This window comes from Cupressus sempervirens, chromosome 6, assembly GCF_028749045.1.
Source record: "Cupressus sempervirens isolate cs-2001-9-10 chromosome 6, ASM2874904v1, whole genome shotgun sequence".
Taxonomy (NCBI): Eukaryota; Viridiplantae; Streptophyta; class Pinopsida; order Cupressales; family Cupressaceae; genus Cupressus; species Cupressus sempervirens.
The window spans coordinates 268,463,328-268,535,416 of record NC_143123.1 but is presented as its reverse complement, the minus strand read 5'-3'; the positions used below and the strand labels follow the sequence as shown (position 1 = coordinate 268,535,416).

At 34.5% G+C, this 72,089-nt stretch overlaps 1 protein-coding gene and 1 long non-coding RNA gene across 2 annotated transcripts; both read right to left on the bottom strand.

The window, feature by feature from the left end:
- Positions 1 to 16,743: 16,743 nt before the first annotated feature.
- LOC149552268 (protein disulfide-isomerase-like) lies at positions 16,744 to 47,326 on the bottom strand. Its single transcript, XM_089787792.1, has 11 exons — positions 47,135 to 47,326; positions 43,543 to 43,573; positions 43,073 to 43,360; positions 42,785 to 42,973; positions 42,154 to 42,279; positions 41,336 to 41,473; positions 21,842 to 21,961; positions 21,530 to 21,647; positions 21,073 to 21,185; positions 17,168 to 17,368; positions 16,744 to 16,973 (listed from the first exon to the last, which is right to left on the bottom strand). Exons 1-10 carry the CDS (start codon positions 47,305 to 47,307, stop codon positions 17,174 to 17,176), a joined length of 1,491 nt encoding a protein of 496 aa, XP_089643918.1. The 5' UTR covers positions 47,308 to 47,326; the 3' UTR covers positions 16,744 to 16,973; positions 17,168 to 17,173.
- LOC149552269 (uncharacterized) lies at positions 46,625 to 47,059 on the bottom strand. The gene is made up of 2 exons (XR_016352889.1): positions 46,890 to 47,059; positions 46,625 to 46,780 (listed from the first exon to the last, which is right to left on the bottom strand). It is a non-coding gene; the product is annotated as an uncharacterized LOC149552269 (long non-coding RNA).
- Positions 47,327 to 72,089: the final 24,763 nt, after the last annotated feature.

The following is a 72,089-nucleotide window of genomic DNA, read 5'->3' as shown; positions in this document are numbered from 1 at the left end:
TGGATGGAGAGTCCACATTTTTTCAAACCTAAAGGAATAATTCTTCTTAAAGGTTAACATATTAGCCACAAGAAAAATAGGGTAGTGATCCGAGCTAACACAAACCTGGGCAGAAAGAGAGCATTTATATTTTAAAAACTAATCACTACTAATAAGAGCTATATCCAACCTAACTTGGATGAGGTCCTTCCCAGCTCTTCTATTGGTCCAAGTATATTCAACCCCATACAAATCCATATCATGCAAGAGATGATTTTCAATAAAATCCATTAAGTCCAATCTGTTATCCAAGTTAGTCTAACTTCCTCCCATCTTTTCATTTTCTTTCAATGGAGTATTAAAATCCCCCATAATGATCCAATCCTCATCCATAAAAAATTTCTCTAATTTGTAATATCTTCCTATAGTGCATTTCTACCCCCATTTAGAATTGGTAGCATAAACATTAGTAAACACCCATACAGAGCCATCCTTAGATTTGGTAAATCTAATGTTCATCATATTTCTATTTTGAGAGATAAGTTCCCCATTAATATATTTATCATTCTATTAAATTGCCATACCACCTAAGGACCCATTAGAATCATTCCCAATAATTATACCTCCTCGAAAAAATCACAAGACCTTCCACTTTATCCTTTAACATTTTTGTTTCTTGAATTAGAACAATATCTGGTTTGTTATCCCTAATCATGTTTTTTATTATATCTTTCTTGTGAGGATTATTTAATCCTCTGATATTCCATGATATAAACTCAATTTCTTATGAAAAGATTTTGAATCTAAGATAGTCCTCTAACTACCATCTACAATACTTCTATTAGTCTCACCAATTCTTCTCTGCACATTGGATGATCTTCCTATAGATGAAGGAGAAAGACCAACATCTCCAGCCTTGACACCTTTACCAAACGGTGTTGAAGGTAGACAGCAATCCCTAGCCTTATTGCTCTTAAAATCACCTTTTTTCATGCCTTTTCCCAATGGTGTGCAAGGAATATCTCCTTTCTTATTACTCCTAGTTTTTAACAAAGCGTTCTCTTTATTCTTTTTAGAAGATAAAACCTCATTTTCCTTTTTTAATTTAGTCATTTTTTATCCCACACTTGTGTCCATTCTGCATTAGAGTCATCCTCTACCCCTTGTAAAGCTTTAGATATTTCCTCAACAACACCATTTTTTATTACTCTCTATGGTTGTAACATCTGAAAGAGGTCTAACCAGACTTTGAGTTTCCTTTCTTGTCATGATACAATCACTTTCCTCATATGATTCAAGATTATCTTCATTAATATTTTCAATCTGAATCTCCTAATTTTCTTCTTCATCCCCTTTATTGGGACTAATCACACCTCTTTCTTGAGCCAATATATTATTTTTAGCAACACTACTATGATCCAAAGGAACCTGTACCTGACTCTACCCTTCAATATTTACCTTTGACTAAAATGCTCCATGTGTTCAAATTCATTAACCACCAAGGTTCCCTTCGCCAAACCACTTACCTCTTAGGTATTTCCTTCCTTACAACTACTTTTCTTAGCTTCATCCTGATCCTTCAAACCTTTTCGTACCCACATTTTTTTTACCTTTATGGGAGCTCCATTTAAAGATGGGCATTTTTTAGCCCAATGACTAGATTTTTTGCAATGAAAAGAAGCAAAGGGAATAGACTCATACTTTATTTTCTACTTCTAGATTCCTAGTTTAGATTTGAGAGAAATAACCTCTGGCATATCTAAACCTTTAAGAACTCCCACACAAAGTCTAGCATAAATGATTCTTCTTCTTGACACTATAACTAGGTATATAGAAAGGATTTCACCAAAGGTATTAGCAATACCTTGAAACACATCCTCCACCCAAAAATCCAAAGGTAACCCTGTCAGGCTAATCCATACTAGAGCTTGAATCCTAGATTCATCAAGACAGTACAAGTTTGGTGCCCATTTCTACAAAATCAAAGTAGGTTTACCCACAACCCAGGGATTGATGCAAAGAATCTCTCGTTTATCTTCTTCACAAGAAAAATAAAAGGATAGGCAAACTTTTTCCATAGCAACAATGTCAACCTGGCCTTTTAGAACCCATTTCCTTTAAACAAAGGCATGAATGACCTCAATGTTGGTCCTGGCATCTAAAACCCTCCCTACCAGAGTCAATTCCATCCTAGAAATATTTCTATAAATGATTTGATTTGAGATTTATAGTTTTGACATACCTTGTTCATTCGAAGAAATATTCTTTATTGGTTGAAAGGGGGACTTTCTTGTCAGTTTAATGCCAAACAGAATAAACCACTTTTTTGTTGAAATAGTTGCCGACCTAGGACCCCCCTTGGGTCCTCAGTTGTCCCACCATCATCGAGATCCTTCCCCTTTTTAGAGTTTTCGCTAGTTGTCCCTGCTTGAACTCTCGATCCAGATGATTTTGTCCCATTCCCTCCTAAATTTTTGTATCCCGCTCACCACACCTACTCTCGCTCCTACTTCCCATGGATGTTCATAATATGGTGGAAGATTTTTTTTTTGTTGCTCATGATATGGTGGAAGATATTTTTGTGAAGGAGATGAATTCTACAGAGTAAGGATTTGATGCAACAATACAAAACAAAGGTCAGAGATTGAAGTTAAAGATATAGCAGAGAAGAATTGCAAATCTATCACAGCAAGGTGATAATAATTGAATAGAAGAGGATCTAATCAACCAAAGTAAGTTTCTAATATAGGTCATTATTTCTATTGTTTAACCATTGTCGTATTTTATTAAATCCTTGAAAAAGGGTGGATTTGACAGTCTGATTTATAAATCTCTTAACCGAGTGCACACTTAATGAGTGTTGTTAAATGCTTGTAAAAAGTAGATCCTTGTAGATCTTATTATACTCCTAACCAAGAAATTTATCATAATTGACTAAACATTGTATCCCTATTAAGGAAACCTCTTATTTCAGTAGTGATGGATTTGTGGATGTTATCCCAACCACAGTTTTGCCTCTGACCAAGGGTTTCTATGATGCCAAATACTTGTGTTATGTATTTTGTTTCATGAGTTTATATGTTTTACATTGTGAATGCAAAGTAATATATGTTATTTTTTCTTACAAAGTAATGTGATGAAAGAATGGTTATTACTGATTTATAGTAGGTGTAGAAGGAAAGGTCAAAATTGTTAAAGTGTGATATTTTAAGAGGATACGGATTCACCCTTCCCCACCACCCCCCTCCCCACCCCCTTATCATCCTATCTATTCTTTATTCCAACAAGTTGTAGATACTTGCCTATAAAAAAAAAAATTGTGGACTATTCTAGCGTCGATATAATTGATGATTTTATCTTCCATTTCATTGTAACACTATTTTTATGAATGAAAGAAATACTATCTTTTCTAGAATACATGTTGTTTCACCCAGTGCATGTTGGTATTTATAAGTTGTGTTTTGAGTAGAAAAATTCTGGAGTTCTTGCTATGGGATTTATTTATCTCCGAAAGAAGTAAGATATTTTCTATTTTTTTCTATGATATTCCTTGGCTTGGATAAAACTAAATGATCGTGTTTACTTCGATATGATTTCATTTGCAGCACTTATTTATGTTAGATTGATTGAACAAGCATGCATTAAAGTAATCCTACCAATCAAGCATGCATTGTTGATAATAATAGAACAAAGTAGACTATAGGTAGATTAAGTCTCTAACACTATAGGCTCTTTCAATTATGTTATTCACTTTCCTTGTACCCCCCATGGTTTGTCCTAAGATATTTTCCTAACCTAGTTTGAGTGATTCATTGCCCAAACCAAGATGCATAGAGAAATGTTGAATTCTTTGTCTACCTTATTATAAATTCAATCACCTCCTCATCCAACTTTTCAAATCCCTACATGATCAAGACCTGGTCGACAAGGAGTTTGGGAATAAAGAGTTTTTTCATTTTTCTCTTTCAGGCAATATTGGTCAAATAGTATGATCTACCAAAAATTGTTACATCTGTTAGTAGTACATGAAACAAAGTCTCGTCAACAAAATCATCTAAAGAATTTTAAGTTACTGAGGAACAAGATCTTGTGAGACAAAAACCTAATCAACGAGAAGATCTAAACAAAGAATTTCCTAATCAACCTAAGCAGTGTGAAGAAGTAAAGAAACAATTCAATGGAAGATACTTTGAATGTAACCAACTTCAACACATGAAGAAGGAATGTACAAGTAAGTATTCTAAACCCTTTTCTATACATTATTATAGTTTATTTATTCATGGACATAGAGTTAATGAATATAGAAAACCTAGATTTAATAATAGAATGCATGGAAGTACTAACTGTACAACTAGTAAACCATTAAGAGCAACAAATATCATAAGAAATGGAGTAATGTGCTATAAGTGCAACAATTTTTTTTTTATTAATAGAGATTGCAGACTACAAACTAATAAATTCAGACTTAGATATGGAAACAAAGTTATAGCATGTCAAATTTGCAAAAATTTGGGACATACAACAAGATTTTGTAGAATGAACAATATGAGAACACCTAACATGAGATCATAGAACATGAGAACTCCCAATCCTAGAATAAATGTGAACAAAAATAAAAGGAATGAAAGTGTGAAATGAAAGCAAGTAGAAAGTATAAATAAAACATTTATTAGAGAAGGTACACCTACAAGTACTAAGGTATGGTTTGAAAAGACAAAAAATACATCAGAAAATGAGATGAAATTAGTAATAATGACTAAAACCCCTTTATCAAGTTGATAAGTCATGTTTGTAAATAAATTAAGGAATTATACATCATATATTTAGTAGACCCCTATATCAAAGAATAATGTTATCCAAAGTTAATAGAATCTTGGAATAGATGAGATGAAGTTATAGTTAATTTCACATAAAGAAAATTGTTTATATACAAAATCATAGAGGAAATAAAGTTTACTGGATTGATATAAGATTTCTAGAGTATGTGTACTTGCGCAATTAATGTAGATGTGATTTTGAAAAAATTTAAAGGTTGGAATCAAGTTTAGTGGCCACAATTTGATCAATTGAAGATTGCAAAGAGTTAACGGGGTGATTCAAAAGTTTTTTACAAAGTTTCTAAGGAGATTTCAGTGAATTTTTGTGGAAGCCCTAATTTATGATTTCTAGAGGTATTTATTGAATTTGTGTAATTTTTTGTTGAAGTATATTTGAAGTTAATTTGGTACAATGGTAGTTCTAATAGTATGTGATTTCTAAGAAAGTCATAGCTATAAATTCAAGAAGCATCCATTTGTGTCTTTGGGAGATGATCCGACGAGAGCATTTTCTCAAATTCTTAGTAGGGTTTTACATGTAGAGGATGTATGTGCTATTGGTGAAGGAACAAATTTGTATGTTGAATGTGTTTTAGCACATAAATACACTTTTGCCACTATAAATGCTATAAAGGATGAACAATAAGAAATTGAAAAGTTGATTGATGACTTGAAGAACAAAGATGTCAAGTCGATTGAATTTGATCATAAGGTTGAAAAAGCAAGTGATGAGTTAACAATTTTGCAGCATGAAAAAGATAGAATATTGAAGAAATTCAACTTACTTAGAGATCACTTGATTCCTAAAATAAATGTGATTCAAAAGCATCTTGATATGCTCTTGGTGGAAAAGGCATCTTATGAGAAGTTTGCCTATACATGTCTAAAAGCAATAGAGCTAGCAGCTTATGGTTATGCACAGTTATTAGTGTTGCATAAGCTGTAAAATCTCCATGGGATGAATCCTTCAAGAACCTAAAGACTAACTTATTTTATTGCATATGTCTATTGGGAGACAAATCAACATGAAGACCCAAGGTAGACCTACAATTTTGTCTTGTACATAAGTTTTTGGACTCATCTTTGTCATTGTTGTCAAAGGGGGAGATATGATGGTAAGAAAAATTGTAAGTATTGTATATTATAGTGATTAAATGTAGGCTATATAAGCAAGAGAATAATATCAATGGGATTATAGTATTCAAGAGATGGTATTTATAAATACAAATGACCGACATTTTTTTTTTTCAAATTTTTGGAAAACTACCAGAGGGGGAGATTGTTAGAAATTTGGATAAGTTAATGTATTAAGGTTTTCATTTATGGAAATATATAGTCTACTAGAAGATGGCATAATTTGATGAAGTCTGGAAGAACATACTTAGAAAATTGACTAAGTACATATCAGCAAAATAGGCTTCAAGAGAAAAAAAAAATTGGTGAGCTTCATTGGAGGCAGATGAGGTTTTTCACAATTGTAGGAAGATAGTACACATAGAACATGACATATATCTAAGACTTCTAAAGGAAATATTAAGTTTTAGATGACTTATGAAGGATTTACCAGTAAAAGGTTAACAAGGCAGAACAAAGCAACGGATAGTATAATGATTTTTACAGTTAAAGAATCATTTTGTTTTAACCAAATAATTACTTAAAATTGTTGGGATGACATCCTAGATGTTGACCAACATGTGGAAAAATATTTAGCAAAGATCAAGCAACAAGACTCACAAGATGAAAAGTTTTAGTATAAAGGCAAAAAATTTTGTTAAGAAAAGTGATCATTGTACTATATTAATAATGTTTTCATGGGCACTTTGTGTGATTAGTATAGATGTCAATTTGATAGAGAATAGCAGAGTAGTTTATAAGTATAATTTTGAAGAAGCAACTATAAGGACAGACCGGCTATTGAAGATACCAACAATGTATAAGATTTTTGTATCTATCTCTATTGATAGCATTATAAAGTTGTATATACATGATTGAGCAATGGGTTCATCTTGTACTCTTTTATATTGTAATGACAACTAATAGGGTTGAGACTTCTAATGAGGCTTATGCCTCTAACAAGGACATATACACTATATGGACGTAATAGACTCCTAACAAGGTCAATATCTTTCACAAGATACTTTTGATTAGTGGATCATTGTGTGGGTACCATCCCCACCAATGTTTTCCATTAGCCGGGGTTCCCCTAGTTAACAAATAGTGGTGTTATGAGTTGTATTGTATTATTATTATGTTTTATTTTTAGTTTGATCATCTATGCAAGTTTAAAGATTGCTAATAATATCCATAGTTGGGAAAAAAATTATGGACCAATGATTCACCCCCTTTTCTCAGTATTCCCTATTTCTAATAGTTTTCTTTTTACATTTCTTCACTATTCTTTTGTCCTCCACTGCCAAGTATCTTGTTGGTGGTTTTGCCTTTCTAAGTACTAGAGAAAGTGATTTCGCTTTCGTCTGATTGATTAATTCTAGTAGTTTATTCAGGCATCCTTTATAATCATCTTTGGTTCAAGCAAGGACTCTCAACCTAAATAAATGTTCACTTGAACATTTTCCTATAGTTTTGGACTTGTTGAAGCTTTACCGGTGAGTCCCAACTCTTATTCTATTTTTATCTTATTAGTCCTACTTGCTTGAGTTTTCCACCTACTGGAATGTCTTGTATTTTTCTTTGTTAACTTTTTGTCCTTTATTTTTATGAGGGTGCTCCTCTTCATCATGCTTGCGCCAAACCTTGGAAAATTAGGGTCTATCGGCATTTCTAGTAATAGATCAATGTGACGTCTTGCTTCCTCTATCATTTCATATTGAAACGATTTCAACTAGTGCATTCATAGTTCAAAAAATTGTACAATAATTTGTGCTTACCATAAAATCTAGTTCGTTCGAATGCTCTTCAACAAGAGTAAAGGGAATCCTCTCCCTTATGTGCGTATTTAGTTAAAGGTTTTAGAAATATGATCTTAACCTGTCATCTCTTTTATATCCTAGTTGCATATACATTTTGAAAACTCGCTATGTGATTGGCATATCCTTTGGCTAGTTGAATGATGGATATCTTAAGAACTCTCTTTTGAAATAGAAGAACATACTTACTAGTATGGATCTAACTTTTAGTGGATTATGCACTTTAAGCTACTCCAATTAGAACATTGTTTTCCTGGATAGCATAATAGATCTAATTGGAAATAACCATCATGAAAAATCTTATCTCTAGATCTAGAATGTCTTCTATAGCACACACTCATCCATCTCTATAGACAAAATCTTCCACAATTTTTTTTAACTAAGATTTTCTTGGTAGTTAGTTTTACTCTGATGCCACTGAGTCCTATTACCCTTTGGATAAATTCCTTGGTGATCTTGTATGGGTTGTCCCGACACATATATTGGTCATGTACTGCACTTAGCACAAATTTTATCCAATCATCCTAAAAGAAGTCAAAAATGTCTACAGCATGATGCAATGTATTTTTTTCTAGATGCCTCCATTTTGGCTTCAAAACCCCATCATCACATAATGACTCAAATAAACTATGAATTTTCTTGTCACAAATTTTCATAAATTTTACCTTTACGTACATACATTCTCAGTGAGCGGGACATTTGTTGGCAGTAATGATAGCGCTCTAGTTATGTCATTTGCATCTCCCATTAGTAGAATAATCATTTATTCTTAGTATTTAGCTTTCCTAAAGTTAATCAACTCTACCTTGTGAATTCCTTATACCATTGTAGATTTTGGCTAAAGAATGATAGGATAATTTTTAGCAACAATTTCTTGTTATATCTCTTCAAATCTCCTCTTCTTTCTATCTATGGATGTAATTCTCTTTGTAGAATAATATAACACAATGTGATAGACTAGGCTTTTATAAATACCCAAATCAAGAGTTCAAATTTGCAAAGTGGCAAATGGATCTTTGATAGCCTATTTATATCTTGCAATTAGTAACATTAGGTTAACATCAATATTCAATGCTTATGACATGTGAGACAATGGTTATATTCTATTTGTACTCCTTCGTTACTACAAATTTACTACACCTACCAGTTTGTTTTATCACTGCATCATACTTGACATCATAGCACATTAGTGTCATTTGATTTCCACAATCCATTAGCAATATCAGAGTTTTTCTAGAATTTGATTGTGTCTAAATTTTTAGCATCAACATTTCGGATCACACACAGTGATCCATCATCAAGATGAAGAACAAGAGAATAGGAAAAATAAGTGTTTGTACTAGAATAGCACATGATTTACCAGTTTGGACTAGGGGATTGGTTTGAGATGTTTTCCTTTTGCAAGAAACCCCTTAAGCTAGATTAGCTAAATTTGTTCCAGAAGTCTCACCATCAACTAGTGATCACACAACCTCAGTAGGCTTGGCCTCTTCAATCTTGTCATTTTTCTTTGTCTAGACTTTATAGAAGTCCCTTCTAGATTCCTCCTTATCTACAATCATGTTCTTTCCCTTCCTATTAGAATTTTGCTTCACAAACCTTTTCTTTGATCTGCATTATCTGGCAAGATGGCCTATCTTGCTACAATAGTAACAACTCATGCTTGTTCCTCTCGAGGGTCCTAAATAGTTCCTCTAACCAATTTTTAATTTGCAATATTCTACAAGGTGACTGTCATTTCCAAATGTTGAGTATACCAATGTGGAGAATATGTCTTCTAGAAAGGACTAGATGTATTTAGATATGACTGGTTTGATCTCTCCTTAGATCTACAAACCTCATATTTATGTCCATCCTTATTATAGAAGTAATAGTATCCATAAAATATTTTCTCATTTGAGTGAGATCGATATTCTTGTGCAATGTGACCATGCTAGTGATATTTGTGAATACCCATTAAAGGTATTCTAAACAATAGGTGAAGTCCATTTATGCCAACATATATTCGAAGTGTGTCCTAGTTTACCATAGCAATGATAGGTAGATTTCTTAGGTTTTGACACCTTTAGATGATGTTTTACCTTGTCTTTTGACATTTTGGTCCTTACTTCCAGAGGACTCTCCTCCTTCAATCTTGTTATCACCATCATAGCCAAGACCAATAGTACTCTTGGTCTTTCTTTGAGTTTTGAGTTTTTCATCTATTTTCTCGAAGTTGTCATTGAACTTTTTTTAGCTTTTCATTTCTCTCATTTATGTTTTTTTAATTCTTTAGTTAGTCTGTGGTTCATCCTTTTTTCTTGCAACTTCCTCGGCCATTCTCTTTGCTTCTAGTGTATCTCTCAATACATCATTAGCTTTATCTCTTTCTAATGCAATATTACCTTTCTCATCTTTGATCTTGACCCAATCATACTAAAATTTCTTCTTGTTCTCTCTTGAGACATGCAATAGTTTTGCTCAACTTCTCATGACTTCTCACTATCGGTCATGAGATCAATGATAGTTTATTTAGATTCATTTGACCCACTGTATTATTCTAGTTACTTAATAAGATCATTAATCTCATTGAGTTTCTTCACAAGTTTCGTTCCCTTTGACAATGAAATCCTTAATTTATCCTTCGAATCTTCGATAGTGTCAACACAGACATCTAGTTGCTTTTGAAGTCTAATGGCTTCTATTTGATCTTCCCTTGAGTTGTTAAGCTTATCATTGCTAGAGTCTGAATTTTTTATACTAATTTTTAATCCCTGCCAATATTGAGAGCGTGGGTGAATCATTACAAATTCTCCAACCAATTTTTGAACTATTATTCCAAGTAATCTAGATAACAACCACTTGCCTAGTATTGCAATGATAAAAGTTGTAAGATAAAACCATGTAATCTCAAATGCTAAAGCATAAATCAAGTGACAGATATTTTATACGTGGAAAACCTTGATAAGATGATGAAAACCATGGTGGGAGTAATATATCCACTAGCATTTACTGCAAATAAAAGCTTTCTTTGTTAGAGGCTACAATTGTTTTCTCTAAGAACACATGTAGTTATGAACGTTAGCAACCTATTAGGATTACATAAGATTGTCAAAGCTACCATGTTAAGGCATTTAAACTCTCCTTCTAGGATGTACCTTGTTAGAGGATTTACAATTGGTTCTAAAGTTTGAAGTCTGGAGAGCAAAATGGTCGAAAAAAAGATAGATATCTCCCATGGAAGCTAAAGCAACAATAATAGTTAGGCATCTCTTATCAAAAAGCTCAAGGGAACCACTCTCATGAGAAAGCTCATTATCATGAGAGGAACCAACCACTTGGAAGTTAAAGACATAAATAGTGAAGTGACCTTCATAAGCATTCTTCCACCATATCACAATACTTTTGCATCTAGAAGGGGAATCATCAATAGCTTAGTGTCTAATAGTGGAGCAAAATTAACATTGAAGGGGACATTCTTGTATTTAAGTAGTGGACTCTGAGGACCTTCTCTTACCATCAAAACTACATTTCCATGAAGCAACATGAAAATTTAGACATCTACTAATATACAACCCAAATTATAAAGCTCCATCTAAGATGTTTTCAAAGCAACCTTTAAGAAGCATCCAAAGAGTTGCTTATGGTCTCACAGCACAAATCCTCCCAAAACTAGAATAGATTTGAAAGACAAACCTAGACATTATCATTAAAAGGTTTTAAGAGGAGATTAAAGATGTATCAAGGTTGAGTTAATAGATTCAAAAGTGCAATCAAGAAACATATCATCAAACATCAATTATGCCCTATAAATATTCAAAAATGCAAAATGATGAAACCTCGTGCATATGAGAAGAGCTCAATCTTCCCAATAATAATTGCAAGCCTCATGACTCCATAGCCCAATAAAAATTGCTCAATCTATAAATTCAACCCTTTTTTTATAGAAATCAATGTTTCTCACATCCTCAACACAAATTTTGATCATCAAATTGTTGTAAGCATTTGGAGTAAAAGTGGTTATTAAGAAGTCTAGACTAGTGAACCATTATTATGAATTGCACATAATACTTCTTCAATGTTTTAGATTAAGGTAAAAATAGGTTTTGAAGGGGCCCCGAAACCCTTTACATCAAAAAGAAAGATATACCATGAAGCCCTACGAGGTTTTAAAAGGACCCGAAACCAACTGAACATCTAAACTAGGTTTTATTGGGACTGGAAACCAACAAATGTGTCCAAAAAAAGCAACCAAAAAATACACTGGAACCTGAAAAGTAAACAGACTGGAAAGCAAAGCAATCAGAAAAACCTCCCAAACCAATAACCAGCGAGCCAGTGCCACAACCTGCTTACCACCACAAAAAAACCAGTCAGAACAAGGTAACTTAAGATTTTCCTTTTGATTTGAAGTTTCCCTTACACGACCGAAGGTTCATATCTAAAGGGGGAGCAGAAGGCTTAGTTCTCTTACTTCTTCAATGTTGTTGGTCTTGCTACAAGAGTTTTGGATAAATTTATCTTACAAAGGTGATTTGATATGAGCTTGTGCTCATATGCATTTTTAAGAAACTTTAAATGGTTCTTTTTCTCCTTAAAAGTGGTAAAATTTTGATTTCTCTCATGGCAAAAGTGTTCCAAGTGTTTGGAATGTTGTTGGTCTTCTGTAAGAAAGTTGTAAATTATAATCCTCTTATGGTAAACGTAGTGATGTTGTCTAGAATGTTGTTCGTCTTGCTAGGAGAGTTATGAATGAAGTCAACTTTGTATTGGCACAAACTCATGTACATTTTCAAGAACCTTTAACTAAGAAGTCACAAGATTAGGATTTCTTAACTTACTTTGAGTCCTCTTACAAAATCTCAAGTGTCTACAATGTTATATGGCTAGAATTGGTATGTGTAGAGCTTGTATCCATAAATATCAATGAAAGTTGTTCATAAATATCACTGAAATTTGTTAACGAATTCTTCATAGTTAGTATTGCATCTTCCTTGTCTATAAGCTCGCATTTTGGTCTTTTTTATAAATAGTTTTTTTTTGTTAAAATTGAAATTCTTGTAGAATTTTAAAAAATGTGCTAGGGCAAGTTCACCAGTAATTGAGTGTGCTCCAATTGTTGTGCACTACGTTTTACAAATTAGAAATCTACTAAACAATCATCTATAAATTAATAGTCACTCATTTTTTTGAAACAAAAAAATAGAAATTGTATTAGTTTCAATAATGCATTATTAGAACAGTTGTATAAAAAAATGCACAATTATTGAGGAATGTGTAAAAATACTAGATCAATTGTGTCATTTTGCTAATGGCGGAAGAGGTGGCTAATGGTGCAAGGGAGATCATGTGTTGAGTGACACTTGGAAATAACCACTTCATAACCCTACAACACTCGACAATCTCTACAAAAAGCTCCATTAATACCTAAAAGAAAATAGATACTTTAATGTTGCCAACACGCATACACAGTCACCTAAAAAATCAAATCATCAAAATTCACTATGTAGTTTGTGGTCCAAGTATGCAAAGTTAGTTGTAAAGTTCATCGATTAAAACTCCTAATTTTTTTTTGACATTTTGCTCATAGTAGACTTCGTCACATCTATGTGAGCCATAGTTTTAAGGTTCACATCTAATTAGGTTCTAAATATCAAATATCTTTGTCTATGGTATAATTTATTCTACCAATTTGCACTAATAAAGGAAAATTTATTTGTGGAAGGAATTTAAACAATATTATCTAGATGTTTATCTAATATTACTTATATTATAAACCAAAAGAGTACTATGGACTGAAACTTGCACATGAATTAATCATGAACCGTGTACAATATTTTTTTGACATCCTTGGAGTTGGTGTCTTTAATTTGTGAAATTATTCGAACATTTGTATAAGAATACTATACATCAACTGTGTAAACATTTTCATTATCTAAACAAATGGTTAATGGCACAAGAGAAATCATGTGTCCAGTGACACTTCAAAATGACCACTTCCTGATAAAGCTCAAATTTTTAAGTTGCCTAACACCCATACACAATCACCAAAAAAAATTCAAATCATCAAAATTCACCATGCAATCTATGGTACCAAGTACTCAAATTTAACTCTTTTAACATTCATAGATTAAAACTTCTAATTTTATTTTAATATTTTGCTAATAGTGGGGACTTTCTCACCTCTATGTAAGCCACGACTACAAAGTTCACATCTAATTACTTTATAAATAGTAAATATGTTTGCCTTTGATGTACGTTATAGTTCTATTAATTTCCACTAATGAAGAAGAAATCATTTGTGAATCCTCTACTATAGTTCTTTTACTCATGAGTTGAAGAGTTTTGTAGACCAAAAGTTGAATCTTGTACAATATTTTAGTGACATATTTGGAGTTTGTCTCTTTACTTTCCAAAGTTATTGGACCATTTGTGTAAAAACATTACAGATTAATTATGTAAATATTTTCATTATCTAAGCATTTTCAGCATTTTCATTATCTAAGCAAATAGTTAATGAGAGATCATTCAAAATGACCACTTGTTGACCGTAGAACACAATCTCTACATAAAGCTCAGTTAATGACCAAGAGTCGACAATTCTTTTTAACTTGCCAACAGAGATAGTCAACAAAAAAAAATCAAAATGCCCAAAAGTCCACACTAATCTTTTCAACTTGCCAACATGGATAGTCACCCAAAAAAATCAAATCATCAAAATTCACCATGTAGTTTATTGTCCCGGATACATAAAGTTAGCTCTAACGTTCATAGATTAAAACTTTTAATTTTTTGTTGCCATTTTTTATAATAGTGCACTTTGTCACCTCGCCACAATTTTAAGTTCCCATCGAATTACGATCTAAATATCAAATATTTTTGCCTCTGGTGTAATTTACAGTTCTACCAATTTGCACTACTAAAGGAGAAATCATTTCTGGAAGGAGTCTTGAACAACGTTTTTGATTTAAGACAAGTAGATTTTGAAGGGTGCTTAAAACCCTATACAAGTCTAAAAGTTTTCAATAAGTTAAGAGACAAATATACAGCAAACAAAGGCAGAACTGGTCACCCTCGAACATAGGGTAACCAAGATGACAAAAAGCCTATCACCAACCAAAAAAAAACATCCAACAAGGGGAGCAGAGCCAAATATATCACGTCTCGTTTTGATTTAGAGCCACCCTTGCACGATCAAAAGTTCATTTCTAAAGGAGGAGCAAATGGTCTAGTGTTCTTTCTTTTTACCGCAATCCAACCATCCTCCCCTTAGTTGCCTCAGCAATCCAATCCCCAGAAGAATTTGAACAATGAAGCTCAAGGGAATCCGAAACACCAGCAATCATCCTAGAAGAGCCCGAAGCCAACTAGCCCCCCACAGCACCAAGAGGAAGGACAAGGGCAAGGGCAGGAGAGGTTAAAGGGTCCTGGGCCCCAATAAGACCAAGAGGAACATCTAGAACTAGGGTAGGAGAAGGAACAAGAATCTCCTCTAACACTGACACTGAATCTTCGAAGCAAACATCTGCAAATACAACTGTTGAATACAAAGCACATCAGTGGACTTAACCACTATATAGTGTTCAGAAGAGGCCCCTGACCACCAAGAAGGTGATCGCCTGGATTTAAACTTCACCGCAGCACAACGAGCAGCAATGTGACCAATCTTATGACATTTTCTACATCAAAAAGGCATACCTTCATAATCCAAAATTAGGGACCAAGAGCCCCTCGAAGAATCCAAACAAACATTCTTAGAAAGGCCCTTAGAAATATCCATCTCTACAAGAAATCGAGCATATGTCAAATGAAAAATATCTGAAGTGTCTGAGTCCACATATAAAAAATCTTGAACAATGTTATCTGAATTTTTATCTGCTATTAAAAAACCTCTATTGTAATTTTTTAGTGCAAAATAAAGTTACTTAAATTGTCTTATGTTATCTGGATTTTTATCTGCTATTAAAAAACTTCTATTGTAATTTTTTAGTGCAAAATAAAGTTACTTAAATTGTCTTACTCGGATATTACTTACACTTCTCATCTCTCTTCATCTGTTCTATATTAGGATATATTAAAATTGTTGTCCTTGGCTTTGCAAAGTATAAATTAGAATAGTATTATGAACCAAAATTTGTATAATTTAATCATGAACCTTGTATATAATGTTTTATTGACATTCTTGGAGTTGGTCTCTAATTTTCTAAGAGATTTCACAATGTCGTGCCATTTGACATCTCCCCTTCAAAGATTCCAAAAATATTATTTGAATCCCTCTTCCATTAACAAAGGCTCTTGAAATTTGACAAAGTAAAACTCCATGCCATTGCCCTACAATGGTCATCCTAACATTATAGCTTAAAAACAAGGCTAAAAATGGCTACAAATGCCAGTCATCCATGCCAACAACCTCGAATTCCATCAAAGGCTTAGAGTCTCGTCTGTGTACTGGTCTGAATCTCCACATTTCAAATATAAACTTTATAGAATCACGTTAGCAATGCCTCCTAGCACAATTTCAATCACACCCGACCCGTTTTCGTCTGTGGATCAGTATTTATTCCACATTGAATCCATTATTAACTTCAAAAAAAACTTCAACCAAATCATTTTCGTCTGTGGATCGGTGGGTGTGTATTCCACGTTTTCACCACAAAATATATATCGAACTCAAATAAACAATCTTAACATTTCCTCCTACCGCAACTTCAACAACATCATTTGACAGCTTCAAGAAAAGTAAATGCGATATCTCTCAGGTAAGTAAAATAAACCAACAATACGATATTGCTCCTAGATATTATGTCTGACTACCATGTCATTGTCCTTTATAACAAAAACCTATTAGCAATATCAATTTAACCTTCACCTCGGAAGAAATACTACTCTAGCATTTCCCATCAACTTAATTTCAACCATATAATTTGACTAACCCCTGTAAAATGAATATAATTGCAGTTGACAAAGGAAAATATATTTAACAAGCAATAACTTGCTCCAGATATATATGTTGAAAACGCTTTGCAACACTGATATACCAATTGGGAAAAAAATGGAAGTAAAATTTTTACTCTAATCATTTAAATTATTCGTATAGGCCGCTTGGCCTAGATTTATGAACTTCTTAATGTTCTCTACAATGAAAAGGCCTTATCAATGTTTTCCTCCCGTAATTTCCCAAGTCACTTTCCTAAAAGCAGCTAAAATTTAATTAACTACTGCTAATAGCAAGGATATAGTGTCAGGCAGATCGTCGCCAGATATTCATCTCCTGCAAGACATCAAAAACAAATTTGGTTACTCCAGGTGATTGCGTTATAATATTTTGAATCGTTCCACCCACTCCATATAGAATAGCAACGGTCCAGCTCAGACGGATAACAATATTTTAGAGCCGGGAGTAACTTAATATCACGAAGTAAACGGTCTCTTGCACATTTTGAAAGGTAAAAAAGAATAGCTCACCGCATTTTAAAGTTCATCCTTGCCGCTACTGGTTTTAGTTTCGATTACGGGTTCTCTGGTTTGTTTGATGAAATCAAGGATGTCTTCCTTTGTTCTGTCTCCCTCATATTGAACCGTTTGGCCACTGGCAGTGACCATATATAATGTTGGATATCCCTTTATATCAAACTGCTTGCCAGGAATATCATTTGCTGTAGCATCCTGCACATCTCAGATAAAAGAAAGAAATATATCAAGCAATCTACAAATTATGCAATAACAAAATCACGGTAATAATTAATAATAGTTGTCAAAGATCTATCTGTATGCGTGAACTTATTAAATAAGAGATTATTTCACATTTATGTTCAGTCATATAATGAACTCAATCGCCTAACTCGTAATGATGCGTTTAATGATTAAATGATTGATTCTTAAGCCCCTCTTCATATGACAACATTCGACAAAATTACCCTCTCATGCCTCATAAGTGATGGTCCTACAATATATTTGAGGTCTATACAGGTTAAAGCGAAAAGGAGATCACAAAGTCTTCACCCTAAATGTGCTTTATCTTGCTGTTCTCCTCTCTTATGTATCTTTCTTCTCTTGATGAATTGTCATTTAGCTATAAATCAAGCATGAGATTCACAGTTTAGAGAGTTGAATCTCATTACATGCTCCAGGCTACACCTTCTGAGCAAGGTTCTCATCAATCTCATTACACTTTGTGCTCATGTAAATCTTTCCTCTGCCTTGAGTATATGGAAAGGTTTGGTATATCAAGAGAGTTGCTCTTTTGTACGAGCACTCTTGCATGTACCTTAAAACTATATATGGATACGTAGTTTATTTGGGTAGTTCGGCATTGCAAATATGAGTATATTGAAAGGCTTGGTAGATTAAGAAATGCTCTTCCACACCATCACTCTTGCACATACCTTCAGTATATAGGGAGGTGATATTAGTTTTAGAATTGGAGATATGGGTATATTGAGAGGTAGGAGTGACAAAGTCGGAGCTATTAAGAGTGTCTTTTGGAAGGCATAAGGAAAATGCTAAAACCTTGAAATCGCCTCTAGTAAGAGTTCCGAGACTAGTGGGTGGGAATAAATCCCCCATGTGTTATCCATAGAAGCAGAGACATGATCAGGGCTAGGGTAGAAAATAATAGGGACAACTACATGGTGTTGTGGAACAGTGGAACATAATCCATGACAAATGAGATCAGCAGTTGCAACCTGTCTCCATGTTAGTTATTATCTAAAACCATCGTTGTTCTATAGTCCTCAACAAGAGACAAGGTTGAGGTTACAGAAAGCATATTTGAATGCATGGAGACATTGTTCATTACCCTAAAAGAGCCGTCTACAATTATGGCAAAAAAGCTATCGATATGCCTCTCTAATTGTTCTGTAGTTCCCCCCCCCCCCCCCCATATTGTTCCTTACCCGAAAAGAGCCTTCTACAATTATGGCAAAAAAGTTATCGATATGCAACTATACACACAAGAGGTTTCTTCTTGAACATGGCATTAAAGCTGTCAATATATAAGCGCTGCAAGGCAAGGAAACCCTTCAAATTCGAAAAGCTCCATGAACTTTTCACAATCGCTATATTGCAGACATGGACATATAGGTAATAACCCAAGTTTTGACTATATTGAACATTAAATAATATCCAAAAAAATGAGTTTTTCAACACAATAGTAGGGATTTGGCGGAAATTTGGGGTATTGGCTAATAGCCAACTAAAACATAAAACATATAAAAAGAGTTTGGAAAAGAAACTGTGTTCCCCTTGGGAAAACATGTTTTAGTTTTCTGTTTAGACATTGCCAAAATTTTGTGGCCATGAAACAAAGCACACACAATCCATCTGTTTATGAGCGTACTTGGTAAGATATGTGTTTTAGTTTTCTGTTTAGAGTCTTAGACGTTGCCCAGATTTTGTGGCCATGAAACAAAGCACATACAATTCATCTAATTGTGAGCGTACTTGGGAGTGAAGAGATGAATTACTTGGTGTTTATTTCACCACAGCCTCCTGAAGATTAAAGCTCAAGTTGACGTTTCTGAAAACCTACAAATCACCATCCTAGGGTCAAATTTACATTTCTGTAAACCTGCAAAACACCGTTTGAAAAACTGCACAAGGAAGGCAAGGGAGGCACAGAAAGCAACAACTGGTCAAATTGATTTGGATGATATAGATCCTTACAGTGATTGGACATCACAGAAGCAGTCTCAATTGTTTTTATTAAGTAAAAAACGGGTTTTCAAGGGGCCCTGAAATCCTTTACAATCAGCCTCCATTGTTTACAGAGGATATGAAAAGGCAGAATATGGAGGGGGTGGATTTGGTTTCACGCTGCATTTAGGAGGATGAGTTGGATGAGGAGTAATTGTCAGTCCCAGGAGAAGCTAGAGGCAGAGCTACATCCAAGATGGAGAATTTTCAGACATACTGAGTAAGGAGGCACAGTCACACCCAATGTAGAGCAAGATTTAATTGTAATGATGTATTTACTTTTATTTTAACTAGAGCTGGGAAGAGCAAGATGTAAATGTAATAACATATTCACTTATAGATTAACAGAAAGTATTTACTATTTTTCTTCCAGCCATCAGCACTCCCCATGATAATCGGATTTTGTACCCACTTTGCATTTAAATATATCTAGACTCAGCTTGCCATCAGCACTCCCCATGAGAATCGGATTTTGTACCCACTTTGCATTTAAATATATCTAGACTCAGCTTGTTTCTTTTGTGTTCTCATTTATTGACTTATTGGATAGCAAAACAAAATGCATTTCTAATTAAATTTAAGCAATTTTTACATTTCCAAGATTTTTGCCAAGACCTGGCCAAGTTTCTCTTGAAATTTTTTCTGGCCTTAAGTTTTTTGTTTAAACAAGTGTTCCATCTACAACTGAAAATATTGGAATGTCAGTATGCCTATGCAGTATTCACTGCACAATGCGATGAAATATAATTGGAGACGTGACCGTTGACAAAAAACAGATTACATTCTAAGATTCATGGGGAGATATGACCGTTAATGTATTCACTTTTAGTTATACAGAAACTATTTACTAATTTTCTTCCAACCATCAGCACTCCCCATGAGAATCGGATGTTGTATCCACTTTGCACTTAAATATATCTAAACTAATCTTGTTTCTTTTGTGTTCTCATTTATTGACTTATTGAATGCATCTTCTCATTGAATTTTGCAAACCAAATTGAATTTCTAATTAAATTTAAGCAACTTTTTTATTCCCTTTTTGCCAAGAACTGGCCAATTTTCTCCTCAGATTTTTCAGGCCTTGGCAAGTTTTTGGTTTCTACAAGTGTTCCATCTATGACTGACTATTGGAATGTCGGTATGCTTATGCAGTATTTATTGTACAATGCAATGCAATATAATTGGAGATACAACCGTTAATGAAAAAAGATGGCATTCCAAGATTCATAGGGTGAACTCCAATTTTTCTTTGCTCTCTCCATCTCTATGCTATTGAAATCTCTTATTTGTGTACTTAAAATCTCATCTTTTTAAATTTCTTCCAATTATCGGACCATTTGGAACAATATGGTTCTTTTTCTTTACTGATTTATTCCCGAGAACAGCTTTTGCTACCATATGAACAGAAGTGCTATAACAAGGAATACATCCATAGTAATACCTACTCTGATGTCAAGTAAATTTTGACTAGATAACCATGCAAGCCTACACATATTCAAGTCGAAAACAGATCACCATAAACAAACTTCTTTTCTGACATTTTTGGTCACGTGATTTTATTAATTATTACACCTTATGTAATTGAATGGAAATGACAACAGTGTGTAAAAGGAAACATCAAACATAAGCAAATGACAATAGGTTCCTAGAATATACAAGCATTTCAGAGGGCTTACCAATTTAGCAATCATCACGTCACTCTCATTCTGAAGAGTAACTGCAATTTCATCCAGAGTAGGAGCCAATTTCTTGCAGTGCCCACACCAAGAAGCATAGAACTCCAGAAGAACTACAAATTCACCCATAGAGCAACCAAATAAGTATGATACATGGAAACAAATAAAGTCAAGACTGGCACCATACCGACAAATAAATGCACACATTGCAGATATAGTTTACTTTGTTTACTAATCGCAAGGCACAAAATAGAAAGTTCAATAATTTATTGTTATTGTACAAGTATAATTAGGTTTAATAGAAGCTTAAGCGATAGCTTAACGGAATTCAAAACTCTATTGATTGTACTCTTGTTAGCAGACAACTTAAATTCTCAAAACACAACCATTTTGCTGAGCTGTTGTAGAAAAAACATATTGAGGGAGAGCCTCTCTGCATCAATAGTAAGGTTAATACCATTCTTCCCAGAATCTATGACCAATTCTTGAAGAGAATCTGCCACAACAATTTTCACAGGATCATCATTCTTTTCAGGTATGGGCTCAGACTTTTTGTACTCCTTTACTGTTCCGTCCTGCAAGTGAAGATATATTAAATATATTGAATTACCAAGATGTAGTCTCATGTTGGTTAAGATTATTTATAATGAAATCACAAAAACAGTAGGCAAGGCAACATATACAGTCAAAAATCACATGTTCAAATACATCAAAGCAAAGTTGAAATTTAATCATGCAAAATTAACAAAGATAGATAACAAAGACTCACAAAGTAGTCCTTCAACCAGGATTCCATTTCTTCTGCCTTAATTTGCTCCTTAAGAAACTTTCGATCTTCCGTATCATGAATAAGGAAGGATGGCACACCCTCAGGTTTGAGACCAAAGTACTACATTTATAGAACAGGCAAAATTGTCAGTTCATCTATCACATGAATTTATCTACAACGTTCTCAAAAACCAACAATCACAAAAGCCTTGCATATTCATGTCAGCTTAATTAAAATAAAACATCAATTTCTTGATTCCTCACTTGCTCATATCCCACAAGAAAAATTCACTCACTTGGAAAAGCAAACCCTCTCAACTTTCATTTATCCAATATATTTACACAGCACACATGTTGCCTTTCATGAGTTATCCAATATACTTACATTGCACACATATGTTGCCTTTCATGAGTTATCCAATATGCTTACATAGCACACATAGCTTGCCTTCCGTGAGTTAAGGTAACTTTGGTAATCGTCTCAAAATTTGAAGAAATCAATGTTTTTAAAAAAAAATCAAGCATAACCTTGCAACAGCTTGACTACTTATATGTGATGAATGAATTCAATATTACAATAATAAATAGCTTTTATATCTATTAAATGGTTATCTATTGTAATCAATTGTAAATATTAGAATAATTCTAATATTTAGTTAGATGTTAGTTATATGTTAGCTAGAATAGAATGTCTCTATTAATAACAACTCTTTACTAAGGAAACATCGTTTATTCATTTGTATATATTGATCATTTGATCTCTGTTAATAAAGTCAAGTTTTTTACCAATTACTTCCTATAATATGGTATCAGGGCATAAAATTTTAAAAAAATCAAAAAACTTATAATTTCCCACTAAAGCAAATTTTTCGAAATTATTTTCTGCAAATCAATCTGGAAGATTTATCTCTAAATCCGTCATCTTTCCTACAAAATTTTGAGTTTTCCTGCACCAGTTGGGGCTTTTTCGAAAACCCTAATTTTTTTGTACCAATTCCTAAGAAAACTGCAGATTCTTGCGGGTTTTTTGAGAGCTCAGTGTCATCCCTTTTTGGGGTGCCTTGGTTTTTGAGACAGCGTATCCAAAATCTGACAGTAGATTCCTTCTAGATTTTTTGAGTTCTCTTATGGGTACCTCTTCATTTTTTCTGGGTGTTCCGACAATTTTCCTCAAACCTTCATAGATTTTCATGTTTTTTAACAAAGAAACGCGTCATGGCATCACTTACAAATATTCTACTCGAGGGAAATCATAAATCCAGTGGTCGGAATTATGGCACTTGGAAGCAGCAAATGCTAACCATCTCTGAACATCGCGACAACAATCGAGTAGTTTTGGGTACTACAACTCGTCCTGCTCAAGCTTGTCCCAATTAGACTATCTATGATCAGCATAATCACGAGGCTGTGTTGCTTCTCAAATTATCAGTAGCTGATGAACAGCTCCCTCTGATTCCATTCAACAAAACTGTTGTCGAGATATGAGAGTTTATCTACAATTTTCTCAAAAACAAACAATCACAAAAGCCTTGCATATTCATGTCAGCTTAATTAAAATAAAACATCAATTTCTTGATTCCTCGCTTATATCCCACAAGAAAAATTCACTCACTTGGAAAAGCAAACCCTCTCAACTTTCATTTACCCAATATACTTACATAGCACACATATGTTGCCTTTCATGAGTTAGCCAATATGCTTACATAGCACACATAGCTTGCCTTTCATGAGTTAAGGTAGCTTTGGTAATCATCTCAAAATTTGAAGAAACCAATGTTTTTTGAAAAAAAAATCAAGTATAATCTTGCAACAGCTTGACTGCTTATATGTGATGAATGAATTCAATATTACAATAATATGTAACTTTTATATCTATTAAATGGTTATCTATTGTAATCAATTGTAAATATTAGAATCGTTCTGATATTTAGTTAGATGTTAGATGTTAGTTATATGTTAGCTAAAATAGAATGTTTCTATTATTAACAACTCTTTACTAAGGAAACATCGTTTATTCATTTGTATATATTGATCATTTGATCTCTATTAAAATCAATCAAGTGTTTTACCAATTACTTCCTATAATATGGTATCAAAGCATAAACTTAAACTAAAATCAAAACACTCATAATTTCCCACTAAAGCAAATTTTTCGAAATTATTTTCTGCAAATCGCTCTTGAAGATTTATCTCTAAATCCACCATCTTTCCTACAAATTTTTGAGTTTTTCCGCACCAGTTAGAGCTTTTTCAAAAACCCTAATTTTTTGTACCGATTCCTAAAAAACTGTAGAGTCTTGTGGATTTTTCAAGATCTCAATTGGGTTGTCATCCATTTTTGGGGTGCCTTGGTTTTCAAGACAGCATATCCAAAATCTGACAATAGATTCCTTCAAGATTTTTTGCTAAGTTCCCAATTCGGGTTCGGGGACGGGTTCGGGTTCGGGTTCGAGGTTCGGGTTCGTGGGTTCAAACAAAAAAAAAATTCCCGATTTGGGTTCGTGGGTGGGTTCGTGAGTATATATATATATATATATATATATATATATAGACACACACATAGAAGAGAAACATGCATAGTTGCAAAACCTATTTCACAATATGAACAATTGTTGCTTGATCATTGATCAATGCCAAATGCCAAAAGGGTTTCGGGTCCTTTCAAAACCTGTTTTTACCTTAATCTAAAAACATTAAATACTCGCTCATTAATCTATCTTCATGATTGTAAAGAAAATTATACATTGAATTACTAAATTGCAAAATGAAATTGCAAAACATAGACTAGTTCATCAAATAATACATTGAATTACTAAATTGCAAAACAAAGACTAGCTCATCAAATAATTAAGTTTGAAACATGATGATAAATGACAAATGTTTAGTAGTTTATCAATAATCATAGTATCAAATGCCCTTCAAGGGTCAAATGGATAATCATAAAATGAGGGATCAATGGGTTCATCCCCAACTACAACTATATCTAGATCTTCATCATTGGAACCCAAACTGGTTCCACTAGTCCCATATGCTGCTATATCATCGTTATCATCATCATCCTCTTTGACATAAGGGATTAGATGAGTGAAATGTTTTTTATTAAGTTCCTTTGAGAGTTACATAAGAAAACAATTTAAAAAACACACTCTTTAAAGTTGTTTTAGCCCCGAGTTCATTGTGGGTTCATCTGGGTTGGCTCCAACAAGGACCCGGACGAATCCACAGTCAAAACTAAGGACCCTGCCCGGACCTGCAGGAAACCCGAGGACAAATCCGGACTCGTGCGGACCCGAACCCAACTCCAGGTAGCAAGGGATGAATCCGGCAACATAGATTTTTTGAGCTCTCTTCTAAGTACCTCTTCATTTTTTCTAGGTGTTCTAACAATTTTCCTCAAACCTTCATAGATTTTCATTTTTTTACTAAGAAACGCATCATGGCATCACTAACAAATATTCTACTCGAGGGAAATCATAAATTCAATGGTCGGGATTATGGCACTTAGCAGCAGCAAATGCTTACCATCTTTGAACATTGCAATAGCAATCGAGTAGTTTTGGGTACTACAACTAGTCCTACTCAAGCTTGTCCCGATTAGACTGTCTATTACTTCTCAAATTATCAGTAGCTAATTAATAGCTCACTCTGATTCCGTTCAACAAAACTGTTGTCGAGCTATGGGAGCACCTAAAGAAACTATACAAGGCTTCTAATAAAAGAAAAGCTTTCTTTCTCAAGAATACTTTGTATTCTATTCTCATACACGAGTAAAAATCACTCCAAGAACACCTTAATAGGATTCAAAAAATCTATGATCAGTTGCTTGCCATTGGACACAAGATGGAAGAAGAGGACATTGTGGTAATCACTCTCAAAAGTTTACCCAAGTCCTTCAAGCATTTAATCTGAGACTCCCCACATCACTTCTACTGGTGTTGACCTCAAGTTCATAGATCTCTGCACACTTCTACTTCAGCAAGATCAGTGGAAATAGAAGTTCAGTAGCAGTTCCACCTCCACCTCCACAGACACAGAGCAAGCTTTTGCTACTAAATCCTTTCAAAAGGATAAGGACAAGTTTCATTCACAACAATCTTCTAAACAGAAGTCCTTTGCTCTAGCATCAAAAGGCTCCAAGAAAAAAAAACATTCAGTGCAACTTCTGCCACAAATATGGTCACATGAAGGCTGATTGTTGGAAATGCTTAGCTGCCTTTTCTAAGCAATCTCGTTTGCAGCCCAAAGTGAACAGTGCAGAGCACACTAAGCAGACAAAATCTACCTTCAGTGCCAGAAGACAAGCAGATCATGTCAAGTGGTCTACCTGACATTGATTCAAGTGCCTCTCATCTTTTCACCCACCACTGAGACCAATTCATTGACTACTAGCCTTATTCAAATTCAGTTATTTTTGGTGAAGGGGAAGAGTAAACAGTTGTTGGCAAAGGCAACATTCAGATTAAGTCTACTGGGAGGAATCTCATTTTCCTTGATGTGTACTACCTAGAACTAAATCTACTCGCAGTTAGTCAATTGTTGCGACACTCCCCACAATTGGATGTCACCTCCATTTCACATCATTGCACCATCACTGATAGTGAGATTCAGTCTATTGTTGCAATTGGCCTTAAGGATCATGGTCTTTTTAGACTTGTTGATTCTAATGATTCTTGGGACTTATAGCTATGGTTGCTCGACAATCTTCTGTTGGTCCACTTTGGCATCATCGGTATGAGCACTTAAATATGCGCCATCTCTCTCAACTTGCTCAGGAAGAGCTTGTCCTTGTATTCCCAGAGATTCAAACTCAAGAACTTGGAGTTTGTCATGCACGTTAGGTTGGGAAGCAACATCACACACCTTTCAAAAGTAGCAATTCATGATGGGCTTTTCAGGTACTTCAACTTGTTCATGCCAATGTCTGCTTCTTGGGTCCAGGTATTTCTATTGTTTGTTAATGATTTCATTAGAACGATGTGGGTCTATTTTCTTAAGAAAAACTAGAAGCATTTACTATATTTCAAAAGTTTAAAGTTCTAGTTGAAAAAGAGTCTATGAAATCTATTATTGTTCTTCGGATAGATAATGGAGACAAATTTTGGTCTCAAGAACTCTCTAGCTTCTGTAATATTCATGGCATCAAGCAACAGTTAACCACACCACACACACCACAACAAAATAGTGTACTCGAACGTTGAAATAGAACAATCGCCAAGATGGCTAGATCCATGCTCGACCATGGACATGCTCGAAGAAGTTTAGTGCAAAACCAATCTACCTTTTGAATTAGTCACCCACTGTAGTGGTCAAAGGCAAGACTCTAGAAGAGGCAAGGTTAGGTCGCAAGCCCAAAATTAGTCAATTGAAGGTTTTTGGCTCTCTTGTCTATGTTTGGATCCCAGATGCGACACGCACCAAGTTGGATGCCAAGAGTCAAAAACTCATGCTTGTTGGATATAGTAGTCATTACAAAGCCTATCACTTGATCAAGACTGAGACATCTCGTCTACTATACAATCGTAAAGTAATCTTTAATGAGCAGCGAGGACCATTCCTATATGTTTGTCCTCTTCTTGATCCAGTAGATCAGCCTATGAAGGCTCATGATTTGGGAGTTCGGCCTCCATTCAGTCCATCTGATGGGAGGGCTTAAACAGCTCCAATCACTCTAATAATACCAATGATTCCTATACAAACAACTCCAACAGCTCCAATCGCTCTAATAATACCAGTTATTCCTATACAGACAACTCCAACTTCTCCTACAGGATCACCAAGATATGCAAATGCTTCACCTGATTTTGAAGCAAATTATTCTTATAAGGAATCAAATCATAGTGCACCTCATAGTACTAATGTTGGTCCTCCTTCTCTCTGGCCTAAGTGGTGGGCTAAGACACTTGCTGATCTTTGAGATGATGAACTCGTCGATGGGAGAACTTCTAGCGAAATGAGCAAACCTACAGAGATAGTCGATTTTTTTCTCATGGCCAACATTCACAATGTGTTTGAACCTCAAACATACTTTGAGGCTAAAGGAATTTCAAAATGGGAACAAGCCATGAAATCCAAACAACAAAGCCTACTAAAGAATCACACCTAGGTACTAATTGATCTTCCACCAAGGAAGAAATTCATTGGTTGCAAATGGGTCTACAAAAGAAAATACAAGTATGATGGTACTTTGGATAAGTAGAAGCTCATTTAGTTGCAAAGGGCTATTTTCAACATAAGGGTATTGATTAGGAGGAGACCAGTGCTGCTACAGCGAAGATAAGCAGTCCTAGCCATGGCAACACAATTTGGCTGGAAGGTCCATCAAATGGACCTCAAGGGTGCTTTCCGAAATGGTGACCTACAAAAAGAGGTCTACGTGGCACAACCTCCCAGTTTCAAGGTTGTTGATAAAGAACACCAAGTTCTTAGACTAGTGAAAGCTCTCTATAGTTTGAAGTAGGCCCCAAGGACATTGTACATGAAAATTGATAAGTACCACAGTGATCAAGGCTTCCAGAAGAGTTCTTCAAACTCAAATTTATACATCAAGACTATTGAAAGCGACATCATCTTTCTAGTCATTTATGTGGATAATTTGATCATCAATGGTAGTTCGACATTTTTGATTCAGGGAATCAAACTAGTCTTTTGACATGATTGACCTTGGGCTCATGCACTATTGCCTAAGTGTTAGGTTTGGCAACAATCTTCTAGTATCTTTCATTTCTCAGTGCAAATATGGCAAAGCTCTATTAAGCAAGTTTTGTATGCAAGATTGCAAGCCTACATCTACAACCATGGAGAAAGGTCTGAAGTTATAAGCCAAGTCAAATTCTCCTCCATTTGATGATACCATATACAGACAACTAGTAGGCAAACTTATCTACCTCTCTACTACTAAACCTGATATCAACTTCGCAGTCAACTACATTTCACGCTTTATGACAACTCCCAAGGGTGATCATTTGATGGTAGCAGAGCATGTGCTTCGTTATGTGAAGGGCAATACTGATTATAGACTCCTTTACTCTTGGAGATCTAATTCTAGACTCAATGGTTAACATATTCAGATTGGGCAAGTTTTATTGACTATAAGACATCAACTTTTGGATACGTGTTCAATTTGGGTTCCCGTGTCATCACATGGACTAGTAAGAAGCAGTTGGCACTTTCTCTCTCCTCTACAGAGGCCAAATATAGTGGGATAGTTAAGGCAGGTTGTGAAGCTATTTGGCTTCGTCAAATGCCTAGGGATATGCAGATGTCACCAACAGGCCCGACAACTTTGTTTGTTGATAACGAAGGCGTTATCAAGTTAGCACGAAATCCAATCTTCCATAAGAGAACCAAGCATGTGGATGTTCACTGTGACTACATTCGGCAACTAGACATTCTCACCGAGCCACTTGGTCTAGATAAGTTTGTCAAATTCAAAAGACAACCTGGTGTAGTGGATAGATTAACCATTAAGAAAGGATATTACAATAATAGATAGTTTCTATATCTATTTAATGGTTATCTATTGTAATCTATTGTAAATATTTGAATCTTTCTAATATTTAGTTATCCGTTAAATAGATTGTTTCTATTCTTGACAACTATTTCCAAAAGAAACATTGTGTATTCATTGGCAGATATTGATCATTTGATACATGCAACACAGAATTTTCAAGCAGAAAAGACAGCTTCTAGAGGGTAATGAAAATGAAGCATACTGCTTCCAAAAATAACAACCTGTCACAAAGAATGGATGATGAAATATCATTGAAAGTAGTGCATTTCGAGTTGAATTTTGTACAAGGGATATCCAATAACCTCATTTTTACGCAAGGTAATGGTAGGGATGTGAGATTCAAATCCCTTTCTTAAAAGAATGACAGAGTCAATCCCAAGGTTTGCTATGGTCAAATCACAACTGCGCTAAAACTCAGTGAAGATAATGTGATTTCACAATGAAGTTTTTGCTAGTTTGAAAACTATAGAAGCTGGAACTAATGATTTGGTAATTTTTTTCATTTTTTCAGATATAAGGAAAGCTAAAATATGCATGCACTTCAAATTTATATTTTATTTAATCTCTATGTTAAAACTAAGTTAACCATGATTTTGCAAATTACTGAAAGTTCTGCAATACTCTTCTTTTGTATTTATGCCTTGCTCGCTTGTTCACAAAATTGTTCGATCATGTTTTTGCCAGTGTATGTTTTTTTCATTATTCTCAATTTGATAAAGCTCATAGTCAATAAAATCGAAGTCCCCTTGTTGCACCCAAGGGATAGCGCTTCCCTTTTAGCCTCAATTAGTTTGTGTCTTTTATTTTGCTCTATTGTGTGTGAAGCTATTTGGCCTTAATCAGCATGTTTGTTCCTTGCTCTCTCATCTTCCTCAAATCTGACAATATGTTCTCTCACATTTCTACATTCCTCTCAATAGTTCCTTCATCTTCTGAAACAATGTATAAGAGATGAGTGACTTATTAAGGAATGGTATGAAAATGAATTAAAACTAATTGAATGGTCTCTTTACCAAAATCTTCCAACTCTTGCTTCCAATCTGCAAAGACCTTAAGAAATGAGTTTGTTTGTACAGGGACTGCCCTCTTTTCCAATGTTGCCTCTAGGTTATTCAAAAGGACCTAACAACTAAACAATGCAGTCTTTCAAGACTTCATTTTGCTCCTAGAGATTCTCTTATCTTCGTCTCATCCTGGTGCATATGCTTGAATAACGAAGTTACACCTAATGCAACTAGAGAGTTACCACCTCCCCTTATTAGCACTCCAAGATCTACCTCTTCCATTACATAATCCTCTAAAGTTACCTCTTTAGCAGTCTTATCCTAGGGTGGAACAATAACCTCTCACAAGCCATGTCAGTTTAGTGCTCACTAAAAGAGGCTCATAAGGTGTTATTTGAAATGCAAGTGTTACCCCTTCTCTACCCTCTTCATATTGTTACTTAACTTGTTATTACTCTAGAGAAGCTGTCCTATGCTCTGAGGATGGAGAAGAAACAAATTCTTCTAAATATTGTTCTGCAACCTAATCAGGTACTTGTTTTGAGCCATTACTTGTAGGCTCCTCAATTTGTTCCTAACCTATATCCTTCTCCTCTTGTGCACTTGTTTCTTTTTGTGTACCTATTGCCTCTATCTACAAACATTATTGATAACCTCCCCTTTTCCTATTTCCATGTCAGGAGGCACCTCAGCTTCAACCTCTAGTAGTACCCCCACCTCAATTTATTGAGATACTTTTTCTTCTACTTTGGAGGTAGTCCAACTTCGTGGAGAACCTCTACTTCTACCTTAGGCACAACCTTGAGGAAGAGCCTAGACCTAGAATCTGAGCGAAATGTCATCTTATGTATCCCCCTTTCACACACATCATTGAAATGCAGTTCTTGTGAAGGCTCCTTTCCCATGTTAGGAGGCACCTCAGCTCCAACCTCTAGTAGTACCTCCACCTCAATTTATTGAGATACTTTTTCTTCTATTCTAGAGGTAGTCCAACTCCGTAGAGAACCTCTACTTCTACCTCAAGCACAACCTTGAGGAAGAGCCTAGACCTAGAATTTGAGTGAAATGTCATTTTATGTATCCCCACTTCCACTCACATCATTAAAATTCAGTTCTTGAGAAGGGTCCTTCAAACCTAGGATGTTCTCAAGTCAGACACGAAACTCATCAGATCCTAGAGGATCATCCTTATCCTTCTATGGTTCAACTGTAAAATCTAATTCAAGGTTCAGCACCGATAGGGGCAAGTTGGCATTTAACCTCTTGAGGGGGTTCAAAAATGTCTTTCATAGAGGGATCCAATTTACATAGTAACACGAAGACACGTCCCCCCCCCTTTTGCCCCATGTCACGGAGACTTGGATCACCGAGGACTTGGGGACTTCGTCCCCATGTCCCCAGCGGCACCACCAAATTCCGCCACCTCTGCCGAGGATGGGGGACATCTCGGTGTTGACTATTTGCTGATTCGCCTATTTATGTTCAATGTTGAATGTTCCAATTCCATCCAATGTTTAAGTATTTACTCTTTTACATCTTTATATCTTATATTGCAATACATTTTTTTATAACTAGCATTTAAAGTACCATATGTATATATATAAACACCCCTCCTATCCCCGCCACCATCCCCAAATTAAGGCCCCTCTATCCCCCTCTCCCAGAAACTTGTCCCCCAGGGTGGTGTAACTATGGATCTAAATCAAGTTTCCCCGTCGTTGCAGTTGTTGCCCACGCTCTTCAAACCAGCAAAACCTTTTCCTCTTCAAGTACCTCCACTTCTTCTAATGTTTCTAGACCCAAGGTTACAAAAGGTTTGTTCTTAAGTCTTTTGCATACCTTCTTTGATGGTTCAAGGGCCTTTGGTTTGGTCACCCTAATCTTCAAGGGTTTAACCCTCAACTGCCCAGACGATTATGGAACATTTGTCAACGTATCTTCCCTCAGTGAAGAACTTGGGACCTCAAATGATGGGAATGATACAAGAGATGGTTGTGTTGGTAGTAGTGGAGTAGCAAATGATGCAACTGCAGCAACTGTTTCTTTCTTATCCTTTGCCTTTTGCTACTTCAAAATTTGTGGGGGATATTTGTGTAGCCACTTCCCTAATATGACTTCTAACCTTTTTTGGAGTAGTCGAGGATGCCTTATTGAAAATCGACACATTTATCTTCCTCCCTTTCCCTCTCTCTTCTCTCCAAAGGATCCATTTTGGGTTTCAATGGCACTGGCCCCATATGATATGGCTTATGTATCCAATCCAATGTGTGTTGGACCACATGCTTTTCCCTATGATCAATACCATCTCTCTCTTTGGAGCAGAGATCTTTGCATTCAAAATTGGTTGGGCATACATCATATTTTAATTATATAGTGGTAGGAAAACATTTTCTACAATCTTTACTCCAAGCTCTATTTGGGATATAAGTATTAAGAGCATATTGTGCAAGCTCTAAACCCATTCAGCAATGTGCACTGATCCTAACCTCATAATCATCTACACAACTTACTCAATAATCTTCTAAATGAGGTTTGTATTTAAAATGAGCTCCCATTACTTTACTAAGCGCGCGCGTTGGGACAAACTTGTCTTCATTTCCAACTCATCAAGAGGGCACTTATCTTATTCTAAACAAAATGTCTTCGCATCCTTGATATTTTAGACATAGAGGACTCCTATGGAGATAGGGAACGTAAAGCACAACTTGTGTTTACTCACTATGAGTCTATGTGCTTAGATAAACCTCAACACAATTCTATTTGATGAATATCACTTCTTAGGTTGTAAGCAGTACTCCATGGGGATGTGTTCCCCCTCTAAAAGCTAAAGTTTGAGAAGGGGACGTTTGCAGGACTTGGGGATGTCACATCCCCAGGTCCCTGGTTGTGTTCTCAATCAACCACCCTCACTACCTAGGGCTCAACCTCTCGAGGGATGATTAGAGTCCTCCCTTCACTACATTTTGTACTTTTTTGGATATCATACTACTCTATTTAATATTCTCGTTCTTAAAAATCTTATACATCTTTTCATCACTAGCATTTTATATACATATGTATAGCATATAATATATACACCCCCCTCTTGCCTTCTCCCCACCGTCGTCCCCCTATCATCTCCAAATTGAGGCCCTTTTTTCCTCATGTCTTTGCAACATGTGCATTCATTTCAGCATCCACATTTCCCTAACTGTGGTGTAACTATGGTTATAAGGTACACCTAACCATTCTAAAGTATACGAGGGTTTTCAATTGAATGAAATAGCAACCAACCTATGCTTCAATAGAGATATGGTGCAGCACTGGTAGTCATTTGTACACATCCTTGTAGTGCCATGTGAGGCAATTTGTTAAGAACCCATGTTGAGCACTTGGGTTGCTTGGAATAATTATTTGCACAACAATAGCCGCAAATTCATATAGATAGAAACTCAATTGTTATGTGTTGGCTCTTCAAATGAGAACACTTAACTCAAAACCCAATTTTCTACACAGGGGCTATAATGATCAACTTGGAACAATTTTTGCATTGAATGGATCTTGAAAGTGGGTGTAGCATTGGAAGCTCTCCCAAAATGGATCTTTGTCAAGATAGGGCACCCGTATATAGGTTTTCAACCTTGTGGGACAATGTTGGATATTTGGTATCAAAGTGGATCGTCGTAGAGAGACATGAAGCCATCATATTGCTATGTGGGGGCTCCATATGGTCAATGTCTTTGTGGTCAATTGTTATGTGTTGGCTCTTCAAATGAGAACACTTATCTCAAAACCCGATTTTCTACACAGGCTATAATGATCAACTTGGAACAATTTTTGCATTGGATGGATCTTGAAAGTGGGTGTGGCATTGAAAGCTCCCCCAAAATGGATCTTTGTCAAGATAGGGCACCCATATATAGCTTTCCAACCTCGTGGGACAATGTTGGATATTTGGTATCAAAATGGATCCTCGTAGAAAGACATGAAGCCATCATATTGCTATGTGGGGGCTCCATATGGTCAATGTCTTTGTTGTCACTCTATGGGTGCAACTTGCAATATCGTTTGGCACTAGCAGTCATTTCAATGCACCCTCATAGTGCCATGTAAGGCAGGAGCAAGTCTAGCTCTTTGGTCACTTCAAGTAAGTTGTTTGGCCTATTCCAGTCACCAACGCTATCTAAACACCTTGTTGCTCCCTTGTGCCCCTCTAATACGGGGGCTCTATGATCAACTTGGAATAGTTTTTTCATTGGATGGATCTTGAAAGTGGGTGAAGCATTAGAAGCTCTCCCAAAACGGATCTTTGTCAAGATAGGGCGCACGTATGTAGCTTTTCAACCTCGTGGGACAATGTTGGATATTTGGTATAAAAATGGATCCTCTTAGAGAGACATGAAGACATAATATTGTTATGTGGGGGCTAAATATGGTCAATGTCTTTGTGGTCACTCTATGGGTGCAACTTGTAATACCGTTTGACATGAGTAGTCGTTTCAATGCACCCTCCTAATGCCATGTAAGGCGGGAGCAAGTTAGCTCTTTGGTCGCTTCGATTATTTGGCCTCTTCCAGTCACCAACTATATCTAGACACTAAATTTCTCCCTTGTGGCCCTCCTCTAATAGAATCAATGTTGGTAATCGGGCAAATGTGTAGCTTAGATTTAAAAATTGAACATGAGCACCAATCCTATGTGAGGGTAATGAAGCCACCTAATTGCTATGTGGGGCTCACCTAGTCAATGTCTTGTGAATCACTCAATGGGTGCAACTAAAGAAAATGATTCAATACTACTAGTCGTTCTTATGTGTCCTTGTAGTCGCACAAAAGACGATTTAAGGAGAGCTTGTGCCTAGCACTTGAATCACTCAACACAAGAGTACCCCACTACAAACTCTATTCCAACCAAGCTACTATGTATTTATTCTTTGTCCACTTCGGATGCTCTCTTTAGTGTATTAGTCAAGGTAATGAGGTTGACACTAGTTGTCACTCTAAAACCTGTATGTGCTTATGAATGGAGCTATGTATAGCATCAATACATAAGGTGGTTGTTTATCGTCAGCCACTCATCTAGCGCTTGGTTTTTCCAAATATAGAAGGAAACTCTAATTCGGATAGGAACACTATCCCTTGGCATGTTTCATCATTGCAATTCATTAACTCCAACGGTAAAAAGAGCTGAAAATAGTTGCATACACTAGCACCTTGCTATCCTATTTCATCTCCACCCTATAGCTTTGTTAAATGCTTTTAGTGTGGGTTAAAGAGGTGGTGAAAGTTTGATTGCCTACAAAGCTTTACACAAGTGTGTTCTTGGCATGTTTGTCTCTCAATGTGTGGTAATCCCCTCCACAAGGCAAAGAGTGTTGGCATTGTTGATGCATTAACGACTTGCACCAGCTTGCAAAGCACATTTCTTGTCTGTTGAGTTACACTTGCAAATGAGTATGGCCAAGGCCTTTAATTCAAAAAGAAAATCGTTAATGCCTTTCAAAACAGAACTACTTGTGCAAGGTGCACCAAAAAAGTGTGTTCATTGCATATACCTAGAAAATAAGATGTCTTTGAATGGCCTTTTTCAATCATGTGTATGATGCATTCTCCTGCGGCAATGACTTTTGCAAGCACAGATTAATTGGATGTCTTCGAGTAAGCAACTATGGTAAACACAAATGTATCATTCACTATGCTAAATTTATGGCTCTCCTCTGTCAGGTTGTCCTTTCTAACCAACTAAGGGTAGACCTAATATGAACAGACATTAGGATCAAATGGGGACTCCTTTCTTGTGCAAACTCAAGAAGTCTACATAGACTACCAAGAGTTATACTATGTATTAAGTCATGTAAAACTCAGAATCCCTCTTCACTCTCCTCAATTACTCATCCAAAATGTCACTGATCATTCTTCCCCAGTTGATCTTCCTTGGACCCCTTTCTTGTGCAAACTCGAGAAGTCTGCATAGACTACCAAGAGGTATACTATGTATAATGTCATGTAAAACTCAGAATCCCTCTTCACTCTCCTCAATTGCTCATCCAAAATGTCAATGATCATTCTTCCCCAATCGATCTTTCTTTGTCTCTTCTTTACGGTGTCAATGTAGAGCACATTTCTTGTCTATTGAGTTACACTTGCAAATGAATATGGCCAAGGCCTTTAATTCGATACAAAAATCGTTAATACTTTTTGAAACAGGACTACTCGTGCGAGGTGCACCAAAAAAGTGTGTTCATAGCATATACTTAGAAAATACAATGTCTTTGAGTGGGCCTTTTTCAATCATGTGTATGATGCATCCTCGTGCAGCAATGATTTTTGCAAGCACAAATGAATTAATTGGATGTCTTCGAGTAAGCAACTATGGCAAACACAAATGCATCATTCACTATGCTAAATTTATGGCTCTCCTCTGTCAGGTTGTCCTTTCTAATCAACTAAGGGTAGACCTAATATGAAAAGACATTAGGATCAAATGGGGTACTCATTTCTTGTGCAAACTCAAGAAGTCTACATAGACTACCAAAAGATATACTATGTATTAAGTCATGTAAAACTCAAAATCCCTCTTCACTCTCCTCAATTGCTCATCCAAAATGTCACTGATCATTCTTCCCCAGTTGATCTTCCTTGGACTCCTTTCTTGTGCAAACTCGGGAAGTTTGCATAGACTACCAAGAGATATACTATGTATAAAGTCATGTAAAACTCGGAATCCCTCTTCACTCTCCTCAATTGCTCATCCAAAATGTCAATGATCATTCTTCCCCAATCGATCTTCCTTTGTCTCTTCTTTACAATGTCAATGTAGAGCACCATCCATGTCTACAACTGCTTGACTTGTGGAAAAGCAAACACACTACGTAGAAGAGTGGCAATTGTTCATATCCTCCATCAAGTATGCTTGGTGCAAATCAATCTTCTCTAACTTCTCCTCATTTTAAGGCCTTTACAAATAATTATGTTTAATCTTTTGTACAATGTTAGGCTCATCCCTGAGAAACCTCTCACCCTATTTAATGGAGATGGTAAGGTATTAATCTGCCATTGGGATGTAGAAAACATCCTTAATTACATCTAGTTGGATGTCCAAGACAATATCACCTTGTTTGTACTTCACCCTTCTCTCCTTATGGTCAGTGTGCTTAGAAATGGTCGTGATCAAGTCTATGAATAGTATTGACACAGGGTATCATGTTGCATGAACTAAATCGAAAAAGATTATAAATACAGCATCAAGAGTTATGGTAGGTGTACTATGCTCTTTTTCATATCCTCCAAACAAGTATGCTTGGTGCAAATCCATTATCTCTAACTTCTCCTCCATCAAGTACACCTGGTGCCAATCTATCTTCTCTAACTTCCCATTTTGAGGCCTTTTCAAATAATTATAATTGATCGTGTGTACAATGTTAGGCTCATCCCTGAGAAACTAACCCCGTTCAATGGATATGGTTGGACTGTGGAAAACATCCTTAATTATATTTGGTTGGATGTCTAAAGGCAATATCACCTTGTTTGTTCTTCACCCTTCTCTCCTTAGGGTCATAATACTCAGCAAAGGTCATGATTGAGTCTACGAATAAGATTGACATCGGGTGTCACGCTGCATGAACTAAGTCGGAGAAGACCATAGATATAACATAAAGAGTTGTGGCAGGTTTACTATGCTTTTCACAAACTTGTTAAAATCCATGTAGCCAATATTTGTATCTGTAATTCCAAGACAATTTGGAAGGCGAACCATATCATTTGAATTTGTACTTCAATGGTAGTGGTATGGACGTACCTTCTTGAATTTTCTCTGCATCCATAAAAACCTTTGTCAGCATACTTTATTGAAAACAAGAAACTAACTATTGATATGAAAGAAAATTAATCTAAATGCAAAGAACAGGAAGCTTATACTAAACAACCACAACTAAAAAAATTACAAAACAAGCTCTATAGCTAAGCAAAACAAACCCAAAAAAGAAAGAAAAACCTACTTGTCTAATTATCAAAGTTTCAATATTGAGGGCCCCAATCCACCTTTCAGGGTTTTACAGTACCAAAACCTCAATTACCTAATCAATTTTGTGAAAAGTAAATGAACTCATCTTTAGGAGGCTTCATAGTAATGGGCCTCAATTCCTCTTTTATCGTTTCAAAGGTATTGAAACCGCGATAAATCAATCAATATTTGTTTAAGGCATGTAGTTGGTGCTTTTAGGGTTTCAAGACTTGATCGCCTCTTTTTGGGTTTCAAGGTTTCATGGTTCAAAATCCTAAAAGAGAATCTGACAATCGCCAAGATTTATTAAGTCAAAGATCCTTGATCCTCGATTTGTGTTGAACATCAAGCTTGAAACCCCAATACATCAATCAATATTTGTTTAAGGCATGTAGTTAGTGCTTTTAGGGTTTCAAGACTTGATCGCCTCTTTTTGGGTTTCAAGGTTCAAAACCCTGAAAGAGAACACTGACAATTGCCAAGATTTATTAAGTCAAAGATCCTTGATCCTCAACTCTTTTTGAACATCAGGCATTAAGTTTGCATCAATCTTGTATTTCCTCAAAGAGTATGACTATTATCTACCCAAATCATAGCCCTAAATTTGGCCTAAGAAGACTTCAAAAATTGTCAATCAAATTAGAGCATATAAAATGTTTAGGCAAACAACAACTAAGAGAAAGGCCAAGAAAAACAAATACACACGAAGCAAAATGAAAGGGAAACTTAACCAAATAAGGGAAAACAAGCAAGAGGAAGAGCAAATACCAAAACCCAACCTAAAATGAAGGTAAATCGCCCCAAACGCATGAGAATAAGAACCCTCAAAGCTAGAAGGCTAGCAGAATTGGTGGCAGAAAGGTTAGTAGAATCATTGAGATACTCTAGAATACTAGGGCTTAAAGGAGACTCACCGAATAAAAAGTGCACAATGAACAAATGAGTGGCCAAATCCTCTTCATATGGCCCACATCATTAGGCTTTCAGGGTGACATCACCCTAATACATGCTCATCAATCAAGGATCAGGGTCATGAGGTTATGGGGATCTTAGGACCCCCAACGAAAACAAGTCTGATCTCCAATCAAAATCACTAAGAAATATGCTAAACTCACAATCTTGCACTTTTGCTTGGGGACAGTGGAAGTATGGTGGGAGAAGAAAAATTCTTCAAAAGAAGCATGATAAAATACTAAAGAAGATTAATGTCAAAGTTGTCAATGTTGGCATGATTTGATGGTTAAGTTGTGTTACTGCACCTGACACCAAGTTTCAAACCCCATTGGGGTGAAATTGCTGAATATTGGGGATGAAGTATATCATTTGTGATCTCACCAGTTCATATATCCAGGTCAATTACCCCTCATTTGTGTAAAGTTTATTTTTTGCAATAGCAATGGACAAATCCTTGAATTAACATAGAACAAGTTTACTGTTTTGCAAGTTACTTCGGTGCCTTGGTAAGGATTCATAATTGGTTTTAATCTCATTTAATCTGCTTTTGTGATCCACCACTACAAAATTCTGTACTAATTTTTTAACTACTAACAGTTATATTCTAAAAAAATTGTCATCCAGTGACCAGTGCTTAACTATTAACAGTTATATTCTAAAAAAACTGTAATCCAGTGACCAGTGCAGGCAGCCTCTTCATTTAGAGAGTTTTGTTCTAAGTTTACTTTCTATATCCACTACAACTGGCAACAATCCAATATAAAACACATTAAATTCAAACTTGTGAATTAAAAAATTCCATGTCACATAATAATTGTGAAAAGCAATATGCTGTTAACATATTTACCTTACAAACTACAAATTACTCTACTTCTTTGATGGAAAACTTCATTATGTTTTATTCATTTTGTGTTCACAGGATATCTAGCAAAAAGAAAGTTATCATGCGCTGCAATGCCACAGCTACATAATGATTCAGAGGCTAGGGTTCATAAGATTGTGTGTAACCAAAGCATTGTGAATGCTTCCCCATGGCCTAGAATTGCCAGCCTGCAATCATTATCATCTGAGGCTTTTGCCCCAAACAGAGCATGGAGAAGGGCTGCAAGCTTCATCCAACTCCCAGGCATTGGGTTGTGATGATACAACATTGGCCTCCTAGAATTTCATATGCTAAGTGAAAAACCCCCCTTATGCGCGACAGTTCTCAGGCAGATTGTGGGAAGACAATGGAAGGACCAGGGTAACAATTTTGCCTCCTGCAGCAGGCCCTGATCTCCTTCCTGGGTCTTAATTATGCCTGCCAGCCAAAAATTCAGTGAAGGTGACACTGGTGGAGGACATTTTGCAGGAGGTAGATAAAAATGAATCATTTCCCAAGCATGGTCTGATCAGAAGAACTGGAGCGTTTTGGCCAATCAATGGATCTCAAACATACAGCATCCTATTCTTGAGGGAAATCTGCAAATTTATCCTTAATTTTTGACAAGTCCCCAGATTGCCTAAAGGTTCTGTATGATTATCAATGGAACTGTGACCAGCATCGGCTTATATTGAAACCTTGGCACCCCTCTTAATGCTACCTTCCACTATATCTACTTAATGACCATTAGTTATTTGCATAGCCTAATCCCGAACAATTCAGTTTAGCTTTAGAGATGACATCATGATTTTAAAAGATAACACTCTGTATCGATCAACTAGTAGTTGCAAATAAAATAAGTAATGGTGCAGATAGACCACGCATAGGTGTAAAATTTACAGTTCCCCGTATGATTATATCTTACTACTTACTACAAGACAGTAATGAAGTCAGAAATATAGGCAACAAAACAACTCAATCTTCAAACAATGAAAATATCATTCTCATTCTAAACTTTAACCATTTTCGCATCCCCAAACAGAAAAAAAGAAGAAGAAAGTGAAACACTAATAATTGATATATCCCTTTGTTATTGCATGACTATGAATAAGATATAGCCAAAGAAGTCAAACTATAATTAGCAAAACATATGCAGACAATTAAGTCATGTCTTCTAAAAATTACCTGCAAAGCACCTTGACTAGCCTCAAGATCAGCCAACAGAAATTTTACGCCTTTGCCTTGGTGAGACTTTGCTAGCTCTTGATATGTAGATATATATGTTTCTGCATTGTCTCCACTAAAATTCAGAAAGAACACAGCCTGCCATTTTTTAAACAACCAAAACATTTGCTTGCTTAGAAGTTGGAACAGCAACCAAAAAGATCAGCAGTCTATTCACGCCATATAGCTGTGTGGTTAGTATTTATGCAGTCTTTAGGGAAAAAGATATTTGAGAACAAATGCTTTCATTCATTTCAGATACAAACAAATAGGTAAAAGTTAAAACTGACAATGTAATTTCATTTTTTGCACATAACATATTTATAGGATGCTAAACTATATTTATAGGATGCTAAACTTCCGAAGTAAAAGAAAAGCATAATGTTAGAAAAAAGAAACAAAGTCAGCATATATACCACAAACAACAGAAAACCGTAGTTTTCACACACCAATGAGGACAGATCACAGTTGCCACTTGACAACTTCATGGGAAAAATTCGTAGTGATAATAGTAGTTTATTATATTTGGCAAATTGAACAGTATAAAGATTGCAACACCAAATCAAATTCTAATAAGAAATCACAGAAAATAAGAAGATTCAAACCACAAATGTCTAGACACTGAAGGAGTTAGGGATATGGCTGGATACAACCTCACCAAATGTAATCAACAAGGCAAGTGTAAGAGTAACCATAAAAAAACTATGAAGTTCAACCATTATTTGGTAAAGAAACAACATTTTCTTTCATAAGCACCTTTCTGATTAAGATAGTTATACCTTAGAATCTGGAGTGTTGAAGAATTTCAACACATAAGGATGATTTGCAGGGTCCTTGGTCAAAGCTGCTACAAGAGGCATACTGGCTTCTTCAACAAACTTTTTTAATGCCTCAATATTGAAATCCTGCATAATAAGTTAATTGTCAGTAAGCACTTTATTGACAATAATATCCTTATCCTTAATATGTATTTGGCACTCCTATCATACAAAGCTAAGTCGCAAGGTTCAAATTCGAATTTAAGTTCGTCGATCATATTATTTAGATGAAATTTGACGAGGGTAAAAATTTGGAAAAAAAACAGCATTAAATTTACCCTATATAAAATTATTTATTTTTAAATATAAGTAATATATCCACACAATTGTTAAATAGTTTGACATTGCTAAATAATTAAACTAAATAACTCAAGATTATTTTTAAAAAATATAATATCATATTAAATAACAAATAGTATATTAAATATCATAAATTTCAGATGAACTTCGGAAGGGTAAAAATTCGCCAAAATTCGAAATTCAAGTATAAAATCCGACGTATTCTGTGACATACTATCCTTATAATGTTTTTCATTATTTCAGCATTTTTGCCACTTGCAATTTTGAGGGACTCCAAAGATATGGACCTGACCTGAAAATCAGCATATCGCTCATCAAAAGGCTTAAATAGCCGAACTGTTGGTGGTTCAATGGGAAAATCCTTCAAAGGAAGGACTGTAGAATCAATTGTATGACCAAATTCATAATCTGAACGCAACTCCTCTGCAACAGCAATGAAATTTCTGAATTCGTCACCCTCCAGTTTAGAGAATACTCCCACCTGTTTGATCTCAAAGCATTAAAAATAAGTATCCTATGACATCAATACGAAAACAAGATAACAATAAAAAGGAACCCATTTTTGTAACCAAGCACATACAATGAACACTTTCTTGTCATCAATAAGACTGCCAGCCTCTTCTGCAGACTTGATTTCTACAGATGCTGGACCAGCTTGCTTTTTCAAATATCTAACAATGCCATCTGCTTCACGAGGACCATTGTAGTCCTGAATATTTGCTCCGCCTTTCCGAATGATTTTCAAAGTTGGAAAACCTCTCACTCCATATTCACCAGCCAAGGCTTTATTTGATTCTTCGTTAGCATCAACCTTAGCCAAGATGATGGGTGGATCATTATTTTTTAGACTGACTGCAGCTTTCTCATACTGGACAACACAAAATCATCAATTAAGATTATGGCACCAGAATAAAAAATAAGATGCTCGTAACAAAAGGCGGAACTTACACAAACAAATATTCATTAGCAAAATTGCTTCCACTACCGAAATTACTCATTAAAAAAGGGCTTTAAATATTAAGCTACAGAAAAGCTTAAAACTAGACTTACCTCAGGTGCAAGACGCTTGCAGTGCCCACACCTGTCACAAGAAACATCAGTGAAGACATAAAAAAGTGAAACTGAAGAAGATCAAATCAAAGGTGGCTACAAGATTGTATCTTAAGGATCAATCTGTAATGCAAATATTCTTTGCCATTTCATTTCATGAATAGCCAATGAATACTTTCAAATCTCGTGAAGTCAACAATTTAAACTAATGCTCCAAATTTAAACACTGACAACAGGAATAAAAACATCTCATTATGTAATTGCTGGGCCACAGAACCACAACAGAAAGAAATTCATGGAGAGTTGTTGAACAGACATAGTTTAAAAGGGTCTATCCAATTAAATGAAGATAAATTTGAGAAAAGGACGCACTGCCTATGATACCTTCTCTCCGTAGAGAAAAGCAATGAAAAAGTGTGCAGCCAAAGTCTTGGAATCAAAAAGGCAATATTGTTCAATTAAAGATGACACAAAGAAGAGCTGAATTTAAATAAGTCATGGGAGTTAATTGTGCGCAGGTATGTTTGATAAGGAAAAGAAACAAACACAAACAGGATGTGCAGTATAAATCAATGGCAGGCTAAAGAGAACGAAGGTGAAGATAGCAATAAGTGGCTCGAGAAACATTCATGAAAACTACTTCTGCTTGTCACAAAAAAGAATTTAGTCCATGGTGTTAAGATATATTAGCATATCTTAACAAAATGATTTAATCAAACTATTGTTGGCAGACATAACATCACAACTGTCCTAAAATTATTGCAACCAAACTGTTGTTGGGAGATATATTGTCACGAGACCAATTGTCACCAAAAGTTGTGTTGAAAGAGTTGCTGAAAAAATAAAGTTGTTGATAATATTAGAGCTAATATCACCACAAATAATTGATTAGTGAAAACGTGTATGCCCCTTTGTATGAAAGAATTAAAGATTTAAACAGTGTCAACAAGACCAACAGTCAACCAAAAGCAACAGCAAAAGAGCAAAGCACAAAACACTATCACAAGGCAACAGGACCACCAACAGCCTTATGAAGCAACATGAGTTGGCATCACCGAAGCAGCTAGGGAAACAAATCAAAATTTCCTCCCTCCCTCACTATCTTTGGCTATTTATAAGCACAAATATGATCGTAAACTTAGATAAGCAATCGGTACCTTAACCAGCAAGCTATGTTCAAGTGGTGAGAACTCTCTCTCTCTCTCGTATAAGCACATGCATGATTGCAACCTTACATAAGTAGTGAGTTCCTTAACTGACAAACTACATTCAAGAGGTGAGAAGTGACTCTCTCAGTTGATCTTTATAAGCATACGTATGATTGTAACCCAATATCATTAGTCGCTTGGCCACCAAGATACATACAGGTGGTGAGAAGTGAGTGCTATGATGAAGACCCATAGTGAGTTCCTTAACTGACAAACTACATTCAAGAGGTGAGAAGTGATTCTCTCAGTTGATCTTTATAAGCATACGTATGATTGTAACCCAATATCATTAGTCGCTTGGCCACCAAGATACATTCAGGTGGTGAGAAGTGAGTGCTATGATGAAGACCCACAATCAAACCTCGTATGACAAGCTCATATAGAAATCAACAATTTTCATAACTTGGAGGATTCATAGACACCAAACAGTATGCCGTAACATGGACATCAATACAGCAACATCAAGCAGTTGCCACGATGAAATAAAACATTTTTGTCAGTGTTTTTTACTATGTCCTAACGTGACAAATAAATACAAATGGGTGACCAGGTAACGAGGACACTAGCAGAAACAATCAACTAGCTCTTTCCCTGAAAACAACACCTTTAGGATTTAGGCAAGTTAAGTGGGCTACCTACAATTCCTCAGTTGATATTGGCCTTCTCACAACTTTTAGGATTTTTCAAAAACATTTCATGCCTAGAAGTCCTTAATAATCTGATAGTGGGAATTTTCAGTCTTCCCTTCCCAACACCAAACTAAATCTTATTGCTATATCTAGAAAGTTCCTCTTTTACAAGGAAACATCACATTTAGCTACATTTATTTCAATTCCATAGGACTGTACCCAGAGTAAAAATAGGAACTTAGCGCAAATGGAGGTTGCAAGTTGAGAGGGGGGCTTCATAAAAATAGAGCTGTGGCCGCTGAGAAATTTTAGGAATACATTAATGGCAGTAGTCCCATGAATTTTACTTTGTATTTCCTTTTAAAAATTTCACCTCCTCAATTTAAGGACTCTGTAATTGATGAAATATTTTTAAAAAGAAAGAATTTATTTTCTTTCTAAATTTTTTGTTTTAAAATATTACAAATTTTTGACGTGGCAAATATTTCTCCTAGGCTAGTGGGGCTAAAAGGAGGGGTTCGTATTTTCAAGGAAAAGATTCTAAATGATGCTGCAGCCCCTAAAAAATTCTCAAGGGACCTATTGTGCCTAAAAACTAGAGCTGTAGACCGTCCCATGGGACCCCTGCCTTAAACCAATACTGTCTTCTTGATCAGCCAAGCGGAGCCAAAACAAATAATGTGATAAAAATATTTTTAAGACAATGAGGTTGAAAAGAACTATTGAAATGTAAAGACAATATTAAGCTTTGATCTACAGTGGATTTAATCATCGCCCAGCCTAACTAAGGAATTGCAACAACCAAATAAACAAGGTTCGGCGCTTCATGGGAAAGCAAGCATACCATTACTACTTATTTTCCAGACTTCGCCACATAATCTATTCCTCGTAGAAAACCTTATAAAGTTATGGCTCCCTGAATATAAGTTTTCTATATATATATATATATATATATATATATATATATATATATATATATATATATATATATATATATATATATATATATATATATATATATATATAGCGTGTGCTGCTGAAAAAAAAGGAGCTTTTCACAGTCAGGCAGCCCCATTAATTTTAATAGAAGAATCCAACGGTAACTACTTTATCTGAAGATGAACTGAGGTGGTAATCCATCTCTATATTAAATATAAAAAATGAAATCCTCATCCAAGAATTTACCTAAAGCTCGCACGATGCTTTCTAAAGACGCCTCATGGAAAAACCCACGTAAACTGAAAATGAGTCAACTAAAATATAGGAGCTATTCCAATTAATCATGGGGCCCAGCCGTTCCATAATTATAGATCCTCAGGCTACAACACGCGACTACATCACCCAGCACGATACAAGAAGAAACAAGTGAAGAAGTGAAGCCATATCCAAAATCTCAAATCCCTGTATTGTATAATCTGTATTATGACACATGAGATGTAGCAACAAACCACTGCGTTCTAATACTCAAAGCTTTAAAAAAAAACATTTTATTTCAAATGTCACGACCCACCTAAAACCCTGAGAAGCCACAAGGATAGCCTTATTTACCATGCTATAAGTTCCGTGCCATTTCGGCACCTCATGGAGCTAGCATGCAGTTTTGCTATCTGTTTATCCTTGATGGATCTAAAACCTTATCAAAACCATATGTGCTCAGCGTTCCCATAAAAAATAGCTGCTCTGGGTCATGAACTAAACACGTTATTTGTGGAAAAAATTGGAAATTTAGCTATATCAGTAAGCGCTAACCCTTACCAGGGGGCATAAAATTCGACAACAATGAAAGGATGCTTTGACACAGCGTCAGAGAAATTGGTGGCATCCAAGGTCAAGACAAAGGATTCTCCTCCTGCTTCTGCTTCTGCATCTGCGGCGCACGATATCAGGATCGTCGCAAGACAGAGAAGGAACATCCACCGGATCGCCATTTCGCACTTTGTGTTTCTTCCCAAATCCAATGCAAATAGAACTATTTATAGAAAACCCCGGCCTTTCTCACCCGTGACCAAGACAAACTGCTCACGTGCATACAATCTTATACGAATACGTATACAAAAGCATTATACATACAACAGCCACCGAGGATACACGTGGCACCATAAAATCCAACTATGAAAGGAAATACTTTATTTTTCTTATTTCTGGTACTTTCCAGATAGCTGAAACAATGATGTTGGGAGCTGGAAACAATTGTCTTTGTCTTTCTAATTTGTTTCTCATTCATTGTAAATTAATTCCCTAGAGAGTAGTAGTGGATTACTTAGAAAAATGTGAATCTCTTGACATTTTGTTCTTTAGGCTTTCTAGGAAGATCAGTCATAATCCTAGGAAGATCAGCCAGATCTACATTGTAGACAATTTGATAACAAGGAGAGGAGAAAAAGAGGTGGAATGTATAGAAAATGGAGTTTTGATATTTACGAAGTTAAGCATGGTCTATGGGACAACTTTAATTTGTCCATGTTCTTGTAGAGATTATATTCTATAATAAAATGTTTCTCAATTTCTATTTGTTTGAATTGCACAAAGTATATATGCTATCTTCCAAATCCTTTTTGGCATTTTGCAACTCTCGAACTCGTAGTGAGTTGATAAGAGTTAGTTCTACGCTAAGCAATATGAATTTAAGCTTTCTATGCGATATATACCCTACATAAGCTTTTTAAAGTTGATCACATGTGTGATTCAACTCATTATTTTAACATTTTTTATTTCTCCGAAACTATACTCAAATTACTCTTGTTGAACTTATCCATAACAAAAACAATCATCTCTTTGTTATTCGTAAAGAAAATGTTCAAATGAATGTTTCAATTACTCATACATTTGATATTTTGTTGCATCCAAGTCTTCTTTCTTTTACACAATATATTAGTGAAGACAATGTTAGACTATCTACCTTCTTACATTTGTCCAGTTCTTATTAGATAGTTTATGAAACACATTATAGCAATTGCTTCAATAAGGGTAACTCCTACTTTACTTAGCATGATATCATAGGGAACTCTATCTCTAATTTTGAACTTGCTTGTGATCAAATGTTTTTGAATTCTCTAAATTTTCTTCTATTGTGACACTAAAATGTTGTTATCCCATAATTATGTCACAGCTAACTTATAACTTACTAATGTCAATTTGAGTTTTGAAATGACAAGCAGGAATGTGAAGATGTCAGTGTGGTTGCGGTAGAGGAGGCTAAATGTTAGTGTGGTTGCAGTAGAGGAGGTTAACTTCTCAATAAGGGTGTGGTCATCAAAATATTTATATAGTCACACACCACTTAATTAAAATATGAATTTAGATGCACACACACCCCATATAATATTTGCTTTGCAAAAGAAACTAAATGATTTGTTTAATATTGTGTGTTAAATTGTTAAAATTTTAGTTTTATTTAATATATTTTATTTTATTTTAGAGCAATGGTGTGTTTCTCCTATTTTATAAATGATATATTTAAAAGAACAATATTAGGCAAGAGCCTACAATGCAACCATAAATTATGAGCCTCCTATCTAGGAGGTCTTGGGTTTGAATCTACTTGAGCTTAATAATTAATATTTAATTACATCACATTATAATAATTAATCTTGGCTTCACCTCTTACCGATCATGTGTATGTGTGTGTGTACACACACATATATACATATACATACATGTATATGTATGTGATATGCATATACATACATATACATATTCATACATATATACATTCATATATGTACATATGTACATGTATATGTATGCTTATGTATATATGTACATGTACATATATGTTTATGTATATATGTATGTGTATATGTATGTATGTATGTGTGTATCAGTCTAATTGTTCTATTAGAGACATAAATTGATAATTATTTTCTTTGAAAGATAAAATAGAATTAAGAAAAGATAGGAATAGTTATCAAGTAGATGCTTAAGATTGTCCCAAATGCTATATTAATTTATTTAATATTTCTTTTGAAAAACACACTTCCACCCATTGATTTGGTCGTAATTAGTTAATAAATTCTGCAAAAATCTCAAAAAAAAATCAAAAAATCAAAAAACTCCAAAAACATTTGTAAAATGTTCCTAAAGAAAACACTAAAAAGACAAAACAAAAAAAAAAAAAAAAAAAAAAATGTTTGTTGGTCCATTATCTATAGGCTTATCTCACTCCGCTACATTTCCCCCATTTCATCCCATCTTTGTGCAGAAGTCCTATCTGACTTGTGCTTTTCATGCATCCAATAAAAGACCTCTTGTCTGCAAGGCATCAATTCACTTCCATCTTTCAAAAGACCTCTAGTCCATGAGGCACTTTCCCATCAAATGTTTGTCCTACTCACATTACACTGAGCTTTTTTTTACCACAACAAAGACTGCAACAGAACCTAAACAACATCATCATTGAAACTTAGCGATTTGAGAAACTTGTTCTTTTCACAACTATTGCCAACAAACACTTGCGACAACAAATCAGACAAACAAACTTTCATAGGATGACTCCTTCCTACACATGGCACAACAACCTTAACTTTTGGACTTAAAGTTCTTGGTAGGAACTGTGGACTGAATGCCTACTTGGTCATGTAGTCTCTTTTGGTTAATTTCATTTTTGTGTGTTAGTAGTAGACTTTTATGGTGTGCCTTGATCTTCCATATTTTGCTATCACTTGAATGGTTCCAACTGACAACATGTGTCATTTGTGGTATGATCTATTCTTGATGCTCTAGTACATCTATGTCAATTTTGAGTTATGGTTATGCATTGCTCACTAGGGGCAACAAGTTATCACATTTTCTACCAAGATCCCTAAAAAGACTTTGGGTGTGCCTAGACCTCTTCATTACACATATGTCATTTGTTCATCATGATTATGCAAACTACATCTATCATCCTAAAGTGTCTATTTTGTTGTGAGTCTAATCCATGCAAAGGAATCTTGTAATCTATGCTTCTATAGCATTTGGTGCATAACTCCTTTTGTAAAATCAAGCTAGGGTGTGCTCTCCCATATAAACACAACTAAATCCCTCAATATCATGTAGCTAGGATTCATGTAGTATAGGATTTCATTGCGCTCTACTTGAGACTAGGGTTTTATTTCCCCTCCCCCCCGCCCCCCCCCCCCCCCTCCTATTCTAGGCTACTTGATTCCTACGAGTTAAGAAGCTTGACATGAGTCCATCCACTAGGTTGTATTCATGTTGCATTTTCATGTTTCATCTTTACACTTTAAGTTTGCATCATTTTACTTTGCATTCATGATTAGTGTAATTTATTTTGTTACTGACATGTTCATTTAGGATATGTTCATTGTTCATATTATTGCATCCAGCACACCTACATTATCCATCTCATTCAGTCACATTATGTGTTCATTACATTAATCCATTAGATATCATAATCATTACATTTAGTAACATACACATCATGATGCATCTAACACCAAGCATATAGTAAATACATACATGTGAAATAACAAAAATACATATATCTCATACATCATCATCATATAGGACCTGCATTATCCACACATTAGTCATCATATATGCATCATAGAAAATGTTGCATCACATCACACACATCCTACATTACAAATGTCAATACTAGTATCATAACATCATGCATCACATATAGTATTCATAAACATAAAGCATCATAAACATCCATAAAACAACATCATCCATACACATTTAGGCTCATCGAATCATGGCATCTATATATCAAAAGAATAAGTGTCCATATACAAAAAGAATCATGTAGTACATCGTGCATAATGCATCATCACAAACTTGTTGCATCTGCATATACATCGTTGTGTCAAAATTGATCACTATAGGGATCATGTGCCTGGCTATGAGGGTCTTGCCCCTCCTGTACCCCCTCCTCGTGGAGGCCTAGCCGATCCAAGTAATGACTCTAATCTTTGTCGGCCACTTGTGACCCATGAGTTGGATGCCTCCTGGAAATCTAGTTGTTGATGCTTTGCTGGCATGACCTCAAGATATAATGTCCTATAATAGGCTACCTCTCGCACAGCTCATGCCTCATGTCAGCATGCAAACAAGGCCTCTACATCACTATAAACATCCCTCTGCCTTGAACCAGCTACCTGGCAATGTCTCACTACTTGTGATACTCATCCACCTGATGTTGAAGAGTCTCTCTATTTGCTCAGAGGGAGGCCACATCCCCTCGTAGAATGTCTAACTCTGCCAGCTCTGCCACATTAGCATGCATCACGAGATTGTTTAACTCACTAGCATTGATCCTCACCTATAGTGCAGCCAAGGCCTCATGTGCACTATCTACCCTAGCCTGCCATGCCTATACCTTTGCTTGTAATCTGACAATCTCTGCCTATGCCCTCATAGCCCTGGCACTATCGGTCGCTACCTCTCCTTATAGTCGAGAAACCTCGGTTTGGAGGCTATCCCACTCAACCCTCACTATATCTACATCCCCATGGTACCTGTACCTCTAGCCCTTGTACCTATGGACCTAGCTGCGGTCCTTGCCCTAGTGGTGGCCCTATTGGTGTCAACACTCTTCGTTGATGAACTTGTCATCTCGGCGGACCCTGTTGTAGTCCCTACCCTAGTAGTGACCCTACTACTGCTTGAGCCCCATCTCTTCCTCCAGCCTCATGTTCCCCACCTCGTGGTTACTCTACTGGTGGAGGCACCCCTAGTGTTGTCAATCTCAATGGTTGATGTGTCGCCCACCACTGTGTGTATATTAGTGTCATCCCAACATCTCTCTAGTCCTGCCCATGTACCATGACACTACTTGTATGCCACACCATGAAGCCCTAGCTAATCTTAAAGTGTTCCTGAATCCCCATAATCTATCGTACTCCTAAGTCACCACTGGATATAGAAGCTTATCTAGTACAACATCTTGAATCTGACTGAACTGTCCATGCACCCTAGAAGGCATATATCACAAGACAATGTGCACTATCTGACCAATCAACCAATAGTCTAAATGAGTGTATTGCAAGTAAATTTGATCCTCAATATCATCCTCTCCCCCTGCAAGTAGTTGCTTGCATATGGTATCCAATCAAAGATGATGATCTCATCCAAGCATCGCCCTTAGAATCCTACCATCTTGGTAGATGTATACTAAATAGGTGACCTGTACCGACATGCGTATGGCTCCTTTGGCTGTCATGTCTCCCGTCTAGTAATAGGTCATATAACGCCTATATGCTCCCAAGACCATACCATCAATAGACTCAACCCTGGACTTATAGTTCGTTGTGTCCTATAGGCACACATATGCAAATCATAGTACAACTGAGCCAAGATGGTGTGACCCCAATAGAAATTTTCATCATCATTTTGTGATAGAGTGCTCAGCACTCATGCCCATCCAATTAGAAATCCATGCCCAACATGTTCTAGTACCATCCTCCATATAAGTGAAGCCAAGTAGAGGGCTAGCCGCATTAGTCTCTGCTCTAATGCCTCCCTCCATGTCAACCATGACTGTTGAATTAGTAGTTCTTGTCTCCTTCGTCCAAAGCACTCCCGCAGATATGGATCTACCCCCTCTAGCACATACTCTAGGTATCTACCATAGATCAACATTTGCAGTATCCGCCATACTTCTAGCAAGATGACTGCCACCTCTCTTGTAGGCAGATGGAAAGTAGAGGTCAGTGTATGCCATCGCTTTATCAGTGTTGACAGTTGTGTTGAATGTTCCCTCAAGTCTAGCCACTCATGGACATGCTCAAGTCCACATAGCCACATGTGTCCCCACTCCACCTCTATGAGTCTCTCCCTAGCACCATCGTCACTGGATAATGCTCCTGCAACCAAAATGTCACCATCACCATATGCAACATAGACATGCAATAGTCAGTATACCATTTGTTTCCTATTTTTTCCCTCTATCTAAGCATGGGGCATCATGCTCTATCCACCCAATTGATCATCCCTATCACTTGAATCCACTGATTCATCTAAATTGACAAAGACGCCAATCCACACAAATGTGGATTTGCTGAGATGAAAAACCATGGAGACACTGATCTAGCATCTCGAGTGACTTCACAGATGTTGGTTTTCGCATCAACAACTTTTGTATTATCGTTTGTGGAGACAAAACATAGATCGTCATCTCAGATCCATCTCCAACTTGATTCCTTTCCCTTTCATTGCCTGTGTAGACGATAGGATGTATCTTGTCATCTTCAAAGATGACAAGATGTATCCTATCATCTCCGTGGACACGATTTCCCTACTTTATCATCTTTGTAGATGATGGAGTGGAGAATTGTCGCCTCCGCCTTGACCCAAGTTTTCCCCTATTTCTTGCCTAATAAATGCATATTTTATGTGCTTAATTCAAAATTTGACAAGTTGGGATAGTCGACTTACCAGTGGTCCTACATCAGTTGGTCTCTGGTGCTCACGAACACGTTCTCCAAGTTGTAATCTCTCAATCATATCCATCTTTTGCTCTAGTTCTCTGCTCTCTAAGTGTGCAAATGACTCTTCAATGAGCCCTTTGGAGGCTTATATAGGCCCTACAATGTCCCCTTTTGAACCTGTATCCATTCCTTGGCCATGTCTACCCTTGTTTATCCCCAAGTCATGCAAAATGTTCATCTATGTCTTTTTCCTATCCTTTCTTTTCTTCAGAGGTCTTTTTCATGAAAATTGCAAAAAAAAAAAAAAAACTGCTCTATTTTCGTGAGGGGGAACCCTCCTCCTCTGTCGTCGCTATGATGCAACTCCTAGGACTCTTATCCTCTCTAGGGAAACCTATATTTTATTTTCTTTGATATAATGTCATCCCGACATCACATTAAAGAGGGACAAAATGTAGATGCTTAAAATCATCTCAAACACTATATTAATTTATTTAATATTTCCTTTGACATTGTAATTGATTATTTATTAAATAATTATATTTGTCATTTTCTTCTAGTTATTTAATTAATTAGGTTCACTTCCCCTAATGTATTTAGATTTAATTGAAATGCATCCCCTCTAATGTATTAAATTTATCTAATGCATAGTGCTCCATAAATCCCCTTTTAAATAAATTTCAATTTAGTTAATTCCCTCCACTTTATTAATTTATTTGATCCTATTATTAAGTTAAATTTTTTTTAATTTAATCATAATCCCATCCTTAAACCTAGTCTACACCCATCACTCTCATCCTTCTAAGTCTACCCATTAGTTAATTCTATTTAATTAAACCTAAGCACCTTTGTAAACACCTTTTACCCCCTAAGTGGTTACTCACACATGTGTGAGCAACTCAAGACCCAAGAAAGCCCCCCTTTTATTATTTTATCGAAAAAGTTTTTCACTCTTGCACACTTTTCCCCCTTTCCTTTCTCCAAGGTTTCTAATACATGTATGAGCAAACCTTGAGCCATCTCTTTCACCAAAAAGGCTTATGTTGACCTTCGCATGGCTTGTTCCCTTAGCCCATGTGTCTCCCTTGTAGCACCTATGTGGATGCTACATAGATGCCACCTCTCCAAGGCCTCTCTCAAGCTTATAAATAGAGCCCTTGTCTCAAACATTTCTCATCTCCTCCATTTGCATTGTTAGCACGCTAGTTTAAGTTTAGAGCTTTCTAGAGATCATTGTTAAAACTTTAGTAGATGTTACATTTCTTGCATTTTTTCTTGCATTCTCATTTAGCTTTGCATCATTATATTTATTTTTTGCATTCACCTTCACATCCTTGAATAGTTTCAAGCATGGTGGCTTCCATAGCCATTGCTTCCCTCCACTTTATTAAATTCTTTCATCCCATGATTAAGTCAAATCCTATGTAATCTAATCCTAATCCTATCGTAAAACCTAGTATACACCCATCACTCTCATCTTCCTAAGCCTACCCATTAGTCAATTCCACTTAATTAATCCTAAACACCTTTCTAAACACCTTTTACCCCCTAAGTGGTTGATCACACATGTGTGAGCAACTCAAGGTCCAAGAAATCCTCCCTTTTCTTAGTTTACACAAAAAGTATTACACACTTACACACGTGTCCTCCTTTCCTTTCTTCAAGGTTTCTCACACATGTATGAGAAAACCTTAAGCCATCTCTTTCACCAAAAAGGCTTATGTTGACCTTTGCATGACTTGTTCCCTTAGCCTATGTGTCTCCCTTATGGCACCTATGCAGATGCCACATAGATGCCACCTCCCCAAGGCCTCTCTCAAGCCTATAAATAGAGCCCTTGTCTCAAGCATTTCTCATCTCCTCCATTTGCATTGTTATCATGCTAGTTTAAGTTTAGAGCTTTCTAGAGATCATTGCTAACCCTTTGGTAGATGTTAGATTTCTTGCATTTGTTCTTGCATTTCATTTAACTTTGCATCATTAGATTTGTTTGTTGGATTCACCTTCACATCCTTGAATACTTTCAAGCACGGTTGCTTCCATAGCCATTGCTTGAAGTGTTCTTCACTCATTTTTAGCGTAGGTTCATTATCTCATCTTCATATTTTCATTATCATGGGATTCATCTATAGTTGTGTTTAAGGAGAGCACATCCACATCCCTCACTATTGAGCACACCAACAAGGCCTCTTATGGGTGCCCTTGTTGAGATGCTTTGAGATTGCATGAGGATTCTAATATTTTGGTTTCATAGTTTTTAAACTTAAGTAGAATTAGTGGTTTTCCAATCTTATTTGAATCTTTGATATGCACATGCTACTAATGTTTGCTTGTTTATGTGTGCTCTTAACAGGTTAGGTTTTCTTGCATACAACTATATTACTTGACTTTAAATGAGAATTTGTCAAAAAATAACTTTACCTTTAAACATTTGTTAAAAGGAGAGCCAAAATTTAATATAAAATGACGTGTGTGCTTACCTTGGTAATCTACTTACCCAGTCATAGATTAAGGCAAACAAACTAGTAGCTAACTTAAATTAACTGGAGTAAGGCTATTGATTTGGAGGCATGTCAAATGCCTTATAAGGAAAAAAATTATTGTTATAAGAACATTTGGTAGAAGGATGAGAGATATACAAAAGAATACAATTGAGAAGAAAGGAATTATGGAGGTGAGAAGAAACAATTACTGACAGTGATCAACATGCATAACTTAACTAGGTTTTATTTTTCTTGTTTTTTACTAAGAAAGCTAGATCTTAAAAGGGGAATTGTTGTGAAGTTTTGGTAAACTATTCATGAAAAATTAGTTGAAGTGCAGAGTTAGACTTTTGACTTACAAACAAATTTTTTGTTGATTCTTAACATCTGTGTCTTGTTGTGTATTACTTTCATTTTGAATCCAACATTTTTTTCTTAATTTTAGATTTTTTTCCATTCACATAGGCATTATTACTAGAGTGAATGAATCAGGAGAACATCCATAGAATTGTTTTAAATTCCATCCTCATTCTAAATTGTTAGAACTAAAAACTTTAGAACTTTCAAACACAACCCCCATTCTTTTATTTCTGAATTAGTTTTGATTGCCACACACACACACGTATATATATGTATGTATGTACATTGTAGTGCCTCTTGTATTTGCATCTTGTACTTTTATCTATTTTTATCCGAGAGATACTTGTACTCATGTTATTTTACATTTGACATGACCTGATGGTCAGATGTTATACTTTGATTTCCAGTATCATAGATGTTAGATTACTATGTTGTGCAGTTGATCATATTTGTATGATGATGCCATTTTGAGATGATAGTATGTTTTATGATGATATCTGGTTGTCTGGTTTTTAGACATATCTATGATTATGTTATATGTTGGATTTAATGCTATGGTAATTTACTTCATTCTTTCTTTGTTACGCTTTATGCCAACACGAGTGATGTAAATGGATTATTTTAGTATAATTGAATAAATGGTTAAACTAGGTTATCTAATACATTTATTGCTTCAACTATGTTATTGTATGTATTGCACTTGATCATGTGTTTTAGTGTGCAAGACTTATATCCCTGGTAGTGGCAGATGGAGTTAGTGATTTAGTTGTTCATATTTCACCAATGTCATCCCTGTATGGTCAACATATCTTATTTAATTATTTAAATTAAACCTTCCAGTGATTTAATAAATATGGACTCATTTGCATTATGTGATTAGACCTGTGAATGTGTATGTGCATTTAGAGGTTTGCATTGTCACCAAAGTTGTTAAGGAATTGTGTGATTTTAGTTTAAGGGTTTTTAGGCTTTATTTTAATTGATTTTAATTTTTGGCAGCTTTGCCATAGATGAATTCCAATTACTTGGAATATCCTATTTTCATTTGGGTTGATTCAGGGTTTAACTAGTTTTCTTGGTTATTATTCTAATTGATTATTCACTCAAAAAGTGAATAAGTATCCAAAGAGGAAATTAATTCCTCACTTCTCACTTTTGGAAATTAGGGATTGGAGAGCTTTTTCCAAAATCCTGTTCTGGAGGATTGTGTTTCTATTCATTGTGAGAGCTATGGGCATGGGATCTTTGCGAGATCAGTCTTGTTGGATCTAGCTCGGGGAGACCTTGGTTTGCCACAACTTTCGGTAGCTTCCGTGGGATATTTATTTTATCTGGTTGATTCTTGTTTTAGCCCTTTTGGTTTTCAGGCAGGGCTCTCCCATTTTTATGTTTAAGCTTTGTTTCTACTTCTATTTCTGGTAGCTATATGTTAAGAGGCTGAGAACTAGTGTTCCCCTCCATTTATGATTGCTAGTTCTGCCCAGTTGGTTAGGTATGAATGTTTTCCCAATTTTTAGGATGAGGATTTAGGGTTCCACACCATTATGCTGGCCATTTTTGCATACAGTGTCTGAACTCAATTTTTATTAGATTTTCATGACTTTTTTACACTAAGACCAAATGGGTTTTAATTTCAAAGTTTTTGAGTTTTGAGGTTTTTACCTCGATTTAAATACCACCCAATTTTCTCGTGTTTTCTTAGCATGATATTGGTCGTGGACTTGGATTATTTGTAGGATGTTAGTTAGACCATTGTTTCACTTTTATGTTGCATTGGGATGTGTGTCACATTTGTACTCCCAAACTTCTATTCAGTTGAGTGTTATTTTGCTTGTGTTCTCATCCAGCCCTTGTTTTGTGATCTTCATAATGGTGGTGTACCACACACAAGCATGTGTGCATGCATTTGTCAAGTGACTTGCGAGCCCCAAACTCCCAGTTGTATTTCAGTGGAGTTATGTTCATTGGAGTTGGGTTGGGAACTTACAATGCCTCTGGGCACTCATTGTGATATGAGCATGGGTATGTAGGGTAAGCATGTGGAGTGACTTATCTCGTTACCTCGATTGTATTCTAACAAAGTGATGCGAGGAAGTTCTAATAAATGATAACTAAATTTATAAATGGGTAATAAAACTTAATTCAGATAAGTGAATTCCTGTACGGTGTTTTTGAAGGCATGGTGTGATAGTTTCCTAACGCATTTGTTCCACACTGGTGTGATGGTTTCCTAGGGAATTTGTTCCGCACTAATTTTAGCTTAGTCTTTATGATGCAAGCAACTTACACTCCATTAGAGTCCCTACATAGTTGACCCATATAGTGTCTGACCAAGACCTATTGTACTTGCATTGTCTCATGGTCTTGGTTGTAGTCCTCTTTGTCTAGCATGAGTGTTAGCCATGGACATTTGCTTTATGTGTGTTTGTGGTTGGATTATTATCTCCATCAACATGACATGAGTGGACCTATGGGTTTCATGTGGTTGGGAGGTGTAGCTACCTATACCACTATTGGGGACCGATGTACAGAGACAGTCTATTTTCCATTTGTGACCAATGCTTGATGTTCACTTGGCATATTTAGGATTATGGAGTATGCTTCCTTGTGATTTATGCTTTCATTGGAATGCTTGGATATCATTCTTAGATGATGTTAGTTTATTGACACATTCCTATATTATGATGTTTATCATATGAGTAGATGATTTGATTTTCTTATTTGGAGTATTTATTGCTTCACTGGATTAGCATGTTAGATTTCCTTATTTTTATGATGCTATTATATTTTTGTAGTGACACCCTCATAATACATCTTTGACTATCTAGTTAGAAGTTTGAGATGTTAAACATGGGGGATGGCTAGGACCTTTGAGGTCTCATGATGCTATTATGGTTGGGAGGGACCATGAAAGTGTTTAGTTTTTTTTGTACATTGCAATGTTACTTTCAATATATTTTCTTTACTACTGTATTTTAGATGGTTAGTTGCTTGTTCCATCTTCCTTCTCTTTTTGTCTTGCTATAATGGTGTTCGAGTTTTCAAGCCTCAATTTGTGGATCTGGTACTCCTCAATGTGGAGGAAATTTTTCCTTGTATTTTCATCTTTTGTTTTCCTTGCTTGCTATTATGTTTCCTTGTGTAAGAGTTTGTTATTTCGCGTGGGGGCTTGCACTTCCTCATGCAAGCCTTGGCATCAGTGAAATGGTTTTTGCGTTTGGGCCAAGCATTTATTTGCATGAGAAGGTAGTTCCTCACATAGCCTGGCGCACTTCCTTACATGAGACTGTCAGTTGTGTTTTCTCGCATGAAAAGTAGGGGGCATCTCTATTGTTTTTTAGAGAATGCAATTTGATATTTCGAGTACCCTTTGGGATTGCTTGTTTTTCTAGGCTCCAGTAGATTGAAGATTTTAGGTTTTGTTGTTGTCATGGTTCTCGTCTTCAGTTTGATCATGTCAATTTGGTAGTAGCATTTGGAGATTCACTGGTTGTCAAGATGGTTGGTTAAGTCTTTTGTTACGATCTTTTTGATCCTTGTATGTCGATTGTCATTTGCATCTATACTTGTTTTATAAAAAAAATGTCTTGACTTTTATTTATCCTTGTTGCAAGGATCTCCAGGTGAGGCATTACATATATATATATACATGTGTATATACATACATACATACACATATATATATATTTTTATATATACATGTGTATATACATACATACATACACAGACATATATATATATATATTTATATACATGTGTATATACATACATACATATATTTACATACATATGTGTGTGTGTGCATGTATATGTATGTATATATACATATATACACATATATACATCATATATATATATGTATATACGTATGTATATATGTATGTATATATACATATATACACATATATACATCATATATATATGTATATACGTATGTATATATGTATATATGTATGTACATATGTATATACATACATACATATATGTGTGTGTGTATACATTATATGTATATCTATATGGCACCGGCTACGGTGCAACTTATTTGCACCGTTCGGCTGCCCAAACTTTGCCCAACTCTATCGTTGCCCCAACGCTGTCAATGTACTGCTTCAGTGAATTGAAAATTCGCATTACGTGAGGTACGACATGTCAGGTCCACCCAGAAGGAATGCAAGGAACGACGCCATATTCTCCCACCATATTCTCCCGCCTTATCCTCTACCTACCATCATTAATGTCAATGGCGCCAATTTTCTTTCAGCCCATTCTATAAATCAAGAATTTCACTCAAGAAATGTTTACGGGAAGTATGAAAGTAGAATGACACCTTCTTGAGAATAACATAGCTCAAAACGCCTTTGACACCATTGTTGAGGTGAAGAAAGCTATGGAGCGTGTGTGCTCATTGTGTCTTGTGTTGATATCATCGCCATGACAGCAAAGAGATTAGAATGGCGAAGTTAGAATGTAGAGTTTTAGAATAGTTATTTTTTAATTTTATAGTTTAAGAGGACTTTTAATTCTGAGCAAGTCTGAAATGTAATATATTTGTTTCATTTTGTTGTCTGTTTGTTGGGTTGCTGTTACATTGGCTGACAACATATATTGCACAGGCTGTGATAATTTCATTGTGTTGGACGACTTGCAAGCAGGCAAGACACTTCTCCAAATTTAACACAGACTTTTGAAATAATAAACGACATTCTGGTAGCTCACAAATATCCCATCTCGCAGGTAAATTTATTATAATTAATTTAAGCTATTTAAATTAGTATTTTGATTTATTTCACATTCTTATATATTTTTAAATAGTAGGATTTTAATATTAGTAGTTTTTTTCCATTTTAGTTAAATTTCTATATTTTCTTAAATTGTAGATTTTTAATATTAATAGTTTTTTCATTTTAGTGAAATTTTAATATTATCTTTAAATTGTTTTAATAAATATCATTGTGTATCAACCCTACATATTGTTGTTCGTGTGTATCATACCCTACATATTGCTATAACTCTTGTATTTCTTTTTATGTTTATTAAAGTTTGAATTCTATTATTTAATATTATAGTATTTTATTTGAGATAAATTTTTAAAATTATTGTTATAGAATGAGTTGGATGTTAGATTTGACATTTTGCAATTAATATTTAATTATATATTAACAAATTCTCATACAAAAAACAAATAGATGATTATATTTTTGTTCGCTTTAATATTATATTTTATAAATTAGAGAAAAAAATCAAAGTAATACTCAATTTGGTAAATATTGTTAAAACTAATAATAATATTTATATTTTGCAAATAAATATTAAAAAATAATATTATTAAAATATTAGTAATCATGTTTCAAATTATCTTTTAAAATTTAGTTTCTATATGAATGGAAAAATGTGTACCTATTCAAAATCAAAATAATTTAAAAAATAAACAAAATCATTAAATACATAATTTGTAATTTTACATCTCATGTTGTTCAATGAATTCTCTACAATGGGTTATAAGTTAAATGATATCTATCTTCTAATTGAAATAGAAATTCTCATTATTTTCTTCAAATTAGACTTGACAAAATTTAAAAACTGCATAACATAAGCAATGTCATTATGTTACCAACATACATACAAAATCAAACTATTCTAAATTATAAACAAAACTTGTCAAACACTTCTATTTGTTTTGATTTCTATTTTCTATTATGTAAGACTTTATATGTAGTATATAACTTAATTAAATTAACTTTTATTTATTTTAAATAATTAGAATATGATCTAAAATGTTCATTGAAAAATATGCATTTAATTTAATTTGAAAATTATTTCTAATCATCCCCTTATTTTTTTTCACTTTGATAAATTTATGCATGTTCGTAATATTTAAAAAATTTCTAAAATTGCATCATTTTTTACATCTCTTATACTATATTCTAAGACCACTAAGCTTGAATTGACTAATGTTTGAAAAAATATCTAATTAAATTTTGTGATTAATGTTATCCACATATATAAAATCAAACTATTCCAAATAATGTAGAGAAATCAATCAAATACACTTGTATTTATATTAATTTTAAATTATTTATTATAAGATCATTTTTTCATTATATAAGTTTTTAAAATCTATTTTATATTTTTTAAATAATTAGAGCTTAATAATAAAAATATGAAATGAAAAATATACAAAGTGCAATTAAATTTTTTATTTCAATTATCTAGGTTTTGACACATGGTAATATGTAATTTTAAAATTATTCTACTTTCATAATATTTTACATCCATAAAGTAGCAAAAAAATTGTATTTGAGCACCAATCTTTGCATGAAGTGTTAGTATTTTATTCTTGAATCTTCAACTACATTTACTTCATATTTCAAAAATTTCATGTTTTAACTTAAAAGAAGTTTAAAGTTTTGTGAACAATATGATAATTAGTTATTTATTTTAGTATACCTAAAAAATGTAGTAGCTTGTCTGGTAGAGCCATACTAGGAGTCAATACCACTTGAATAATTATAGAGTTGTTTTTTTGGTTTGTCATGTTAGATTGGAACTACCTTACTTGAAGCCAAATAGGGGCTTCAAGATTTTTTATTTTTGTCTCTCTTTTTAGTCCATACTTATAGTAAGAAAATTATTCTTTTATAGAAACTTTATTTAAGTAATATAAAGGGTCATTAAGAATATTCATATTTTTCAGGATGGGTAGAAAGAATAAGTGGGAATCACTTATTAAGTTAGACATGCAAGACATCCCAAATGATGGAAGTCATTTCTCAAGTTATGAACTTGAATGGACACCTATTGGAGATGACAGTAAACAACAAATAGACTGGTGTGTTGCTATCCCTCTTGAAAGACTCCCTCACTTTGTCAAAGGAGAAGGTTTATTGGAAAGTACTGAAACAACATTTATACGTAAAAAAATTTTAGAGACTAATTTGGTAAAGCCTACTAAACACACCACAAAGATGTATTCGAGGTTTGTCTAGATTTAATAAATTGACTAAGCATGTCACTTATTTAACTATTTTGTTTATTATATTAATTAATAAATTTTTAATGTGTGTAAACAATTATCATTGTGCTTTTGGACCGCTAGATAAAAGAAATTCACCAACAAGCGAGGAAAGAAAACACAATTTTATTCAAAAAAGGGGTTGTCAAACACACTTTCATGTTAGGGTTATGTATGGTAGACCAGATATTGCAATAATTACATATAATGAATTTAGCCATCGGGATGTTAATGGTGAATATTGTCATGGAAAGGATGACCCTTCTGGTGATCCAAGGAGTAGTTTTGCACCAAGGTTGTCAAGAGAATGCAAATCATACATTGAATCCTTACTATTGATGGGTGTCAGGATCGACACAATATGTGAAAAACAATACTTAGATCCTGGTCTCAAAAAGTTGATGAATAGGAGGGACACATGCTTGTTAAGAAAGGATGTGTTAAATGCATGGAAACAAGTACGTTCCCTACGTTCTCAAAAACATGAAGATGATGCAAAAAGTGTATGCTTGTGGCATTTAGAGGAGAAAGATAACTTCTTCTTCTATAAAACACCAAAAAATGTGAAAAATATTCCATTTATTATAGACATCCAAACACCATGGATGCGAGAGATGATGGTGAAGCACTCACATGAGTCGCTTATTGCAATGGACTCCACGTTTTCAACAAATAAATATTGTGTAAGTAGAACAATGCTAATTTTATTTGTGAATTTTAATTTAATCATCAACATTATTTGAATAAAAAACTAATTTATTAATAATTTGTTAAACGCAGTATCAACTATATACCTTGCTTGTATTTGATGAGCAAGAAGCTAGTGTACCCGTTGCATGGGATATAGCCTCTAGAAACAAAGTTGAGGATATAAATGAATGGCTAACTGAAATTTACAAAAGAGGGAAAAAATGTAGAGAAGATTGGAGTGTCAATGCATTCATGACGGATGATGCTAGTGCTGAAATTGAAGCAATCAGGTTTTTATCAACTTTGCTCTATAGTAATAAGAGTGTAATTTATTTATTTTTAGTTTGCAAATATATTTTCCCCCAATTTTGGAAATTACTAGTTTTAATTTAAGAATCATTTTAGTAGAATTTTAATTATGAACTTTGATAATGTATTTTCTTGTAGATTATCCTTTAATTGTCAGGTGTTGTTATGCATTTGGCATGTACGTAGGGCGTGGTTGAAAAATGTGTACAAGTGAGTTAATATGTCATTAGAATATATGAAAAATCACATACATCACATAATAACTCCATATTGTGTGTTATAATTCAGGTTTGTCAAAAATAAAGATGTTGGAACAAGAATATTTGATAGATTGGGTAAGATAATGTATTTAATGAGTGAGAATGAAGATGTTATTACTCATTTGATAATAAAGTTCATGGAGGAATTCAAAGAAGAGAAGGAATTCATTAATTACTTTCAAAAGTATTGGTGTCATGATCAAAGTCGAATTGGTAAGGTTAAAAATTTATTCTTTATAGTTTTTATGTATTTTTAGAATTTAAATTGCTCATTCTATATGCTAAGATATAATGTTTATTTGTATAGAAATGTGGGCAAAAAACTTTCGAAGCTTCCCTCATGCAAATCAAGAAACTAATGCCTCAATTGAATCATATCACTCTCACATCAAGAGTCAACATTTAAGTGATCGTTCTAGGAAATGCACAAGAAGAATGGATTGGCTCATTTATACACCTCTCCATAAGGTAGAGCCATTCTATAAAAATAAAAGATATTTGCAGCTATCTGGATTTTTAACCAACTTCAAAAAGGAAAGATATTATAGAACTGCTTTAGAGAGATCAAAAATAATACCAGATGCAGATTGCTATCTAGATGGTCACCTACCAAACACATATAAAGTTAGAAGTCAAACTATTCCAACAAAATGGTATTGTGTTAGGAATTTTGGACCAATTTTGCATGTGTGTGATTGTGAGTGGGCAAAAAGAGGAGACACGTGCAAACATGTGTTCAAGGTCTTATATATTCTAAAGAGGGACACACATAATGAAGTTGTTGGTAAGTATCTTTTAAGATTTAAGATTAACTTATCTATATTTTAATAATGTCTTTTGTAATTAACTATATTAGTCATCTTAAATGATAAAAGTTTGTAATCCATTGGTTGTAGATGATGAGAAAGTGAGAGGAAGTTCCAATTTGGAAATTAATGTCATTGGTAATGATGATATGTTTGTTTAATTAAATATTAAATGGTTTTATGATTCTCAACATTAATTACTTGATATTTCAATTGTAGATGGTTGTATACTTTTAGACAATCAAGATGTTCTTGAGGTTGTTAATGTTGGTGAAGGTGAGACAACTACTAAATTTCAAAACCAGTATTCTTAACAAAATTTTGATTTTTCCCAATATTATTGACTTTTACATTGTTATTAATATTACAGATGGTCAAAATTCATCTAGCATTATCAATGATAAGTTTCAAAAATTAGTTGATTATATAAAGTCATTGCTCCAAAATTTACCAACCAGTGATCATGACAAAGACATTTTTAGTCAATCTATTGATAGATTTAGAGATATTCATGCATCTCTTGCTTCATCGTCCAAATTTGAACCAATCCTTGGCTCAGATAACATGTCTATGAAACGAGTTCCACCATGGTTTAGTCCAAGCAAAATGAAAAAAAAAACATTCCACTCACCAAAAGCGCAAATCCCTATCTAGAAACTTAAATAGTAGAGTTGAGGAGTGTGAAAATTTCTAGTTCCCCTCAATAGGACACAAAAAGAAAAAGCAAAAAAAGGTCACAAATCGCTCAGGTGTAGCTATCGAAAAAGAAAGATATATTATTAGGCAAGAAGGTGAGTGCATTTTTTAAAAAATGTTTTAGTAAGTTACATAAAATTACTCCTTACTATTATTTCATTGATTAAATATATGTCATTATAGGTTTGGTTGATCAAGAAAGCACTGTACGACGTCAGTTACCTTTCTCCATTGATCTAAACCATACAATAATAGATGAAGTGCAGTTTACAAATGGTAAGTTTTTAACTGTTAAATACCTTTATTACTTTTATAGAAAAAACCTTTATTCTTATTTCTAACCACTTTTGTATATTTTTAAACAAATCAAATCAAATATAATTGGTAGAGATCAAAAATCAATGCTTGGTATTATCCCCAACTATACCTTTCAACAAACTATTACATGTAGCTAGTAATTTTAATAGTTTTTAGATTAATTACATAAATTAATTTTACACTTGAACACTTTATCTAAGATAACATGTTAAATATGAATTTTGTTGCAGCTTTGGATGATCAGCAAGAAGCTCAACAACTTGTGTTGCCCTTTTCTATTGATCTTAACCAACCATTAACAACAATAGATGTAATAGAACCTAAATATGGTAATGATATTATAAAATCATAAATAAATCAATTAATAGTCTTTACTTTGTAAATTTATTTTATCAAAATTGACATATTAAGTATTCATGTTCTTGCAGGATTAGATGATCAACAAAAAAATCAAGAACACATGTCACCTTTTTCCATTGAATCCAATCAGACACCAACAAAAAATGATGCAATGGAAGTGTGATATGGTAATGAAATTATGAAATGAATATACTTTTTAGTATTTAATTTACTAATGCATCTTAATTTTATTCAATATATATGTTAAATGTTATTTCTTTTGCAGATCTAGCTGATCAACAAACCATTAAAAAACATGTGGAAGCATCTTTGATTGATCTTAATCAAACAATAACATAAATGAACACAATGCAAAGTGGAGATGGTAAGGAAAATATGAAATGAATTTCAATCAATTGTGTATCTTTAGTTTGAAAATTATTCTTATTATTAACTCAATGCATTTGCAGGTCTTGATGATATCTATGAAGTATAATGATAAATGTTTTTTTTTTTGTAAATTGATTGAACTGATAAAATTGGTTCCAATCAAAAGAGGATTTAATCTAAGTCAAGGCAAAAAGCTTTACTATGAGGGATTTTCAGAACTTATTGTAGTATTTTATCATTCAAATATTACTTTCTTGATTTTGTGCTTTTGCAACGGATTTGATTTGTTGTCATTGTGAAAACATTATGATGCTTTGAGTTATAGTTTTTGTACTATAGTTGTTCATTGTCATGTGTTTATGTTATTTCCAACTTCTCATGTAGCATTTTGGAGAAGTTAGGATGTATATTTGACTCAACTTTAATATTGTAATAACACAAATGTTGAAGTAACATATAAGTGTATGATATGAATAACATGGTTAGATAAGCATTTTTTTGTAACACATGAGCATGGTTTTGAATAATATGATCAAACTAAAGATTTTGTTCTCATTCTTAGTAATGACTATTGTGAACCTTGCATAAGAGGTGAATTAGATTTAAAATAGACATTTTTTTTCATTAGAAAATAATAATTTTTTAATAAAAAATAGATAAGAGGTGAATTAAATTTATAGCTAGATCTCTTGTGGAAATTTCACCTTAAATGTATCAAACTAAAGGACCAATTGATAATTATATTTTTAATAATGGACCAATCAATAATTGTATTTTTAATAATTTTGTGATATGATCTTTGATGCATCCGATTTGTTTCTATCTCCATCTTACTTTTTTGAATTTTCTAGAAGACTCAATTATCAAGGTTAATGGAATGTTCAACCTTTTTGAATTTCCTAATTCCTTCTGAGACTAAGCTATCACAAGAATGTTCAAACTTTAAAAGGGCCAATCAAATTAGGTTGTTTTGAACTTTACGCTACATATTGGCAAATGTACAACACTAAATAATGTTATACTATTTGTTTCTTAAAAACATGGTTGTGTCTAGAATTCTTTTACTCTTGAAGCGTAAATTCATATTTTGATGGTGAAACATGATGTAGTAAAAAACACCATTAGTATAGAGTCTTTATTGAATTATAAAAATTAGATGGTTATACTATTGAGTTCTCCATTCATGTGCATTTTTTTATTTGTATTTAGAATTCTTTTAAAGATTCTTTTAAGTAAAAACATGATTAGTGTGCATTTTTAACTACATGTTAAAAAAATTCAACAATGTACTTATTTCATAGTAAAATGTGATCCAAAAAAAATTAGAATATGACTCTAAATGTTGATTAGAATGCTATATTTAAAATAATAATAACAATATTTTATTAATTGTACCACTATTGAAATAAAGACACAAAATAAAATTTAATAGTAAAGTCTATTATTATAATAAAAATAAACTACAATATCTTTGCAAAAATATTTAAATTCATTTCAATTATGAAATTAATCTTTTTTTACTTTCAAAATTTTATTCTAAAAACATTTCTTCATATTCAAAATATAAAATATGATTAATTTATTAAAAATTATGAAATGGTTTCATAGTAAACTTTATAGTTAGAAATATATTGCTCATTCAAGATGAAAAAATATTTATAAGTATATATGACTTGAATAAAATAATATATATAAGTATTGGAATATGATTAAAAGCAGAAATTCATTTTTTAACATGTTTTTCTGATCAACCCTGACATGTTCGTCCCATCACTTGGTAGAGATGTTGGGGCAGCCGGAGAAGTTGGTGCAGCTGGCCGGTGCAAATAAGTTGCACCGTAGCCGGTGCCCTCCATTCAATTCCTATGGCAGGAACAACATATAATGAAGCAATTATTCTTCCCTCCATTTGTCTCTTCTTTTCCCTGCATGCAACCATCGCAAAGCAATCCATTATCCAACTCTCTCTGGCTATCTCTAATCATGCCTTGTTTCTTGACAACCTTGCAATTTCTGTTTTCTTGTGATTGCATGTAAAGTTTTTGGCTCTACAAATGTTCTGTTTAGCTAGGCATTTGTTGTGGATGAAGTGGACACTAGCAAATATATGTTTAGTTTAATTACATTGGGGAAGTGTACCCCTAATTTTATAGTAAAAGAGATTACATTTTACATCTGAGGGACTTAGTTATTTACAATTATTTTTTGGCTCTAGGTATTAACAAATTGTTGTAGGGGAGGGACATATAGTTCAATATATTCTAATGGTTATGACAGTAGTTAGCATAATATTCATATTTGGTAATTTAATATTCACTAGGGGATCTCATCCCTCAAAATCATCCAGGAGTTGAGCATGGTCGAAGGGGGTTTGAACCTTGATGGATGACATTATTTCCTCTTCCCATGATCCTGGTCAAATGTGTACAAAAGATTGAGTTACAATCTTTTAGCTTTAAAGTTTTTTTTTTTTAGTGACGTTGTCCCATAACTGAAAGAAATGAGTCTATTTTCTCAAAAAACAACTAATTGTGTGATGCCACATCAGCTGCAAAAGTATAGGGGTCCTTAATACACATGGTTGGTCTCACTTTTTTTTGGAAGTTATTGTGGACACCTTAGCCAAAAAAACATGTTGATGTGACATCATATTTGATGGTATGATCTTAAAACTTTCCTTATAAGTTGCCAAGTAAGGTGCTCTAAAAAAAATGAGTGATTTGAAAGTTTTGAATAGGATTTCGAGAAGTCCAAAGTTAGGATGCTCAACTTATAATTATTTAGCCTTGAATGACCATTTTAAGTGATTAGATATCAACTTCGATCCTCCAATAATTGTATATTTTGGTGATGTCTTTGTAGCCGAAAAAATGCACCTGATTTGATATTTTTTGATTTTTTTTTTAAAATATTAAATTTATAATTGACAAAACCTGTTAACTATAAATTAATTAATAATTTCAAAAAATCGTCAAATCAGGTGCATCTTTCGAGCTATTTACCTAGAGGCATATATTCTTGGTATACAAATGAAACAATTGTAAACTAAAAAGATTAAAATATGATGAACCATTGATGTATAAGAAACTAATAGACTTCTAGCTATCCTATTTTTAACTTAAAATTAATAATTGAGAAATCTAACGCACATAAAGTGCACTATTAAGAAAATTTCCTTAATTAGTGATACTCTTCTCTAAGAAACAACTAAATTGTAAAAAATAAATAAATTCATAGCTGTCCTCATAAAACTTATTGGTATTTAGCCAATACTCTCCTCCTTACGTTTATATTAAAATATGAACATCAAAATCCGTAGTAACGACTTTACAATCTCCAAGGAATATTGTGATTTAACTAATGAGGTGAAGTTTAATCTTAATTAATAGAAATCTGAACAAGGGAAGTACGTACTTAAATGACACTTTAGCAGTACATTGGTAGCATTGGGGCAGTGACAGAGTTGGGGCAGCCGGACGGTGCAAATAAGTTGCACCGTAGTCGGTGCCATATCTATATATGTATATATGTATGTATATGTATATGTGTATATATATGTGCATATATAAATGTATATATGTTTGTATATGTATGTATATGTAATGTCCCCATCTTTTTAGCATCTCAATGGAGTTCTTAGTCTTTTTATTCTTTGAAAGCTAAGTGGAGAAATTGATTAAATTAATTTAAAAAAATGTGATTTTATATTTAATTAAAAGTGACTAAAGTTAAATTAATTAATTAAAAGAATCTTCTAGAAGGAGGAATTAAATATTATTTTATTTCTTCTAAAATGAGGTCCATCTATTGGAGGAAAAAAAAAGGGAGGGTAGCCTCATTGTTGAGCATTGAATGTGTTGCCATCTACTCTTCCAGATAACTTGTGGAGCCAAGGGTTTCCATAGTTGCTACATTAATCATTGGGTACAAACACTCTCATTGATTTGCATAACTGAGGTGGTGGAATATCTTTTGAAGGGTTATAGCTGTTGGAGAAGACAAATCAGTATTTTCATTGTGCCAAATTGGTAGCTTAGGGCTAGATTTGTAGAGTGAGGTTGAAGAAATAAGCCAGATATTTCTACAGTACAAATTTGTACTACAATACCAATTTTCTATAGTATTGCTACTATAGTAACACTACTATAGTGATTTTGCTACAATGTCGTTGTTACAATAATTTGCTACAGTAACGTTGCTACAATTACAATGATTTGCTATAGTAAAATTTAGATTTTGGAGCAATTCCAGGTTTTTATCTACTACATTTTGCATTGTTTGAGAGTAGATATTTAGGGCATTGGTAGGGTTTTTTAAATATGTTGTGGACTGATTTATATCATTATTTCTTTTTAGGAGTTGTCAAAGGGAATTAGAATATCAATTAAATCATAACATGCATTACCTTAAGTCTCATTGTCGAAGATGCATAATTTCTCATTTATAGCCAATATGTATATCTTCCAATAAAATACAAATATGTGTGTGTGTGTGTGTGTGTTAATCATCTGGAGTTTGCAAGCATGTATCTCTTTTAGTTTGGCATTTAGGAACAATCAACATTCATATTAGTGTTATATTCGTTGAGTCCAAAGTGTTTGAGGAAAAGTCAAATGACTGAATTATTAAAGAATTTGGTATTTGTTGAAGTTATAACCGGTTGGAGTTAATA

What these genes read in the sequence shown, in the direction of transcription:
- LOC149552268 (XM_089787792.1), bottom strand. Translation starts at nt 47,307, where the DNA reads ATGGCGATCCGGTGGATGTTCCTTCTCTGTCTTGCGACGATCCTGATA. An exon ending in GTCGAATTTTATGCCCCCTG is followed by an intron (nt 43,574 to 47,134) that starts GTAAGGGTTAGC and finishes TTCTTGTGACAG; the next exon opens with GTGTGGGCACTGCAAGCGTC. An exon ending in TCAACACTCCAGATTCTAAG is followed by an intron (nt 41,474 to 42,153) that starts GTATAACTATCT and finishes AAAAAATGGCAG; the next exon opens with GCTGTGTTCTTTCTGAATTT.